The sequence below is a fragment of the Saccostrea echinata genome, unplaced genomic scaffold (assembly GCF_033153115.1).
Source record: "Saccostrea echinata isolate AGI-Se365-2 ecotype Australia unplaced genomic scaffold, CSIRO_AGI_Sech_v1 ptg000005l, whole genome shotgun sequence".
NCBI lineage: Eukaryota > Metazoa > Mollusca > Bivalvia > Ostreida > Ostreidae > Saccostrea > Saccostrea echinata.
The window spans coordinates 6,674,209-6,746,297 of record NW_026889754.1 but is presented as its reverse complement, the minus strand read 5'-3'; the positions used below and the strand labels follow the sequence as shown (position 1 = coordinate 6,746,297).

General features: G+C 34.4%; 1 protein-coding gene across 1 annotated transcript; it reads left to right on the top strand.

Annotated features, from left to right (window-relative positions):
* Window positions 1–39,559: 39,559 nt before the first annotated feature.
* On the top strand, window positions 39,560–43,355 carry LOC133179864 (uncharacterized). The gene is made up of 6 exons (XM_061314560.1): window positions 39,560–39,712; window positions 39,854–39,945; window positions 40,083–40,124; window positions 40,371–40,409; window positions 43,060–43,163; window positions 43,347–43,355. The coding sequence occupies exons 1-6, from the start codon at window positions 39,654–39,656 to the stop codon at window positions 43,353–43,355; spliced, it is 345 nt and encodes a 114-aa protein (XP_061170544.1). The 5' UTR covers window positions 39,560–39,653.
* The last annotated feature ends 28,734 nt before the right edge of the window (window positions 43,356–72,089 follow it).

Below are 72,089 nucleotides of genomic sequence, written 5' to 3'. Positions count from 1 at the left end.
CTGCAGGAGCGGATCCAAGGATATACAAATTAATAAAATTTAATAGAAATGAAGTTTTTAATACTTTTAAATATTATTTAATGAAATTATTAATATGGAAGTAATACATATACAAGAAAACGCGAAATGCTAATGAATGCAGCTGACAATCACTACTTTCTAAAGATAAATTAATTCTAAATAAAATAATTATAATTTCTATAGACAAATCAGAAAAAGAATGAATGGTAGCAAAATATCAAATCACATCAGAGGAACTGAATTTTATTAATGAAACTCTTAAGAAGTTCCGTATAAGTTGTGAATTTTATATCTGTGTATTCTACCTGGTTGCTTCGAGGAAAGGGGGGGGGGGTCTTGAACATAAACATGTAAATTACCAATATTTTGTAGAAAGAATTAAGGCTTATAATCATGAAAACGTCAAGAAGAGTTGCTTGTGATATGAAGGTCAATGTCATTTTATAAATAATCCAAAACATAAAAGCGAAAAAGAGAAAATGGGTTGTTTTTTTTTTTTGTTTTTTTTTTTAAATATGACAATATCTTCTACAGTTGACAAAAAAAGAAGGGCGAATAAAATACACACACATAACATATACAACCATTTTTATTTAATATAAACTCGTTTCCATGGCAACAGGAAGGTTTTTCTGGCCTATCCCAATCACCAGGTAGGTGTGTCCTCTACGCCGCGTCCTACGTGAATGAGCGCTGAGCAGTCCCCGCAAACTATATATACGGGGGAAAAATCAATATTTTGTAGTGTTTAACAAACGTTGGTCCTACGTTTTCGGAAGTTCTAAGATATTTAAAGATATTTAATTCCTTCTTAATCCTATCAAGAGACTGGTAATACGTAAAATCTTCAAAGAGGGGCCTTTACATACCCTATGAATATTACAGAAAAAAGAAGTTAGAAAGATGAAGAAATTGAAAAAAACCGATATTTTAATCCAATTTCTGAGACGACCGGAAGTATTGACGACGGAAAGAATATCCATGGTGACATCTACAAGTCATTATCTATGATATCTGACAGAGTTAACTTTGATATCTTAAGTTTTTCTGGAGAAATGGAGCGGACAAAGTCCTTTACAAAATTTCGTCTATACAATAATATTAAGAATATAACAGAATGCCGTGTAAGGTTCACGTCAAAACATGGCTGACGCAAAACAATTCCTGAATTTTCCCCTTCAATTCGAGCATTTCTGCATTGGACAGGGCTGATGGTTGTTTATGAGATGATAAACTATGTGTAAACTTTCTTAGTTTAGCGGAATCATGAACATTTTCGGCGTGATGAATAATTTGTTTACAGTAGTGATGAGGCGTTCGCGCACCTGCAGGAGCGGATCCAAGGATATACAAATTAATAAAATTTAATAGAAATGAAGTTTTTAATACTTTTAAATATTATTTAATGAAATTATTAATATGGAAGTAATACATATACAAGAAAACGCGAAATGCTAATGAATGCAGCTGACAATCACTACTTTCTAAAGATAAATTAATTCTAAATAAAATAATTATAATTTCTATAGACAAATCAGAAAAAGAATGAATGGTAGCAAAATATCAAATCACATCAGAGGAACTGAATTTTATTAATGAAACTCTTAAGAAGTTCCGTATAAGTTGTGAATTTTATATCTGTGTATTCTACCTGGTTGCTTCGAGGAAAGGGGGGGGGGTCTTGAACATAAACATGTAAATTACCAATATTTTGTAGAAAGAATTAAGGCTTATAATCATGAAAACGTCAAGAAGAGTTGCTTGTGATATGAAGGTCAATGTCATTTTATAAATAATCCAAAACATAAAAGCGAAAAAGAGAAAATGGGTTGTTTTTTTTTTTTTGTTTTTTTTTTTAAATATGACAATATCTTCTACAGTTGACAAAAAAAGAAGGGCGAATAAAATACACACACATAACATATACAACCATTTTTATTTAATATAAACTCGTTTCCATGGCAACAGGAAGGTTTTTCTGGCCTATCCCAATCACCAGGTAGGTGTGTCCTCTACGCCGCGTCCTACGTGAATGAGCGCTGAGCAGTCCCCGCAAACTATATATACGGGGGAAAAATCAATATTTTGTAGTGTTTAACAAACGTTGGTCCTACGTTTTCGGAAGTTCTAAGATATTTAAAGATATTTAATTCCTTCTTAATCCTATCAAGAGACTGGTAATACGTAAAATCTTCAAAGAGGGGCCTTTACATACCCTATGAATATTACAGAAAAAAGAAGTTAGAAAGATGAAGAAATTGAAAAAAACCGATATTTTAATCCAATTTCTGAGACGACCGGAAGTATTGACGACGGAAAGAATATCCATGGTGACATCTACAAGTCATTATCTATGATATCTGACAGAGTTAACTTTGATATCTTAAGTTTTTCTGGAGAAATGGAGCGGACAAAGTCCTTTACAAAATTTCGTCTATACAATAATATTAAGAATATAACAGAATGCCGTGTAAGGTTCACGTCAAAACATGGCTGACGCAAAACAATTCCTGAATTTTCCCCTTCAATTCGAGCATTTCTGCATTGGACAGGGCTGATGGTTGTTTATGAGATGATAAACTATGTGTAAACTTTCTTAGTTTAGCGGAATCATGAACATTTTCGGCGTGATGAATAATTTGTTTACAGTAGTGATGAGGCGTTCGCGCACCTGCAGGAGCGGATCCAAGGATATACAAATTAATAAAATTTAATAGAAATGAAGTTTTTAATACTTTTAAATATTATTTAATGAAATTATTAATATGGAAGTAATACATATACAAGAAAACGCGAAATGCTAATGAATGCAGCTGACAATCACTACTTTCTAAAGATAAATTAATTCTAAATAAAATAATTATAATTTCTATAGACAAATCAGAAAAAGAATGAATGGTAGCAAAATATCAAATCACATCAGAGGAACTGAATTTTATTAATGAAACTCTTAAGAAGTTCCGTATAAGTTGTGAATTTTATATCTGTGTATTCTACCTGGTTGCTTCGAGGAAAGGGGGGGGGGGGTCTTGAACATAAACATGTAAATTACCAATATTTTGTAGAAAGAATTAAGGCTTATAATCATGAAAACGTCAAGAAGAGTTGCTTGTGATATGAAGGTCAATGTCATTTTATAAATAATCCAAAACATAAGAGCGAAAAAGAGAAAATGGGTTGTTTTTTTTTTTTTGTTTTTTTTTTTAAATATGACAATATCTTCTACAGTTGACAAAAAAAGAAGGGCGAATAAAATACACACACATAACATATACAACCATTTTTATTTAATATAAACTCGTTTCCATGGCAACAGGAAGGTTTTTCTGGCCTATCCCAATCACCAGGTAGGTGTGTCCTCTACGCCGCGTCCTACGTGAATGAGCGCTGAGCAGTCCCCGCAAACTATATATACGGGGGAAAAATCAATATTTTGTAGTGTTTAACAAACGTTGGTCCTACGTTTTCGGAAGTTCTAAGATATTTAAAGATATTTAATTCCTTCTTAATCCTATCAAGAGACTGGTAATACGTAAAATCTTCAAAGAGGGGCCTTTACATACCCTATGAATATTACAGAAAAAAGAAGTTAGAAAGATGAAGAAATTGAAAAAAACCGATATTTTAATCCAATTTCTGAGACGACCGGAAGTATTGACGACGGAAAGAATATCCATGGTGACATCTACAAGTCATTATCTATGATATCTGACAGAGTTAACTTTGATATCTTAAGTTTTTCTGGAGAAATGGAGCGGACAAAGTCCTTTACAAAATTTCGTCTATACAATAATATTAAGAATATAACAGAATGCCGTGTAAGGTTCACGTCAAAACATGGCTGACGCAAAACAATTCCTGAATTTTCCCCTTCAATTCGAGCATTTCTGCATTGGACAGGGCTGATGGTTGTTTATGAGATGATAAACTATGTGTAAACTTTCTTAGTTTAGCGGAATCATGAACATTTTCGGCGTGATGAATAATTTGTTTACAGTAGTGATGAGGCGTTCGCGCACCTGCAGGAGCGGATCCAAGGATATACAAATTAATAAAATTTAATAGAAATGAAGTTTTTAATACTTTTAAATATTATTTAATGAAATTATTAATATGGAAGTAATACATATACAAGAAAACGCGAAATGCTAATGAATGCAGCTGACAATCACTACTTTCTAAAGATAAATTAATTCTAAATAAAATAATTATAATTTCTATAGACAAATCAGAAAAAGAATGAATGGTAGCAAAATATCAAATCACATCAGAGGAACTGAATTTTATTAATGAAACTCTTAAGAAGTTCCGTATAAGTTGTGAATTTTATATCTGTGTATTCTACCTGGTTGCTTCGAGGAAAGGGGGGGGGGTCTTGAACATAAACATGTAAATTACCAATATTTTGTAGAAAGAATTAAGGCTTATAATCATGAAAACGTCAAGAAGAGTTGCTTGTGATATGAAGGTCAATGTCATTTTATAAATAATCCAAAACATAAAAGCGAAAAAGAGAAAATGGGTTGTTTTTTTTTTTTTGTTTTTTTTTTTAAATATGACAATATCTTCTACAGTTGACAAAAAAAGAAGGGCGAATAAAATACACACACATAACATATACAACCATTTTTATTTAATATAAACTCGTTTCCATGGCAACAGGAAGGTTTTTCTGGCCTATCCCAATCACCAGGTAGGTGTGTCCTCTACGCCGCGTCCTACGTGAATGAGCGCTGAGCAGTCCCCGCAAACTATATATACGGGGGAAAAATCAATATTTTGTAGTGTTTAACAAACGTTGGTCCTACGTTTTCGGAAGTTCTAAGATATTTAAAGATATTTAATTCCTTCTTAATCCTATCAAGAGACTGGTAATACGTAAAATCTTCAAAGAGGGGCCTTTACATACCCTATGAATATTACAGAAAAAAGAAGTTAGAAAGATGAAGAAATTGAAAAAAACCGATATTTTAATCCAATTTCTGAGACGACCGGAAGTATTGACGACGGAAAGAATATCCATGGTGACATCTACAAGTCATTATCTATGATATCTGACAGAGTTAACTTTGATATCTTAAGTTTTTCTGGAGAAATGGAGCGGACAAAGTCCTTTACAAAATTTCGTCTATACAATAATATTAAGAATATAACAGAATGCCGTGTAAGGTTCACGTCAAAACATGGCTGACGCAAAACAATTCCTGAATTTTCCCCTTCAATTCGAGCATTTCTGCATTGGACAGGGCTGATGGTTGTTTATGAGATGATAAACTATGTGTAAACTTTCTTAGTTTAGCGGAATCATGAACATTTTCGGCGTGATGAATAATTTGTTTACAGTAGTGATGAGGCGTTCGCGCACCTGCAGGAGCGGATCCAAGGATATACAAATTAATAAAATTTAATAGAAATGAAGTTTTTAATACTTTTAAATATTATTTAATGAAATTATTAATATGGAAGTAATACATATACAAGAAAACGCGAAATGCTAATGAATGCAGCTGACAATCACTACTTTCTAAAGATAAATTAATTCTAAATAAAATAATTATAATTTCTATAGACAAATCAGAAAAAGAATGAATGGTAGCAAAATATCAAATCACATCAGAGGAACTGAATTTTATTAATGAAACTCTTAAGAAGTTCCGTATAAGTTGTGAATTTTATATCTGTGTATTCTACCTGGTTGCTTCGAGGAAAGGGGGGGGGGGGGCTTGAACATAAACATGTAAATTACCAATATTTTGTAGAAAGAATTAAGGCTTATAATCATGAAAACGTCAAGAAGAGTTGCTTGTGATATGAAGGTCAATGTCATTTTATAAATAATCCAAAACATAAAAGCGAAAAAGAGAAAATGGGTTGTTTTTTTTTTTTTTTGTTTTTTTTTTTAAATATGACAATATCTTCTACAGTTGACAAAAAAAGAAGGGCGAATAAAATACACACACATAACATATACAACCATTTTTATTTAATATAAACTCGTTTCCATGGCAACAGGAAGGTTTTTCTGGCCTATCCCAATCACCAGGTAGGTGTGTCCTCTACGCCGCGTCCTACGTGAATGAGCGCTGAGCAGTCCCCGCAAACTATATATACGGGGGAAAAATCAATATTTTGTAGTGTTTAACAAACGTTGGTCCTACGTTTTCGGAAGTTCTAAGATATTTAAAGATATTTAATTCCTTCTTAATCCTATCAAGAGACTGGTAATACGTAAAATCTTCAAAGAGGGGCCTTTACATACCCTATGAATATTACAGAAAAAAGAAGTTAGAAAGATGAAGAAATTGAAAAAAACCGATATTTTAATCCAATTTCTGAGACGACCGGAAGTATTGACGACGGAAAGAATATCCATGGTGACATCTACAAGTCATTATCTATGATATCTGACAGAGTTAACTTTGATATCTTAAGTTTTTCTGGAGAAATGGAGCGGACAAAGTCCTTTACAAAATTTCGTCTATACAATAATATTAAGAATATAACAGAATGCCGTGTAAGGTTCACGTCAAAACATGGCTGACGCAAAACAATTCCTGAATTTTCCCCTTCAATTCGAGCATTTCTGCATTGGACAGGGCTGATGGTTGTTTATGAGATGATAAACTATGTGTAAACTTTCTTAGTTTAGCGGAATCATGAACATTTTCGGCGTGATGAATAATTTGTTTACAGTAGTGATGAGGCGTTCGCGCACCTGCAGGAGCGGATCCAAGGATATACAAATTAATAAAATTTAATAGAAATGAAGTTTTTAATACTTTTAAATATTATTTAATGAAATTATTAATATGGAAGTAATACATATACAAGAAAACGCGAAATGCTAATGAATGCAGCTGACAATCACTACTTTCTAAAGATAAATTAATTCTAAATAAAATAATTATAATTTCTATAGACAAATCAGAAAAAGAATGAATGGTAGCAAAATATCAAATCACATCAGAGGAACTGAATTTTATTAATGAAACTCTTAAGAAGTTCCGTATAAGTTGTGAATTTTATATCTGTGTATTCTACCTGGTTGCTTCGAGGAAAGGGGGGGGGGGTCTTGAACATAAACATGTAAATTACCAATATTTTGTAGAAAGAATTAAGGCTTATAATCATGAAAACGTCAAGAAGAGTTGCTTGTGATATGAAGGTCAATGTCATTTTATAAATAATCCAAAACATAAAAGCGAAAAAGAGAAAATGGGTTGTTTTTTTTTTTTTGTTTTTTTTTTTAAATATGACAATATCTTCTACAGTTGACAAAAAAAGAAGGGCGAATAAAATACACACACATAACATATACAACCATTTTTATTTAATATAAACTCGTTTCCATGGCAACAGGAAGGTTTTTCTGGCCTATCCCAATCACCAGGTAGGTGTGTCCTCTACGCCGCGTCCTACGTGAATGAGCGCTGAGCAGTCCCCGCAAACTATATATACGGGGGAAAAATCAATATTTTGTAGTGTTTAACAAACGTTGGTCCTACGTTTTCGGAAGTTCTAAGATATTTAAAGATATTTAATTCCTTCTTAATCCTATCAAGAGACTGGTAATACGTAAAATCTTCAAAGAGGGGCCTTTACATACCCTATGAATATTACAGAAAAAAGAAGTTAGAAAGATGAAGAAATTGAAAAAAACCGATATTTTAATCCAATTTCTGAGACGACCGGAAGTATTGACGACGGAAAGAATATCCATGGTGACATCTACAAGTCATTATCTATGATATCTGACAGAGTTAACTTTGATATCTTAAGTTTTTCTGGAGAAATGGAGCGGACAAAGTCCTTTACAAAATTTCGTCTATACAATAATATTAAGAATATAACAGAATGCCGTGTAAGGTTCACGTCAAAACATGGCTGACGCAAAACAATTCCTGAATTTTCCCCTTCAATTCGAGCATTTCTGCATTGGACAGGGCTGATGGTTGTTTATGAGATGATAAACTATGTGTAAACTTTCTTAGTTTAGCGGAATCATGAACATTTTCGGCGTGATGAATAATTTGTTTACAGTAGTGATGAGGCGTTCGCGCACCTGCAGGAGCGGATCCAAGGATATACAAATTAATAAAATTTAATAGAAATGAAGTTTTTAATACTTTTAAATATTATTTAATGAAATTATTAATATGGAAGTAATACATATACAAGAAAACGCGAAATGCTAATGAATGCAGCTGACAATCACTACTTTCTAAAGATAAATTAATTCTAAATAAAATAATTATAATTTCTATAGACAAATCAGAAAAAGAATGAATGGTAGCAAAATATCAAATCACATCAGAGGAACTGAATTTTATTAATGAAACTCTTAAGAAGTTCCGTATAAGTTGTGAATTTTATATCTGTGTATTCTACCTGGTTGCTTCGAGGAAAGGGGGGGGGGGGTCTTGAACATAAACATGTAAATTACCAATATTTTGTAGAAAGAATTAAGGCTTATAATCATGAAAACGTCAAGAAGAGTTGCTTGTGATATGAAGGTCAATGTCATTTTATAAATAATCCAAAACATAAAAGCGAAAAAGAGAAAATGGGTTGTTTTTTTTTTTTTGTTTTTTTTTTTAAATATGACAATATCTTCTACAGTTGACAAAAAAAGAAGGGCGAATAAAATACACACACATAACATATACAACCATTTTTATTTAATATAAACTCGTTTCCATGGCAACAGGAAGGTTTTTCTGGCCTATCCCAATCACCAGGTAGGTGTGTCCTCTACGCCGCGTCCTACGTGAATGAGCGCTGAGCAGTCCCCGCAAACTATATATACGGGGGAAAAATCAATATTTTGTAGTGTTTAACAAACGTTGGTCCTACGTTTTCGGAAGTTCTAAGATATTTAAAGATATTTAATTCCTTCTTAATCCTATCAAGAGACTGGTAATACGTAAAATCTTCAAAGAGGGGCCTTTACATACCCTATGAATATTACAGAAAAAAGAAGTTAGAAAGATGAAGAAATTGAAAAAAACCGATATTTTAATCCAATTTCTGAGACGACCGGAAGTATTGACGACGGAAAGAATATCCATGGTGACATCTACAAGTCATTATCTATGATATCTGACAGAGTTAACTTTGATATCTTAAGTTTTTCTGGAGAAATGGAGCGGACAAAGTCCTTTACAAAATTTCGTCTATACAATAATATTAAGAATATAACAGAATGCCGTGTAAGGTTCACGTCAAAACATGGCTGACGCAAAACAATTCCTGAATTTTCCCCTTCAATTCGAGCATTTCTGCATTGGACAGGGCTGATGGTTGTTTATGAGATGATAAACTATGTGTAAACTTTCTTAGTTTAGCGGAATCATGAACATTTTCGGCGTGATGAATAATTTGTTTACAGTAGTGATGAGGCGTTCGCGCACCTGCAGGAGCGGATCCAAGGATATACAAATTAATAAAATTTAATAGAAATGAAGTTTTTAATACTTTTAAATATTATTTAATGAAATTATTAATATGGAAGTAATACATATACAAGAAAACGCGAAATGCTAATGAATGCAGCTGACAATCACTACTTTCTAAAGATAAATTAATTCTAAATAAAATAATTATAATTTCTATAGACAAATCAGAAAAAGAATGAATGGTAGCAAAATATCAAATCACATCAGAGGAACTGAATTTTATTAATGAAACTCTTAAGAAGTTCCGTATAAGTTGTGAATTTTATATCTGTGTATTCTACCTGGTTGCTTCGAGGAAAGGGGGGGGGGGGTCTTGAACATAAACATGTAAATTACCAATATTTTGTAGAAAGAATTAAGGCTTATAATCATGAAAACGTCAAGAAGAGTTGCTTGTGATATGAAGGTCAATGTCATTTTATAAATAATCCAAAACATAAAAGCGAAAAAGAGAAAATGGGTTGTTTTTTTTTTTTTGTTTTTTTTTTTAAATATGACAATATCTTCTACAGTTGACAAAAAAAGAAGGGCGAATAAAATACACACACATAACATATACAACCATTTTTATTTAATATAAACTCGTTTCCATGGCAACAGGAAGGTTTTTCTGGCCTATCCCAATCACCAGGTAGGTGTGTCCTCTACGCCGCGTCCTACGTGAATGAGCGCTGAGCAGTCCCCGCAAACTATATATACGGGGGAAAAATCAATATTTTGTAGTGTTTAACAAACGTTGGTCCTACGTTTTCGGAAGTTCTAAGATATTTAAAGATATTTAATTCCTTCTTAATCCTATCAAGAGACTGGTAATACGTAAAATCTTCAAAGAGGGGCCTTTACATACCCTATGAATATTACAGAAAAAAGAAGTTAGAAAGATGAAGAAATTGAAAAAAACCGATATTTTAATCCAATTTCTGAGACGACCGGAAGTATTGACGACGGAAAGAATATCCATGGTGACATCTACAAGTCATTATCTATGATATCTGACAGAGTTAACTTTGATATCTTAAGTTTTTCTGGAGAAATGGAGCGGACAAAGTCCTTTACAAAATTTCGTCTATACAATAATATTAAGAATATAACAGAATGCCGTGTAAGGTTCACGTCAAAACATGGCTGACGCAAAACAATTCCTGAATTTTCCCCTTCAATTCGAGCATTTCTGCATTGGACAGGGCTGATGGTTGTTTATGAGATGATAAACTATGTGTAAACTTTCTTAGTTTAGCGGAATCATGAACATTTTCGGCGTGATGAATAATTTGTTTACAGTAGTGATGAGGCGTTCGCGCACCTGCAGGAGCGGATCCAAGGATATACAAATTAATAAAATTTAATAGAAATGAAGTTTTTAATACTTTTAAATATTATTTAATGAAATTATTAATATGGAAGTAATACATATACAAGAAAACGCGAAATGCTAATGAATGCAGCTGACAATCACTACTTTCTAAAGATAAATTAATTCTAAATAAAATAATTATAATTTCTATAGACAAATCAGAAAAAGAATGAATGGTAGCAAAATATCAAATCACATCAGAGGAACTGAATTTTATTAATGAAACTCTTAAGAAGTTCCGTATAAGTTGTGAATTTTATATCTGTGTATTCTACCTGGTTGCTTCGAGGAAAGGGGGGGGGGGTCTTGAACATAAACATGTAAATTACCAATATTTTGTAGAAAGAATTAAGGCTTATAATCATGAAAACGTCAAGAAGAGTTGCTTGTGATATGAAGGTCAATGGTCATTTTATAAATAATCCAAAACATAAAAGCGAAAAAGAGAAAATGGGTTGTTTTTTTTTTTTTGTTTTTTTTTTTAAATATGACAATATCTTCTACAGTTGACAAAAAAAGAAGGGCGAATAAAATACACACACATAACATATACAACCATTTTTATTTAATATAAACTCGTTTCCATGGCAACAGGAAGGTTTTTCTGGCCTATCCCAATCACCAGGTAGGTGTGTCCTCTACGCCGCGTCCTACGTGAATGAGCGCTGAGCAGTCCCCGCAAACTATATATACGGGGGAAAAATCAATATTTTGTAGTGTTTAACAAACGTTGGTCCTACGTTTTCGGAAGTTCTAAGATATTTAAAGATATTTAATTCCTTCTTAATCCTATCAAGAGACTGGTAATACGTAAAATCTTCAAAGAGGGGCCTTTACATACCCTATGAATATTACAGAAAAAAGAAGTTAGAAAGATGAAGAAATTGAAAAAAACCGATATTTTAATCCAATTTCTGAGACGACCGGAAGTATTGACGACGGAAAGAATATCCATGGTGACATCTACAAGTCATTATCTATGATATCTGACAGAGTTAACTTTGATATCTTAAGTTTTTCTGGAGAAATGGAGCGGACAAAGTCCTTTACAAAATTTCGTCTATACAATAATATTAAGAATATAACAGAATGCGGTGTAAGGTTCACGTCAAAACATGGCTGACGCAAAACAATTCCTGAATTTTCCCCTTCAATTCGAGCATTTCTGCATTGGACAGGGCTGATGGTTGTTTATGAGATGATAAACTATGTGTAAACTTTCTTAGTTTAGCGGAATCATGAACATTTTCGGCGTGATGAATAATTTGTTTACAGTAGTGATGAGGCGTTCGCGCACCTGCAGGAGCGGATCCAAGGATATACAAATTAATAAAATTTAATAGAAATGAAGTTTTAATACTTTTAAATATTATTTAATGAAATTATTAATATGGAAGTAATACATATACAAGAAAACGCGAAATGCTAATGAATGCAGCTGACAATCACTACTTTCTAAAGATAAATTAATTCTAAATAAAATAATTATAATTTCTATAGACAAATCAGAAAAAGAATGAATGGTAGCAAAATATCAAATCACATCAGAGGAACTGAATTTTATTAATGAAACTCTTAAGAAGTTCCGTATAAGTTGTGAATTTTATATCTGTGTATTCTACCTGGTTGCTTCGAGGAAAGGGGGGGGGGGGTCTTGAACATAAACATGTAAATTACCAATATTTTGTAGAAAGAATTAAGGCTTATAATCATGAAAACGTCAAGAAGAGTTGCTTGTGATATGAAGGTCAATGTCATTTTATAAATAATCCAAAACATAAAAGCGAAAAAGAGAAAATGGGTTGTTTTTTTTTTTTTTGTTTTTTTTTTTAAATATGACAATATCTTCTACAGTTGACAAAAAAAGAAGGGCGAATAAAATACACACACATAACATATACAACCATTTTTATTTAATATAAACTCGTTTCCATGGCAACAGGAAGGTTTTTCTGGCCTATCCCAATCACCAGGTAGGTGTGTCCTCTACGCCGCGTCCTACGTGAATGAGCGCTGAGCAGTCCCCGCAAACTATATATACGGGGGAAAAATCAATATTTTGTAGTGTTTAACAAACGTTGGTCCTACGTTTTCGGAAGTTCTAAGATATTTAAAGATATTTAATTCCTTCTTAATCCTATCAAGAGACTGGTAATACGTAAAATCTTCAAAGAGGGGCCTTTACATACCCTATGAATATTACAGAAAAAAGAAGTTAGAAAGATGAAGAAATTGAAAAAAACCGATATTTTAATCCAATTTCTGAGACGACCGGAAGTATTGACGACGGAAAGAATATCCATGGTGACATCTACAAGTCATTATCTATGATATCTGACAGAGTTAACTTTGATATCTTAAGTTTTTCTGGAGAAATGGAGCGGACAAAGTCCTTTACAAAATTTCGTCTATACAATAATATTAAGAATATAACAGAATGCGGTGTAAGGTTCACGTCAAAACATGGCTGACGCAAAACAATTCCTGAATTTTCCCCTTCAATTCGAGCATTTCTGCATTGGACAGGGCTGATGGTTGTTTATGAGATGATAAACTATGTGTAAACTTTCTTAGTTTAGCGGAATCATGAACATTTTCGGCGTGATGAATAATTTGTTTACAGTAGTGATGAGGCGTTCGCGCACCTGCAGGAGCGGATCCAAGGATATACAAATTAATAAAATTTAATAGAAATGAAGTTTTAATACTTTTAAATATTATTTAATGAAATTATTAATATGGAAGTAATACATATACAAGAAAACGCGAAATGCTAATGAATGCAGCTGACAATCACTACTTTCTAAAGATAAATTAATTCTAAATAAAATAATTATAATTTCTATAGACAAATCAGAAAAAGAATGAATGGTAGCAAAATATCAAATCACATCAGAGGAACTGAATTTTATTAATGAAACTCTTAAGAAGTTCCGTATAAGTTGTGAATTTTATATCTGTGTATTCTACCTGGTTGCTTCGAGGAAAGGGGGGGGGGGGTCTTGAACATAAACATGTAAATTACCAATATTTTGTAGAAAGAATTAAGGCTTATAATCATGAAAACGTCAAGAAGAGTTGCTTGTGATATGAAGGTCAATGTCATTTTATAAATAATCCAAAACATAAAAGCGAAAAAGAGAAAATGGGTTGTTTTTTTTTTTTTTGTTTTTTTTTTTAAATATGACAATATCTTCTACAGTTGACAAAAAAAGAAGGGCGAATAAAATACACACACATAACATATACAACCATTTTTATTTAATATAAACTCGTTTCCATGGCAACAGGAAGGTTTTTCTGGCCTATCCCAATCACCAGGTAGGTGTGTCCTCTACGCCGCGTCCTACGTGAATGAGCGCTGAGCAGTCCCCGCAAACTATATATACGGGGGAAAAATCAATATTTTGTAGTGTTTAACAAACGTTGGTCCTACGTTTTCGGAAGTTCTAAGATATTTAAAGATATTTAATTCCTTCTTAATCCTATCAAGAGACTGGTAATACGTAAAATCTTCAAAGAGGGGCCTTTACATACCCTATGAATATTACAGAAAAAAGAAGTTAGAAAGATGAAGAAATTGAAAAAAACCGATATTTTAATCCAATTTCTGAGACGACCGGAAGTATTGACGACGGAAAGAATATCCATGGTGACATCTACAAGTCATTATCTATGATATCTGACAGAGTTAACTTTGATATCTTAAGTTTTTCTGGAGAAATGGAGCGGACAAAGTCCTTTACAAAATTTCGTCTATACAATAATATTAAGAATACTAGAAACTCATTACTAGTAATGAGAAGGTCTTCCGTTATACGACTTCCTGTTTGCATGAACATGTCTTTTCCAACGTCGGTATTAGCCTAAAACTTATGTAGAAACCAAATAACTTAAAATATACTTTTTTGCTTCGTTTCCTCTCACGACCGGAAGTAATGACGACACACGATTTTTACACCAAGCAAATGAACTGATGACTGACTATAAGTCCTGAAAGTTTTAGAGTTCAGTCTTTTATTGTTGCCGAACAATTGTGAGAACAAATTCTAATTTTGAGGACAAGAAAACACACGACCGGAAGTGAACTGAATAAAAATCTCTGAATTTTCTCTTGACTTTTGCAGTATCTACAGCATATGTAAAAAAAAAAAAAAAAAAAAAAAAAAAAAAAAAACATTTCAATTACTTATCTATAAGTGATATTTATGAGAAAGCTAAACCACGAAATAACGTAGTTTATCTTTTAAAACCGGAAGTTTAAAGTTTTTTTCCGGTGGAATTTAACATATTTTAAAACAGCGAAAGGGAAGCAATAAAGTGATGAAAATTTTAATTTTAAAAAGAAAAGTTGAAATTTTCGATTTCTTCGATCACTTCCTGTGATGACCGGAAATGACGGCTGACGCTTTTAACCCTATGTGTTTTGCCTTCTCACCAAGTTTTATTACTCCTACAAGTTTGGTGTTTTACTTTCATGCCGTTTCCGAGATCTCGCTGAAATAACTTTTCATTTTGTGGACAAGAAAACACGCGACCGGAAGTGAATTTTATTAAGATATTTCATGTCAATCTAGACAACTGCAGTCTCAATAACATATATAAAAATCATTTAAAGAACTCTATCTATAAGCGATATGTTGGGGGAAATTCAAAACCCCTATTATGTAGTTTTTCTCTTAAAACCGAAAGTTGTCGTTTTTTGTTTCCGGTGGAACCAAGACATCTCGTAACTGTGAAAAAGATACAATTATATGATGCAAGTCTTATTTCAAAAGAGAAAATTTGAAATTTTCGATTTCTTTGATCACTTCCTGTGACGACCGGAAGTGACGACTGACGCTCTTAAGCCAAATTGTTTTGTCTACTTCTCAAGGTTTAATACTCTTATCAGTTTGGTGTCTAAATCTCTTACCGTTTCTGAGATCTCACTCGGACAAGTTCTCATTTTGCGGACATTTAAACGCGCGACCGGAAGTGAATTTTACAAAGATATTTGACGTTACTCTAGACATTTGCAGTCTTGATAACATATTCAAAAATCAGTTCAAATACATTATGTATAAAAAATATTTATGGGAAAGTAAAATACTCAAATTATGCAGTTTTTCACTTATAGCCGGAAGTTGACGTTTTTGGTTCCGGTAAGACTAACATATTTCGAATCTACAAATAAGATGCAACAATGTAATGAAAGAAAAAAATCAAAAAAGAAAAGTTGAAAATTTCGATTTCTTTGATCACTTCCTGTGACGACCGGAAGTGACGGCTGACGCTCTTAACCCAAATGATTTTGCCTACTCCTCAAGATCTATTAACCGTATAGGTTTGGTGTCTTAATCTCTTACCTTTTCTGAGATATGACTGGGACAAAATATTTTTGAAAAAAACGGAAATCGGACATATCTGACGACCGGAAGTGAATTTTGAAAAAATGAAAAAAACGCCTGGGGGTATTTTCATTCTCTATCATCCCTGAAAATTTCAAGAAAATCCGTCCAGCCATCTCTGAGAAAACGCTCCGACAAGAAAAGGGGAAAAAAAAAATAATAATAAAAAGAAACAGTAGAATCACTATAAGGTCTTCCGTCTGAAACGGAAGACCTTAATAAGAAACAGAGTAAAAACAATATGTTCCCCAACTTCGTTTGGGGAACATAATAATAATAAGAAACAGAGTAAAAACAATATGTTCCCAAACTTCGTTTGGGGAACATAATAACCTCAAAAATCACAACCGACTTATAGGCGAGTATATACGGTATTTCATGCGCTTACTATACACGCATCGTGAGAGATCTTTCTTTTAAAAAAAAGACATCAATTTTACTTTTAGAAATATTTATATATGAAGAATAAAATATAAATAAAAATTATGAAATCCAATTAATAGATCATATATAAGACCTGAAGAAAAAAAGTAGACAGATGCCGTAAATATTCAATACAGAGATAATACAGACACAGAAAAGGAGGTAAGTCAATTATTTTGATATGTAACTTGTAAAATAGACATAAGTAAAAATAAAAACAAACAAACATAAAGTAGTAATTTCCTTTAGATGTAATTAAACATATTATTTTCTTCGATAAATAATTTTTTTTTTATTTTAATAAAACTTCCCAAAAAGTAATTAAAAAAACAACTTGTAACTTATGAGAAATGTAAGAAAGATAACTCCGTCAATTTTGCATGACTGCCAAATTTTACGGTTACTTTTCTTGGAAATTTATCTTTCATTTTCACACTTTTAACTTTGACAATTATTTTGGTTGAAAAATCCCTACTTATGGTTTTTTTTTTAAACTTACGTTTTTTTTATGAGAATATAAAATATCCAAAAACAATATATCACAATCATAGATTCTTTTTTAGTTTTTTAACACTCCATTTTCATTTCCTCCTGTTCTACGCCCCCCCCCCCCCCTCGTTTTCTTCACCGTCTTCTTCTCCTTCTTCTTCCTCCTCCTCCTCTTTTTCTTTTTTTTTGCTCTTCCTGGTTTTGCAATTATGTTTTTTTTCTTTTGATCATCTTCTGCTTCATTCAAACTGCATTTCTTTTTGCTATAATTAAAAAGTGATTTTTAACTTAAATATACAACGCAAAAATTGAAATATAAAGAAAAAAAACTATATATCTGGTGAAAAAAATTATTTTAAATGTACTTACCATAACGTTAAAGAGATCTTAATTTTTTTCCGGTGAAAGATCCTTTGCGTTTCTAAAAGAAGAAATATTGAACTACTTTATATCATGTATACAGAATCTAAATTATTTTTTGATAAATAAGGGGAGGAAAATAGATAACACAATTACGGTACTTCACTATTAAATTCCATACCTGATTGAACTTACCATATTTTTAAAGATTTTTTTGTCCGAAAACTTTGGTGTCTAAATGAAAAATGGTGACGAGAATGGAAAAACAGTCAATGATATTTAACATTTTACGGAACTTAACTAAGACTTTTTTTAATCAAAATCTACATCAATGACATATCTTTAAAAAAGTACAATGATCTCAAACGAAATAATTTATTAATGGGTAAATTATGGATATGAAATTTATATTACGTATTACACAGCATCTTTTTTTTTTAATTGTACACTTGTATATACAATTGTTATTAATAAAGATAAAAAACAATGCTGAAAAATGTGGAAAAAATCTTCGGATACTTCATTTGAAAAATAAATTATATGCAATTTTTTATAATCATACATGCTAATGTATTTAACAAAATGAGCATATTTGTGCGCAGGTGCTTGGTCTTTATTTAGTTAAATTAGATTTACAAAGAGTTTGCAAATACTTGAGATATGATTATAGGAAATTATAATTTACATAGAAAATGAATTAAGGGTGTTCAGATCCGCTCAGTGCATCTGATATATATATATATATATATATATATATATATATATATATATACAGCGATGTTCTCAATTAACATATTTAACGTAAACTGTGAGAAGTATGAATGTAAGACTGAATGAGTTTAAAAAAAAATACTCGTGTAGATTGATAATCAGGGCAATATAGTATGTACCAGGTCAGCGTGAACATTAATACCAGTTAGTGTGACCTCAGATCACATATATCTGTTGAAAACTTAATATGATAGCAAAATTTCCCCCTCTACTATGTAAATATAGGAATGATAAACACGTTAAAATTAATTAATTACAAACAATGTTTCCATTCATTGTGTTGGTATTTTTTTTGGTTAAATATGTGAGGTCTTGTAGTAGAATGAATGATATACCCCTATATTTTTTAATTGTGAAAAAATTGATTCATAAGATAATAAGTGATAAAATTGCGACCCATACAAAATTATCAGATGCACTCTGCCACAATGGTTCAAATGAGGAACGTGATTTTTTTTTTATGTGGACAATCGTATTGTCTTTAACTTTGCAAGAAGAATGTCGACTGTATACCCGATGCTGCAGGGAAACTACAAGGGGTTTTTACTGCGAAAAATCCTGTTTTTGTGTATCATTTTGTAGAATCGACTACGAATCGCATACAGGTCTTCAAATTGAGACTGGCGTCTGATATTTGAAAGTACCTGCAAGAATTTCGGTAGAACTACTGTCAAAAGAACTAGAAAGAGTTGAAACAATATCATGCAAGGGTAAGTTTTTTAAAATAATAATAATAATGTAAGATTAGATGGCTGCGCAGGTAGTAACGATAAACACGATATCCGCCTTTGTATAATCTACAGCTTGTGTCACTATCAAAATGTAAGAAATAATTGAATCGTACAAGGTTTACTTACCTGCGCAGACTGAACCTAGAAAAGCATTTATGTTATAATATAATTACATAATATGTTTTTTTTTCGGATCTGTATGCAAACGCGTGATGTCTATTATGTTATTGCTATACATTTGAACTTGATATATGACTTTTCTCACCTTTTTTTCAGCAAACACAGGAGATGTCACTACCGAAAGATCTGCCACCCCCACAGCGGGTACAGAGACGGGAAAATCAGATATCGGATAAGATGTCAATACCGGAGGATATCACAGCTCCACAAAGGGTACAACAAGAACAAAAGAACAAAAATTAAACCACAAAGGTGCCCGAAGGTGAGAAATAAATACAAAACGTACATAGTTTTTTTTTTAATTTCGCATGATGTTTAATATATTGTAATCATTATGTTATTGATAAATACATTTGAACTTGATATATAACTTTTTTTTTTAATTTTTTTTAGCGAACAGTACACGAGATGGACTCTGGGGATCTGGCACCCCAGAGAGTACTACGGGCACATCAGCTGATGGAACCGCAAAGGGTCCCACGACAAGAGAAGTCAAAACTTATGAAGTAGGTTTGTATACTTCCGGTACTTCGGATGCTGAAGTCACAGATAGTGACAGTACTTCACCCGTCACAGATAGTGGCAGTCGTAAAACAACTAACCAATTCAACAGTGATAGTCAAACCATAAGAACGGGAATATATGTCGGTAATGAATATCGATATAATAAAACATATAGTGAACTGCATGCAAAATCTATTTCTAATTATTACTATTTCTTTATTATAATTTTACCCTTAGTATTGACACCTTTAGTAGTGTATAAATTAATCAAGTTCATAAAGAAGAAACAACATTCTATAGAAATAATAAAATAACATTAACTGAATTAGCAGGTGTATATAGAGATACATGCACTAGAGAAAAGATGAAATTTACTGAGGAAGATGAAGACTCTTTTTGTACTTTGTGTTCCTACTGTGGTGAGAAGTTGAACAGTCAATCAGATCTCCGATTTCATGAGTTGTTTCACGAGGTGGACCAGATAGACTACACTGATAAAAAACCATGGTCACCCATTACATTTGGTAGGGAATTGACTTTGGCAGAAGGACGGCTTCAAGTTAACTCAAATCATTGTGAAATTTCAACTATGAAAAGTGATACAGAGAAACGTACATATTCTGAACCCTGTCCATGACAGATTGGTTTTGGTGCCGAAAAACCGATACCATATACCCTTTAAAACATTCAAAAAATAGTGCCGTTGATAAAAATTATGAAGTGCGATTTAATGCAGATGCTCCTGAGCAAAGTGCGAGACTGTCAGACCTTCACTTAGAATTGGAGTCCACTTTCGATGATGTCCTTTCTCAAGCCACTCAAGGGCTCGAACCCGCATTAGATATAGGACGCGTTCTTATTCATCACAAAGGATTGACCAATCCTATTTACGTACCACTCAGACCCCTAAAAAACCTTACAGGGAAAGGCGTTATGGAACATTTGCAGAATGTTTTGACTAGTCATGAAAACCTCTCACTTGATCACAGCTTCTACCTGATTGTAGGTACTTTAAAAGTTCTAAAGGGAGGAACTGGGTCTATACCTATCAACAGATTGAATGGAGAGAAAGATTGTACAGAAACTAAGTAACCATGGCAACACCATTTATCGAAATCAAAAACTGATAAACAGAATTATGTATCTTAGTGTAGTTTACTTGTGTGCCAAGTTATATTGAAATCAAACCAAAACTGTAGGAGGAGTAGCATTTTGAAAGTATTTCACAGAAATTTCTATTTTTAGTTACCATGGCAACACCGTTCATCGAAATCAAAATCCGATACACAGAATTATGAATCTTAGTGTAGTGTACTTGTTTACCAAGTTGAAATCAGACCAAAAATGTAGGAGGAGTAGCATTTTGAAAAATTGTTTACAGACGGACGGACGACGGACAACTAACTATCGCATAAGCTCTTCTGGTCTCTGAAATACTGTATGTGTACTTAAAAAAACGGGCTTCATAATTTAGCGGCTTTGGCGCAGACAGCGATGCGCTTATTCATGATTACCGTTAATAAATGTATACGATATAATATTTTTCATTTACTTGCTTCGATCTGCCATTTTATCGGCCTCGAACACCGAGCCCGATTTAGTCGTTATCGATTTCACCATGCAATAGGCGTATATATGAAATGTACGTAAATATATATTCATGTTTAATGTGATTTTTTTCCCAAATATACTTTTGAGCATCAATTTTATTATAAAATGGATTATTGGCACGTTACTTGAACCATTCAGTTCAACTGTGTCGACCCGCATACTATATGTGTGAACTTTGACAAATGTATATGCACGTGCTGTATTAGTTACACAATATTACTCTGATATAATTACACATTATTCTCCTGGATTAGAAAATCTTAAGTTAATTGTTTTTACTTGCTAGTAAACGGTGATTAAATGCTCAACAACCAAACTACAACCGCACAATAAATACCTTAAGGCTATTTTCAGCCAGGTGGACACGATAATCTAATACGATGTTTAAAAATTATAAAGAGTAATATATGAATTTTTTTTTAAAACTCATAGACAATAAGATTTTTTTTTTATTTTCATTTTTTAGAGCTACATCTGACCGTTCACGGTAGCTTAGTCGGTAGAGCGCTCGCTTCGTGATCGGGAGGTCGTAAGTTCGAATCTCGGCCGCGACTGACCTAAGTCGATATAAAATGGGTAGCAACTGTTCCTTCGCCATGCGCTCGGCACTTTGAAGTGAAAGTTGCGGGTCCTTCGGACGAGACCTTAAAAACCGAGGCCCCGCGTCACGGTTGGCGTTGGCACGATAAAGATCCCTCACTGCTCAATGGCCCCGAGTGCCGATTAAAGGTCAAAATTTGAAGCCCTTCACCGGTATATGGTGACGTCTCTATATGAGTGAAAAATTCTCGAATTGGACGTAAAACAACATACAATCAATCATTAGCGCTACATCTGTAGCGCCAATTCATGACTACGCCAACCAATCCATACACGGCGGTTGCGCTAAATTTTGAATACGTTAATTTATGTACACATACAGTACTAGAAATTTAAATCCTGTGTTATTTCCAGTGTTATGTAAAATAATGCAATGAAAACAAACCAAGCTGTTCCAGTGGTAACACTCCTCTACCTGGAGGAAAAGGCGCCCTCTTCAAATCCCGAAAAATCCAATACTTTATTTTTTCCATATAAACAAATTAGAATAATGTAAACAAATTTCCTTCCTCTTACACCATTAAAACAATACAAATCTGGAGCAGATTAAACACGGACCTCCAAAAACAGAGGTGGGATCAAGTGCCATGGAAGAGTTAGCATCCCCTACCGACTGGTCACACCCGCTGTATGCTCCTTCTCATGATCGCTAAATAACGGAAAAACGATAATTCAGTGTGTAAATAATGGCCAAATAATTAGTATGAAAAACGTCTGTTAACATTACGACTTAATAATAGGTTGTACTTGTTGACAAGGTCGTTGATATTCTTATTTCATCAACTTGTTTGTCAGTAACATATCTCGTTTAAAAAAGTTCTTCATACTTAGAGCATGCTCTTGCCTATCGAATCAACCTAGAGACATAAACCCCATATGCAGTTGATAGGGTATATTGCTACATAAGTAAGGGAAGTTGACGATTGAAAAGTTGAGGTCATCTTGCTTATCATAAAAGTCGCCCGCATGGCGCAGTGGTTAGAGCGTCTGCTCTAGAGTCGCGAAGTAAGGAGTTGATCCTTACGTCGCGGGTTCGAATCCCACTGTGGGACGTGGAGACCGGTCCTTCGGATGAGACGGTATAAACCGAGGTCCCTTGTCGCAGTAGGTGCTGGCACGAAAAAGATCCCTCACTGCTCAATGGCCGTAAGTGCCGAGTATAGGACAAAATTTGCAGCTCTCCACCGGCAAGTGGTGGCATTTCCATACGAGTGAAAAATTCTCCAGAGGGACGTTAAACAACAAAGAAACAAACAAACAAACGTATCATAAAGCTTTGTTGTTTAGTTACCATTAACGTCTTTTTCTAGTAAAATATCTAAATATAAAACAGATGTGTCAGAATCGGTGGTATCTTTTATTTCAAGCTCACTGGGATATATCGAGTCTACATATGAAAGTAACGATTGTTAATTGATAATGCGTCGTCGATGTATCGAAATGTCCAGTTGAAAGCCACAGCAAGTGTTTTCTTCTTCTCATGTAGAAGTTTCTGAATAAATTCTGTTTCATATTAATACAAAAATAGGTCTGCCAATAAGGGAGCGCAATTGGTTCCCACGGGAATTGCAACAGATTGATTGTTGTTTAGCGTCCCTCTCGAGCATTTTTCACTCATATGATGACGCCACCACTTTCCGGTGGAGAACTACAAATTTTGACCTATACTTGGCACTTAGGGCCATTGAGCAGTGAGGGTCTTTTTCGTGCCAGCACCTATTGCGACACGGGACCTCGGTTTATACGGTCTCATCCGAAGGACAGCGGGTTCGAATCCCAATGTGGGAAGTGGAGACCGGTCCTTCGGATGAGACCGTATAAACCGAGGTCCCGTGTCGCAGGACAAAATTTGCAGCTCTCCACCGGCAAGTGGTGGCGTTTCCATATTAGTGAAAAATTCTCGAGAGGGACGTTAAACAACATACAAACAAACAAACATCTGAAGGACCGGCCTCCACGTCCCGCAGTGGGATTCGATCCCGCGACGTAAGGATCAACTTTTTACTCCGCGCCATAGATGCTCTTACCACTGCGTCACGCGGGCGACAAAATGTTGGAAGACCTGATCTCCTAAACTACATAGATATTGTCAATCAGAAACTCAAGCATCTTTTTAATGTCAACCTCAGTGTACTTGTGTGTACAATCAGAGTGCTTTTCAACAAAATAATTTTGTAAATGGCCAATGACAAGGTAAGTATGTTTACGAGTTACGATTTTGAAGAATTTCCTCCTTAGAAAGGGAGGTATAGATATAAGTTGGATATCCACCCGTAGAATTAAACCCTAGTTCCTCTTAAATACATCTGAGTCTTACAAACAAAGACTATATTGTTACCAGCATTGTCAGCTAGAACCAGTACATACTGATTGTATAATCTGTCTAATTCCTTTTTGACTTCTGAATTTTTCAAGACAGAAGGATAAACAGTTTTCATACAACCCCTCAATCGCTTAATGTGAGATTTCAACATCCATCTGATGCTCTTAATCCATGATGACAAAGTGTCAACATCTTTTTTTTTTCGTGATTGGCCATCGCCCATCGCCTGGAGTAATCTTCCACAGGATTCATAATATTAATAAAATTATGACGCCAATTGAAAGAACTGGATCATGCAAGACATCTTCTAAAAGTAAGACCAGGGATCTTTCGTTCATCATTGAAATAAGAATGGATTTATGGTTAACACCTAATGCAAAGAAGTTTCACTATCTTCTAATGATTTTTTTTCCAGCTAAACGTTTCATTTCTTGTAGTACCTCTTTATTAACACGTATCTTTTTTGGTTGAAAATCTAAGATGTGGAGTCCCTGTATATTTTTTACTCTGCTTAGAGACACATAACCTGTTCAACTGTATAGTGGTATTTAAAACTGATCCTTCGCCATAGAATTAATTTGACATCTACTATTTCATATCTTTAAATATAGAGACATTTTTGAGATTAATTTCATTTTTTTCTAGAGATGTTTTCATCCACAAAAATAATATATATTTCATATCATTGATTACAAGTCTAGTGTAATTTTAAAAGATCGTTATCAGTGTTTTGCATCCAGGCGCTCGTTGCACACATTTCAGGGGGGGGGGGGGGGCTGAGGATGTGATATTCGTTACAAAGGAAAAAAATATGCGCTTTTCAGGCGGAAGCGCCTATTATAAATGCGTTGATAACCTTCTAATTCACGGTCATTTTGGCTCCTTGCTGTGGTACTCTAAACAGATATTATTTGGACTGGGGACATGCAACCCTGTTCTTATGGATTTCTTAAATCATCAAAAAAACTTTGCCATTAATCTCATGTGTTGTGACGCTTTTCAGGCGGAAGCGCCTATTATAAACACGTTGATGACCTTCTACGTCAAGGTCATTTTGGCCCCTTGCTGTGGTACTCCAAACAGATAATATTTAGACTAGGGACATGCAACCCTGTTCTAATGGATTTCTTAAATCATAAAAAAAACTTTGCCATTAATCTCATGTGTTGTGACGCTTTTCAGGCGGAAGCGCCTATTATAAACGCGTTGATGACCTTCTACGTCAAGGTCATTTTGGCCCCTTGCTGTGGTACTCCAAACAGATATTATTTAGACTAGGGACATGCAACCCTGTTCTAATGGATTTCTTAAATCATAAAAAAAACTTTGCCATTAATCTCATGTATTGTGACGCACAGTGCTGTTTTGTTACCATAATACGCGCCTCATCCATGATTCTCTAAGTGCACATATCAGCTCATCCCCTTGTGAAACAAGTTTAACCTCATCTCTTATCATTATTTCAAGAACTTCAAATAGTTTGGTATTCTCTTCAATATTTACTCTTCCTGCTAGTTTTTCAGCCTTTAACTGCAAACTTCTTTTGCTTTGTGTCCTCAACGGATCTGGAGAAGAAGATTCAGCTGTAGTCTCGTTACTCTGCATACCAGAAGAATGGAATTTGTTAAGATTGGTTAGGTATTTAAGATTGATCCAATCTTAGTTATGTGAAGAGGCCAAAAGTCACTTGCCTGAATTCTTTAGGTCTTCTAGAAATGATGAGTTCTCCTTTTCCTTTTCGTATGCAAGTCATACCTTGGCAAGTAAAGCATGAAATTTTCTCGTACCAGTCCTGTTTATTACATCATACACCTAGTAGTGAATCAGCCCTGATACAGGCGTTTCGGACTAGGTGAGACAGCCTCTTGGAACTAGGACTGTCTCTGAGATATCTCTGTCTCAGCCCGTTGTCAAGGGTCTGTCTCGCCCTCAAATTTCAATCCATTATTTCATTTTAATTTGTGTGAATCAAGAGTAAAATTTATATTAAAGTGTTAAAGATAAATATTTTGTATACTAAAACTAGTCCTGAATCTTTAAGAATTATTTATTTATGCTAGAATATTGAAAACAAGAGGCCCAAGGGCCTTAACGGTCACCTGAGTACAAGACAACAATTCAGAGGATCCATACACTGATGAATGAAGCTTTGTTGCCCAAAAGCAAGAAAAATAGTATGATAAGCATCAACAAAATAATTGGTATAGAATCGATCTGTCCCCCATTTATCACTATTACCATGCAGACTATTAACAAAATCTCTATTTTTAACCCCATATTATTACTTCTCACATTGGTCTCTCTTGGCCTTTGAAGAACATTAAAAAAGATAAGTTATTTTTGCCTCACTTTTATTCATCTATTATTTTCAAGTCTACCTGCTCATTAAAACTATGAAAGTACTTTTTGTATTATACAACATATATTCTTGCATAATTCTCTTATTCTATTAACCTTTCAAATACATTATTTACAGTGATTAATTATCAAAGGTGAATGGCAAAGGGGAATAACTTTGCTCAGCAGAATACAAGTTCATAGAGCCCTGGCCAGGACCAGAATACTTGACTAAATAATCCAGGTGTTCAAAATTCTGGTAAAAATACCCTTGCATATTAAAACTTTTACTCTGCCTCGAATATGCCCAGAAGAATACAAGATTTTCAAAGAAATGCATGTTCACTATGTTATTAAATAAATAAAGCCCCCCTCCCCCTTTACACCAGAAAATCTTACCCAGGGACCATGAACTAATAATTCTGGAAGAAACACTTTGCTCATCATAACTATTCTCTTGTTTCTTTGCTTTATTACCAGAAAAAAATATTTTGAAAGAAATTATGCATTTTCACTATAAAATCAATAGAGCCCCCCCTCCCCTCAAAAGGACGCCTGACCCAGGGGCCATGAATTTCACAATTTTAAAAGAGGCATTCTTTCTCATCATAACCATGCACTTCCTTTGTTTGAACAATACCAAGGAGCAGAGAAGAAGATTTCGAAAGAATTTATGCATTTTCCTTATATATCATTAGAGCCCCGACCTAACACCAGAACCCTTCATCCAGGGGCCACAAAATTCACAATTTCTGAGGAGGCAGCCATGCTCATCATAACTATGTACTTAGTTTATTTAATATTCAGGAGAGAGAAGATTTTCAAAGAAATAATGCATTTTCACTATATATATCAATTGAGCCCCACCCTGACACCAGAAACCCTGACCCAGGGGCCATGAAATTCACAACTTTGGAAGAGGCAACCATGCTCATCATAACTATGCACTAAGTTAGTTTATTTAATACCCAGGAGTAGAGAAGAAGATTTTCAAAGAATTAATGCAAATAATCAAAAGAGCCCCCCCCCCCCCCAACACCTGAACCCCTGACCCAGGGGCCATGAAATTCACAATTTCTGAAAAGGCAGTCATGCTCATCATATCTTTGTTCTTAGTTAGTTTATTTAATACCCAGGAGTAGAGAAGAAGATTTTCAAAGAATTAATGCAAATAATCAATAGAGCCCCCCCCCCCCAACACCTTAACCCCTGACCCAGGGGCCATGAAATTCACAATTTCTGAAAAGGCAGCCATGCTCATCATATCTATGTTCTTAGTTAGTTTATTTAACATCCAGGAGCAGAGAAGAAGATTTTCAAAGAATTAATGCATTTTCACTATATAGTCAATAGAGCCACCCCCCCTTACACCAGAACCCCTGACCCTGGGGCCATGAAATTCACAATTTCGGAAGAGGCACTCTTGCTCATCATAACTATGTACTTAGTTACTTTATTTAATACCAAGAAGCAGAGAAGAAGATTTTCAAAGAATTAATGCATTTTCACTATATAGTCAATAGAGCCCCCCCCCCCCAACACCAGAACCCCTGACCCTGGGGCCATGAAATTCACAATTTTGGAAGAGGCACTCTTGCTGATCTTTACTATGTACTTTGTTACTTTATTTAATACCCAGAAGCAGAGAAGAAGATTTTCAAAGAATTAATGCATTTTCACTATATAGTCAATAGAGCCCCCCCCCCCCCAACACCAGAACCCCTGACCCTGGGGCCATGAAATTCACAATTTTGGAAGAGGCACTCTTGCTGATCTTTACTATGTACTTTGTTACTTTATTTAATACCCAGAAGCAGAGAAGAAGATTTTCAAAGAATTAATGCATTTTCACTATATAATCAATAGAGCCCCGCCCTAACACCAGAACCCCTGACCCTGGGGCCATGAAATTCACAATTTTGGAAGAGGCACTCTTGCTCATCATAACTTTATACTTGGTTTGTTTTTTTAATACCCAGGAACAGAGAAGAAGATTTTAAAAGAAATAATGCACTTTCACTATGTGATCTATATAGCCCCACCCTAGCACCAGAATCCCTGACCCTGGGGCCAAGAATTTCACAATTTTGGTAGAGGGCTCAATGCTTATTACAATGATGTCAACAATTTGACTGCTTGATGTCCAGGAAAAAAGAAGAAGATTTTTAAAGATTGCATCAATTTTGGTGGTTAAAGCCCCACCCCTCAGGCCCCAGGGGGGCAGGGACCATGAAATTCATAATTTTTGTTCCCCTTTACCCATAGATGCTATATGCCAAATTTGGTTGAAATTGGTTGAGCAGTTTCAGAGAAGAAGCTGAAAATGTTCAGAAGTTAACGCACGACGGACGACGACAGACAAAAACGGATAGCAATAGGTCACCTGAGTGACTCAGGTGACCTAATAATTGTTTTTAAAAAGTGCGCCAAATGATGGTAGTTGTGACGTAAGAGAGGTAACTTTTGTTTACTGAGAGTTGGACGTTAATTTGCTTTGACAGTAAGACAATATCAAGTTTTCTCTTTTTGTGACATCATTTATTTTAATACATATCGTAAGCAAAACAAACAGTTACTTTAAATCTCAGACCTGTAACGATTTGTTGAGCATGTAACCCGGTTAGTAGAGTTATCAAGTTTGGGACCTTTAAATCTTAGCAATTAAATGTGCCCTTGATTGTAACATGTTTTAAAACACCAAGACTCATCTATTTAATGACCAAATCAGGCAAATCCTCACTTTAGATGATTTATTACCTTTGTGTCACAGATAGTCGAGCGGATTTACTTCTTTACTAAATTTAAATATAACTCAAATGCTTTTGTCCAGATAATTTACATATTTAATTACAATAAATGTACAAATATACAATATCCGTTGTTTGTCCTATAATGGGTTTTTGTCCTTCCGCGCCTTCCACTCCACCGGCTAGAGGAAGATCTCTAGGGCCTCTCTATTACACATCATTATGGGAGGGCGGACACACTGAAGGCACCTGGTGGCCTCTCCATACAGTCTCTACATTTACTATGGATGGATGGAACCTGCTCCAACATACACATACAAAAGTTTTACTAATAAGCTCTTGTGGCTTAACACAAATATACACTTTACTCATTATCAGATTTACAGATAATGTACACGTCTTAGATAAGACTTAATTAAACACACATGATATGTTTAAACTATACATACAACCCATACACAAATGCAATATTACGAATCGCTACTTTAAGGACAAATACAGGTGACTCTCGATGGCTCGAACTCCGATCTCTCGAAGTTCTCGATCTCTCGAAGTGAACCTCCGGTCCCGTTTTTTCCCTCTATATAACTAAGCAAATTTACTTCCCATCTCTCGAACTTCCAATCTCTCGAAGTTCTCTATCTCTCGAACCAAGAACTGGGTCCCGTTACACATATTTCATTGTTTTTTTACTCTCTATCTCTCGAAGTTTTGATTGCGCGTGTGTACACGCCAATCAAGCGTAAAATTAATGCAGCTTGAACTTACCTGGATAACAGTGAACGCCTGGGGCTGGCATGGAAGTGTTATTTGGGTGTTTACAAAGATGACACTATACCTGTGAGCTTCCGAGTGTTGATATAAATAATTAATTGCTTATAATTGGTAAATTATAAACGAATTGCTTCACAACTTATTTTGACTTGACAGCGAGCTGAAAATGTTTAGAAAATAAAAGGCGTGTCAATAATTTTCCATAGATTATGAAGTTTTATTAGAGTGTACATAATCCCAGCATGACAAACATTGCACAAGAAATCCCATCTCAAGAATTAAATACCGATTTAATACGAGAAATCTGGTAAAGGACCCGATCAAGCCCGGGGGGTAGCCACACCGACGATTGCTATTCAGGTTTTATGTAATCATGAAATGAGAACAAATAGATATTGAAACTTAAAGAGATCGTTTTATTTATTCAAAATACGATCATTGTTGTTGAAATCAAGTGAATTACCTGTAAAATACGAATTAAAACGTGCAATGATATTATGAATATATACTTCCGGTATTTATAATTTATAATAGTTGAACAATGATGATCGGAACTGAAAATTCCGGATTTTATTCACTTTCTATCTCTCGAACCCCTCGATCTCTCGAACTCTTCTTACGGTCCCTTGAACTTCGAGAGATCGAGAGTCACCTGTAATTGGAAATTTTACACCATACTTATAAATATTCAAATACGTGTTGCTATATATAGTAATCACATTAAACAAAATATACATGCTAAAACTGATGAGAAATGCGGTGACTGGGTGTTTTAGGACAAATGAATGATACAAGAAAATGACTAAAATAAAATTATAAACATAAGCCTTACCTCAGAAAAGCTGAACCATTGCACACAAAAAATACAAAGTAAGCCCTGCAAAACAACTGGTACTCAGTGTAACTATCAATGCTGGTTACAAAAGTTACAAAATATATCTGAGAGGGGTAAAAGCGTCCTCCTCTCTGGACTGCCGTGTCCAAACTCACTTGCACGGACTGGCGGGTTTTAAGGTCCATTGAGCTGAGGTTCAGTGAAGGCTTTGTACAGTAATAACACATTTAATACGAAGGGGTTTCCCACGGGATATTTACATGAAATTTAAAATACATTACCAAAAGTATGATAGGATGATTTTAATGTGACACTTTGTCAAGCAACATCTTTACCTATCATAAGATCGATAAACATCGAAAATAAAGAACGATAACTCATTTTAATTTAATAAAACATTTTGTTAGGAAAAACTCTTAATATTTTTTTTATATCTTTGGTTTTAGATATATGATATAAACAACATCACACCAATGTTTTGATCTCGGCCCTGGTATCAGCCCAAGCGGTTGGTATTGGCCAAAGTCTGAACTGAAATTTGAACAAGATTAACTTTTATTTATTTTATTTAATAAAAAAAGATTATAATCGATTATAAATTGCCCAGCCGATTACCGATAATCGATTCTGATGTTTTTCCGATTTCCCATCACTAGTCCACACCTCCATTTTGCTTCTAGATGTGGTCGACAAGGACTTTTCTTTATTGTATAACTGCAGCACTGCATTGGTGATCTCCAAATGAGATCCAACAGTTGTTTCACCATGGCCATGTCTCTCCATAGAAAAATTCTGCAAGTTCCAATTGCATCTCGCAACTTGGTGCTTCTTGTTGTTGTTTTTTCTCCATTTACTTTTACAGTTCTGTTCATCTTTGGATGTGCATTATGCTCCTAGGGATGGAAATTGCTTTTTTCATTGTTTGAGCCATGCACTTTAAATCGTGGGGATCTAGACAGACTCTTAACCTTCTGGAGCTGGGTTTTCAGTTCTAATTGATCCAGCTTGTAGGTTCTGTGACCCTTGTAATAACACCGCATTGGCTCTGCATGTAGTTTGTCACGAAGTGCAAACGATATCCTTCGTAGGGTTCACTACAGGTACTGCATTCTCGTCGATGCGTATTTCGGATTTGCCAGGAAATAGTCCGATATCTTCAGAAATTAAATTCTGCGAGAACATAACGAGTGTCAAGGTGTACACCTGTCTTGCGGGCTTTGGTGACTTCGAGGGACATGGCTCGACGACCATAACGAACTGAATCAGTTTTAAATCTAAATAACATTTTAACCCAAGAATAGGTACAGATTCATTTTTAACAATGAAAACAAAATTTGCATGAATGACAGTGTCACCATGTGCACTTAAAATATTTGGCTTACCCAACGTTTCTAACCTTTGACCCGCCGTAGTCTTCGAATGTTTATAATTACTATTTTATTTTCTCCTGCTTGGTACGGAAATGGTCCTTGATTCCATGCTGCTTTGGGTAAGTGAGTAGTATATAGTGATCGTTTTTATGCTACTTTGAGGTGCAAGTTTTTGAGGTGCACATATCTATGGTGAATCATGCTCTAAACAGGGTCACGGGTGTTATCCGGATGTTAATTATTGATGTAAATGAGGTAATGAAGGAAACAAACCTGGTTGGTTATTAGCAATATTCAGGTTTGATTATGAATATAGTGATGATAATTAGGTTATATAGGAAATTAAACCCGGATGATTATAAATATTTCTTAAGTCAATGGCGATTGGACCAAACAGTAGATGATACATGTAGTGTCAGTGGATAAAAAAGAATTGAAATTTATCAATCAATACGAATTGTATACACAGATAAATTTGTAAAGCTCATGTAATTCTCACAATAATATGATTATAATTGACACGACTTTCACCTAATCCATATGTACCTCAATAAAACTGTTGTCTTAGTCAACGTTTAAGGATGTTTTTACATCTCAAAATGATTACCCTTGTAGTATTTGAATTAGCGTTAGTTTTAAAAATAATTGAAGTAATAACAAACTAAAATTACATATTCAAAAACGCTTTATATATACAAAAAACCTACCATTATACACCCAACAACACATTAATAAGAACGTATTATTATGGATCCCCATAGAACCAGTAAAAAAAGGAAGTGTGAAGTGGGGATATATGTATATACGATTCCCTCTCTCTTCGTTTACCTGCAGAATGTGTTGTGAAACAAAACTCTGCAATTGTATATGCTATACCTGCAAACAATTAGTATGCTGTATGCAATGTTTTCGTTTACTGCTGGACAGCAGGTGCCCGCTCTGTCGAAGCGGCACTGCAACAGGTAAATTCTTATACTGATTAAAGCTGAACACGCGTCGTAAAAAGAATGTGTCCGCCATATTCGATTGGACTCAGCTGTATCTGAGGGCCCCTATATATAGGTTATATATATATAATTAAGGTTTTATTTGGACACAGTCCGGTTTGAAGGGTGACCAACGTAAATGCTCGACAACCAAATAATGCTACTAATAATGATAAGTAAAATAAAACAATGTCAGTTTTAAATAATGTCATTATTTACTATTAATGGATAAATAAAAGATAATGTAATTATGAGAATTTAGTTGTTATCTTCAGTTCTAATCTCCCTAAAATGTACTGTGTATAGCTACCCCTATCAAACCTACCAGACAGACAAATGTAGACAAAACTCCCAGACGCGTGCAGCTGGTCCGCTAGAAGAGGGACGGTTTTCGGCTAGCATCATAGAAGGCGCTAGCGCCAGGGTGACTCTACTTTTAGAAAGCATTGAATTTTACGAAACAAGGCCTTTTTATCTCTATTAAATAAAAATATATAATTAAATTACATATCTATTACTTTCATTATTCTAAATAATTAACGCATTGGTAAATCAGTTGTATTTTCTTTTTGTCTACAATTTGAACTTTTCAAACTCTTTCACCACTACACCTACATAGACACTTCCAATGGTCAGGGAGAAGTACCATTTTAATAATAAGGGGTGTTAAGTATTCCTTTTAAAGGTTTTGGTTATTTATTTAGATAAAAGTTCTATATTTGATGTATATAGTATGAAAACTGCTGTCACCAAAATTTAATTAATTAAAATCAAAGATAATAATGATAATATCTTAATTTTTATATCCAACAATAATCTATTCCACACCTTATTTGAACGGGTTATCATTTATTATAAAATGGATGAGCAGAGATTTTAGACTTTCATTTTTGGAACTTGTTGAAATCAGAAAGACGATGCTAGTATTAATTCTTGTATTGCTGGCGCACGCCAATGCGCAATGTCAGATTAATGGAGGGACGGTGCGGTGTAGGGACTTCAAGGAGTTTGAAGAGGGGAAGTTTAAGGCTACAACAGTCGCCATCATCAGTAGATTGAGAGGGGATGTCAATTTGCTAAAATTTCAGCATCTCCAGAAATTCATTGTCCACCACTCAAATGTGAAATGCGAGGGAATTCTAAGGAACTCTTGGACGTCTATTCAGATGAATGGACAGACATGTCAGGTTAATAGACTAATTGTAATTTTTTTTTTATAAGAATTAGAATTAATTCAAGCAACCTTATTTTTTTAGAACAAACATCAGAGCACCTGGACTGCAGACACCTTCACCGAATCCTCCCAGAACATTACAAGGACGGTTGAACTAGTCGCAATCACATTCAGTAAGTATTTTATATTATTGAAGTAAAAAAATTGCTTACAGTTTTTTTCCCCTCGAAATTAACTAGCTTCGCTTCTAAAGTTTCCCCTCCACAAATAACTAGCTTCTAAAGTTTTTTCTTTAATTTTTTTTTTCGTATATGTAGACAAACCGTGGATGTATGTTAGCATTGGCGTGACAATTCTTCTGTTACTTTTGTCGTCCTATGTCGTTACGTGCGCCATTCGGAGAAAGTGTCAACAACCTAGAATTAACATCGAGTCCCAATCCCTTACGGAGTTTTATGCTGTGGTAATGAGGGAATTTAAAAACGATTAATTTTTTGGCAGTATTCTACTTCTTGGACAAACTATGTGGACGACGGATTCATAATGACCACCCAGTCGGACAACCTCCTCGTCCACCCACACCTCCACCGATCCCTCAGCCCAAGCAGCAGCTGCGCTGTTCAACTAGGCTTAGAAGACCTCCCAATAGACTTACCCTTTGATTGTATATATTTTGAAATGGACTGCATTTTTTGATACACGAACTATTCTTGATTATTACAAATTTCATCATGACTTTTCTTTGAAATTTTGTCATCTTTTCTTTGAAAACTAAAATTTTGTCACTGTTTTCTTAAATAATCACTAGATGGAATCCCGCGCAAGCGCGGGGAATTGAATTTATACCATTACCGACAGAAAATATATTGTAGTTTCTACTGACAGCTTACATGCTTATAGCAGGACTTTGTTCAAAATCTCGCATGAAGTTGATGTACGTCTACACCCCCCCCCCCTTCTTTTGGAAAATCTTTTACGTTTTTCTGTTTATTGTGAAACCTAGCTGTTATACTACGTTATGGATATTGTACTTCAGATGCTCTTATTTCATTTCCGTCAAGGATAAAAGTAGCAAATAAGCACATTTTACTGATAAATTGATTTTATTTGGGGGGGGGGGGGTTCATAGGTACTTGGGTCTTAGTTTATAAATATGCATGTACCTTATTGATATGTAAAAATGTACTTTATTTTCTTTTTACATATCAATAAAGTACATACATATTTATAAACCAATAGCCAAGTACCAAGCTGTAACTCCCTATGAATAGGCCGAGTATTTGATACAAAAGACTGTATTCAGAAAAAAATGTATTGATTAAAGCGCAAAGTTTTACATCTTTATTTGTATTTGAACAATACCTTCTTCACAAATGTTCTCTTTTCATGTAAGCAAGTTTATTACGAAGTACAAATTGTACTTCGGGTTCGTTTCCTCGATGTTCTCGAATATATACAAAATTTAACGATAAATTTATTAGGAAAACCTACTACATATACATGTATATGTAATAGCCTTTCGATATATAAATATATTCAAAACTTATAGTGCCATCAATGATTTACCATTATTTCAATGACCATTCACATAAAAACTTTTTATTTATAAAAAAAATATGCAGCTATAATCAACTCGTTTTTCTTTTTAACATCAGGCTCGATGCTATATGATGTTCTAGAAGCTTCCGTCAATATTAAGACCGGTGAATGACGAAAATAATTTGAACATGTCCCTTTTTAATCGGTTATCACAACATTTCTTTTATATTATTTAAATCAAGTTTTGATTGAATAATTCAGTGATGACTTTTTATGAAATAAATAAACGATTGCTTGTAGTCAGTTTCATTAAATATTGTCAGTAACTTAGATCCGCCAACCGGAAACGCCACCGTACTCACGTTTTTGCTATTTTATGGCTGTTTATAGAAAATGAAAGTAGACTTTTAATTTAATATACGATTCTTACTATGCGAGTGAAATCTAAGTATAGTTTACGGACATCATCTTGTATATAGTGTTTTGTTAGAGGAGTAAGTAAGAACTCTGGTGCAGCCGTTTCGGAGTTTATTTGCAAAATTTATTAATTTATAAGTATAAATATCTTTTGAAAGTTAGTTTTTTCCTCTCCTGACAACCACATATCTCTATTAATACATTAAGCATTATTTGTTAAATTATTTATTTTCTGATTGGAAATCAAAAGCCTGAAAGGCTTCAATGGCATCGCACATGAAAACCAATTTCGAAACATTTTTAAGGACATACGCAATGTAGTTTGACCTTTATTGTCTTTTTCTCTGGAGTTGAAGAGTTCCAGTACTTAAAGGAACTGTGTGCTACATTTTAATGTCTATATATGCTGTTGTACATTTCTTCTAAAACAAATTTAAATAAACAAAACATCTAGAATATAATTATGTTTAGTAATTTTTGTATATTTTTCTTTGAATTATACAAGAATTTTCAAGTAGTATAGGTAGTAGCACACAGTCACTTTTCTTATCAGTACCCAAGGTCACTAAAGAGGACACAGTCATTTTGTTATCAGCACCTAAGATCAAAAAAGAGGTTACATTCATTTTCTTACATGGTCATATCCTTATCAGTATCGAGATCACAGTCACAATCTCACGACAGTGAAAGGGGAGGGGGGGGGTATAAAATCTCAGCTTTTTTCATACGTGCTGAAAGAAATGGAATACCAGCAAACTCAATACAAGTGGGAAATCCTAGCCTGGAGCGCGCTGAAAAAAGACAGCAAGAAATGGACTTTACACGAGAGTGACTGGTTCGATAAAAAAGAAAACTGCATCATTGACTTTAGAGAAAAAATAAAAAAAGAATACGACATTGCGGATCGCTGGGGATGTGAAGAGTCCATTATAAAACGCAAAGTTATGCCTACAAAGTATAGATTACTTTTTAAACCCCCAGAATTATAACCATGTTTAAAGGTCAAAACAAAAAAAATTCATTTCAATGATAATATACAGATTTTTTATGTTCCATATGAAGAACGGAAAGATTTGGATGAGCTATGCTGTAGATAGGGCACACTTGACGAGGAGAATTGAATGCAATGAAAAACTACTTTCACCCGTGTTACAAAATAAACTGACTGAAAGCCAAAATCCTGAGAGTTCTAAAAGTCACAGTCACTCCGTATTAAAAAAGCTATCAACTTTATCTCTGAGTGCAGTACCATGTCACAGTCGCAACGTGATCATATAATCACGTGCTCCAAAATCAACCTTATCTCTGGGTGTTAACGGTTACACCCTCTTATAAGTATATAAAAGAGAAAAAAATGAAATCACTTTAACAAAACATCAGCAGTCTCTATGGAAAGCCACAGGGGACCCCCAAGTCATGTTCTATATATTCATAGTAATTCAATCTTGGGCGGTCATGTTTACAATCCCGGCCAAGTCATGATCGGCCACACGGGACTCCCAAGTCATGTTCTATATATTCATAGTAATTCAATCTTGGGCGGTCATGTTCTATATATTCATAGTAATTCAATCTTGGGCGGTCATGTTCTATATATTCATATTAATTCAATCTTGGGCGGTCATGTTTACAATCCCGGCCAAGTCATGATCGGCCACACGGGACTCCCAAGTCATGTTCTATATCTTCACAGTAAATCAATCTTGGGCGGTCATGTTCTATATATTCATAGTAATTCAATCTTGGGCGGTCATGTTCTATACATTCATAGTAATTCAATCTTGGGCGGTCATGTTCTATATATTCATAGTAATTCAATCTTGGGCGGTCATGTTCTATATATTCATAGTAATTCAATCTTGGCCGGACATGTTCTATATATTCATAGTAATTTAATCGGTCATGTTATGATTGCAACTCTGACCAAGTCAGGTTTGGTTTGATAGCATAACATGGCCTTCTTATCTTTGCCGGTCATGATTTGACAACCCTGGCTTAGTCAAGATATATCCCATGTTTTACATCTTGACTAGGCCATGATTTTCTATCCCAAGATTGCATTGGCCAAGATACATTACTTCCAAACGCAGTCAAGATTTACTTCCCAAGATTTTATAGGACCGAGATTCGGCCAAGATAGCATTGCGCCAAGATATATTACTTCCAAACGCAGTCAAGATTCACTTCCCAAGATTTCAAAAGACAAAGACTAATTTCCCAAGATTTCAAAAGATCAGGATTTACTTCCGAAGATTTGAAAATATCTAGATAACTTGTTACCGTCGTATTACAATATAGGCCTACATAACTGCAATCAGGAATCGTTGTTCGATGTAAGTACACAATGAATAATTTTCTTTTATTTTATTTAGATTGTTTTCCTTTCTCATTAAAACTGTAGCGGGTCTCAATCTATTGACGAGTGAAACTGAAACCCTCACGAAGCAGTAAATGTCATTTCTGAACTTGATTTCTTTTAGATTTTTTAATTATTCCTACAGCTTTATTAACATATAACTGATAATCATTTATTGTAATTGTTTTCATTTTTCCATAAATGGAAGCAATTATATTAACGAGGAAACTCAAGTAAATTTATCTCAATAGTAGGATAGTACGGATCCTTTAAAATTAGAACAACCTGAAGTAGGTTTTTGAAAATACATTTGTGCAATTTTGCATTTAAAGGAAGAAAAAAAAACAAGAAATTGCAAGGTTGTTTACTATGTAGTTTTAAAATAACAACACAGAACACAGATAGTTGCATGAAACATTGCAGCTTTTAGGCAGTTTTAAGCAAAGCATGCATTTATATTGTTTGAGTAAATGGGAGTCCGGTCAAGTCGTACACAGACCAACTCATATACAGGTCAACTCGTATACAAAAATTTCCGTATAAACAACGTATACAAAAATTCCCGATATGCTAAAGAGTCAACTCGTATACAAAAATTTCATATGCATATATAATCAAATACAATTTATGTCAAATATTAAACATGATAATTAATATATATATATATATATATAACGTTAACAAATATTCTTACAACAGATGATATCATTTAAGAAAAGATTAAGTTATATAATATTTTACAGCAAAAGATGACTTTCATTGTCTAAAACAGTGATAAGTATCCATTTTCTGTAAATAGGCTAACAATACGAGTTGACCTGTATACGAGTTGGTCTGTGTACGACTTGACTGTAAATCAGTAAATGTATACCAGTCCACCTTGTGTGTGATAAGGCATCGATAAGTATGATTACTTCACATTGTGTTGAATTATTAACAATCAATTATCATAGTAGTATAATTAGGTAGGTAAATAAAGCTATGTAGGTAATTAAAGGTACCTAGCAATATCTAGTGATTGTACTGGATCTGGTATTATAAGCATTGATTGTCATTATATTATGACCTCTTTTTATATACAGTTCATTATATATTTTCTTTTTTAGAATTATGTTTTGCATTGAATGTGGGGTGGTTTTAGGCCCCACAAACAAGTTTTGTGGTTCATGTGGCGCCCCAGTCTGTGTCAAAAGGAAAGGTAATAACGATAGTGTAGTATTATGCTAGAGATGCATTATACTGTAGGTCAATGAAAAATAAAGTACATATTAGATAATATACTAGTCTTGTACATAACCCACTTTGTAACTTATTGTTAATCAATGTATATTGCAGTAACAACAGAACCTGACACAGCCAAACCAGGGCCATCAAAATGTAAGTTTGATATTAAATAAATACTACTGAAACTTACATATATCGGTTTTAATATGGTCAAAGGAATACTGCAGATGTACATGAGATACAAAAGTACAATGTGCTAAAATACTAATTATAAATAAATATATGCATAGCCTTGTAAATATTTTCAAATTGGTGACCTTTTATTAATTTTCAAAGTATGTGTTTGAATAGCTTACCTATAGATATTTTGATATGCTACTTTGTTTATACTTAATACAGCTTTTGATGAGTCAGCAAAAGGATGCTTCTCGCCAAATGGTAAGTACAGATGATATCCGTGTATGATTCAAAATTACAAAACTTTTTTCTTGGAAGAATAATTATTTAGAAATTGTATTTGTTTAATGACAGCACATTTTACATATATATGTTTTACTTAAAGAAAGAGAAGAATTCATTTATTAGCTCACCTGAGCCAAAGGCTCAAGTGAGCTTTTCTGATCAAAATTTGTCCGTTGTCTGTCGTCGTTGTTGTCGTTGTCGGCGTTGTCGTTGGCGTAGGCGTTGTTGTTGTAAACTTTTCACATTTTCATCTTCTTCTCAAGAACCACTGGGCCAAATTCAACCAAACTTGCCACAAAGTATCCTTGGGTGAAGGGTATTCAAGTTTGTTCAAATGAAGGGCCACGCCCTCTTTCAAGGGGAGATAATTAGGAATTAGTGAAAAAATAATGACATCATTTAAAAATCTTCTTCTCAAGAACCACTGGGCCAGGAAAGATAAAACTTATGTAGAAACATCCTCAGGTAGTGTAGATTCAAGTTTGTTCAATTCATGACCCCCGGGGGTAGGGTGGGGCCACAATGGGGGATCAAAGTTTTACATAGAAATATATAGGAAAATATCTTTAAAAATCTTCTTTTTAAGAACAGCAAAGCCAAGATTGGTCATATTTATATGGAAGCATCCTCAGGTAGTGTAGATTCAAGTTTGTTCAAATCATGACCCCCAGGGGTAGGGTGGGGCCACAATGGGGGATCAAAGTTTTACATAGAAATATATAGGAAAATATCTTTAAAAATCTTCTTCTTAAGAACAGCAAAGCCATGATTGGTCATATTTATATGGAAGCATCCTCAGGTAGTGTAGATTCAAGTTTGTTCAAATCATGACCCCCAGGGGTAGGGTGGGGCCACAATGGGGGATCAAAGTTTTACATAGAAATATATAGGAAAATATCTTTAAAAATCTTCTTCTTAAGAACAGCAAAGCCATGATTGGTCATATTTATATGGAAGCATCCTTAGGTAGTGTAGATTCAAGTTTGTTCAAATCATGACCCCCAGGGGTAGGGTGGGGCCACAATGGGGGATCAAAGTTTTACATAGAAATATATAGGAAAATATCTTTAAAAATCTTCTTCTTAAGAACAGCAAAGCCAAGATTGGTCATATTTATATGTAAGCATCCTCAGGTAGTGTAGATTCAAGTTTGTTCAAATCATGACCCCCGGGGGTATGGTGAGGCCACAATGGGGGATCAAAGTTTTGCATAGAAATATATAGGAAAATATCTTTAAAAATCTTTCTCTTAAAAACAGCAAAGCCATGATTGGTCATATTTATATTGAAGCATCCTCAGGTAGTGTAGATTCAAGTTTGTTCAAATCATGACCCCCGGAGGTAAGGTGGGGCCACAATGGGGGATCAAAGTTTTACATAGAAATATATAGGAAAATATCTCTAAAAATCTTCTTAAGAACGGGAAAGCAATGATTGGTCATATTTATATGAAAGCATCCTCAGGTAGTGTAGATTCAAGTTTGTTCAAATCATGACCCCCAGGGGTAGGGTGGGGCCACAATGGGGGATCAAAGTTTTACATAGAAATATATAGGAAAATTTCTTTAAAAATCTTCTTCTTAAGAACAGCAAAGCCATGATTGATCATATTTATATGGAAGCATCCTCAGGTAGTGTAGATTCAAGTTTGTTCAAATCATGACCCCCAGGGGTAGGGTGGGGCCACAATGGGGGATCAAAGTTTTACGTAAAAATATATAGGAAAATATCTTTAAAAATCTTCTTCTTAAGAACAGCAAAGCCATGATTGGTCATATTTATATGAAAGCATCCTCAGGTAGTGTAGATTCAAGTTTGTTCAAATCATGACCCCTGGGGGTAGGGTGGGGCCACAATGGGGGGGTCAAAGTTTTTCATAAGAGTATATTGAAAAAAACTTATGGAAGCATCGTTCAAATGATTGTTCAAATGAGCACCCCCGGGGGTAGGGTGGGGCCACAATGGGGGATCAAATTTTTACAAATGAATATATGGGAAAAATCTTCTGCTCAAGAACAGCAAAGTTATTTGTTATATTGATATGAAAGCATTGGTAGTTTAAAATCCCCCCCCCCCTCTCTCCCCCGTTAACTTTTCAATACTGAACTGATTTTTGCTTTTTTTCCTAGCCAGTGTGCTCAGGTGAGCGATGTGGCCCATGGGCCTCTTGTATAAGCAGGTAAACTCTATCATGACTATCCTTTTTCTTTAGGAAGTCCATCTTTGCATAAGAAGAGAGAAGGTACAGTAAATTATATGTTATTGGTAAATTATGAGATAGAAGTCACATTATGACGCCAGTGCTGTATGTTCATAAAAAATGCAAATTTTTATTAGAGAAAATCTGGAGACATATAGAGTACATCTGAATAATTAATTGATTTCTAAAAGAACTATGTAGATGCTAAGTTTAGACTCTTGCCTTCAGTTTCCATTTTAAGCTCACCTGAACCGAAGGTTCAAGTCAGCTTTTCTGATCACCTGTTGTCCATCAGTCATTTATTCGTCAGTATGTGAACTATCCATATTTTTTAAAATCTTCTCATGTTGTCCTCAACCTAAGTCATACTACATACGGTAAATCAAAGATGCAATAAAGGGCAATGTTCTATTTTTTCTTCTTCAGAGGTACAGTCCAAACTTGACGTTTTAAAGGCCAAGTTTTTTGATAGTAAGAAAAAAATGTCCAGCAAAAGATTAGGTGGACACACTAAATCTTCAGGGTTGGAGGTAAGAAATTAGGCATCATTGAATCCAGCTTAAATGTGTGTAGTTATTTATGAACTATTTTGTCTTTTTTTGATCAGATATTTATAATAGGCTATCAGTACTGTATGTAGGAAACAAAATATGTTTAAAAGGTGTAATGCACAACACTGGTCCTTCAGACCAATGGTATATATTTATCTTCAGGTCAATTAGAAACAGATCACAAGTCTCTTGTATGGTTGATGAAGGCAAAACATAGTGGTAGATTAGAGCGATGGTCCATACTCCTACAAGAATACAATTTTGAAATTGAACATCGTCCTGGTAAATCAAAAGTGGTAGCTGACGCTTTAAGGCATGGAACATTACCATACATACCTGGCCAACACAAAGTTCTCCGTAGAAACAGATCACAAATCTCTTGTATGGTTGATGAAGGCAAAACATAGTGGTAGATTAGAGCGATGGTCCATACGCCTACAAGAATACAATTTTGAAATTGAACATCGTCCTGGTAAATCAAACGTGGTAGCTGACGCTTTAAGCAGACGTCTTTACGATCAACAAGCCACTCTTTCACAAGTCAGCGTTATCAACACAACACCAAACCATACTGAGGAACCAGAACCAGCAATGGTAGAAATTTTTAATGATGAGGACCAAAATGCCACTGTGTGTCCCATAGAACAAGAACTACTAAATGATGCTTTAAATGACAAACAAGCTCTGTCAGAACTCCAGTAAGAATGTCCAGACATCAGCGACATCATCAAATATTTGAAAGACAACACGCTTCCAAACGGCAAAACCAAACATGACTCCTTTTTGCAGAATCAAGACGTTACAGCCTACAAGATGGTGTCATTTCATTGGTTTCAACGCAAATTGATATATTAGTTTGGTAACCAAACATAAATTATTAAAATTCATTAAAATAAATTGGGAATCGAACCCCCCCCCCTCTTGCTTTTTTATTTAATTTTTTACAATATTAATTATTATTCGCTTGATAATGATTTTTTATTGGCCCCATTTTGTTAAGCTATGCTTCTTGCCTGATGCATTAAATAAAGTGTGTATCCCCTATTTCCTTTGATTTTACATTCATTATGACTTGATCCTTCTGCGATTATAAATACATAAAAATAATTGCAGAAAATGATTTGCACATTTGATATTTATAGATATCTTTATATAGTCCTTTATTTTCTCTAAATATTGATACTTATTAAAAAGTGTGGTATTTATGTAATAAACTTTGGATAATGCATTAATGCATTTTAGTTACACAGTGTATGGGTACGGAGCGAAATGCTTTAGTGACGAACTCGCTTTATCTATGTATTCGACCATGACATTTCTGTTATTTACAGAAGTGCAAATACTAGTGACTACCAACTATCGGTGTTATTAGGTCTTTCCACCATTCTGTGGAAAGACCTCTTGAAATGCTTCCGTTTATTATTATTATTATTCCGCTACGGCTTTTTGATCCAAAAAGACTTATCGAGAAACTTTATAGTTCATGATACTCGACTACTTAAATTATTTCGAAAAACATGTGGCCAGCTATTTAACCTTTGACCCTTTCGTAGTTACTACCCTTTGTACTAAAATCCTTGTTATCGCTACTCCTTAGAAACCGTAAACCATAGAGGTACGGAACCTTCACCAATGTCTTCCGACTAATTGAGGGAATTCTTCAATCTTTTTTAATTGCGTTGACCCCTTCTACGAGTTATTGCATCTGAAAGTTTTTGATGTTTACGAATAATTAAAAATTTTCAAAACGATAAGTCGTAGAGACATGGGATCAACCGCATAAGATCCATTGACCTTTGGCCTATAAATAGATATTTTTAAATGCTGCACTTCTTTTCCTTTATATTGTTCACGTTAGCTCCGTCGGTAGAGCGCTCGCTCCGTGATCTGAAGGTCGCGAGTTCGAATCTCGGTCTCGACTGACCTAAGTCAATAAAAAATGGGTAGCAACTGTTACTTCGCCATGCGCTCGGCACTTTGAAGTGAAAGTTGCGGGTCCTTCGGACGAAACCTTAAAACAGTGGCCCCGCTTCACGGCAGGCGTTGGCACGATAAAGATCCCTCACTACTCAATAGCCACTAATGCCGAGAAAAGGTCAAAATTTGAAACCCTTCACTGGTATGTGGTGACGTCTCTGTATGAGTGAAAAATTCTCAAATGGGACGTAAAACAACATACTATCAGCCTTTTCTCTCTACATAGAACACTAAAAATTATGTTTGAACAGTAAATAGCATGGATGCTATCTCATCACAAGGCCACTATAATAAAATGTTTGTGTTAATTTCAAACCTAGACATAAACTTTCTCAAAAATTTAAGTATATTTCTTTATCAGGTTGTGCACAGTTCCTTTCTCGTGGAAGTATTACTATAAAAGGGGGTTATTCCTCTTTTCAGTAATAAAAACATTACTGTATACAAGAATTTTCACTCGTTTACCCTCTATTCTCGTGTTTGCGTTGAATAAAAGATGAAGTGCAAGAATATTTTCACATCTTACAAATATTTATAGTCTGTCAAGTGTATGTATGCTCAAAACTACAATATTTATCGCTGCAAAATGCTGAAAGAGTAATGAAATATTTGTACGATATAAATTTCTTACGGAAGCTTATCTGTGTTGTTAAAATTGTGAGATTGTATACGTTCAGCACTTGCTGACTCGTTCATGAAATTATTCGTTCTAATATAATTTTATATCATCTCTTTCAAAGACATCGTAAAAATATTTTTTTATACCACTGCTTCTTTTACAGATGAAAATAATCATTTAAAATATTAAATGTTAAAAGATAGTCTTTCAAAGATGGTTTTAGCATGATTGTCCTTATAAGATTCCATACTTTTCGTATCATTTATCAACAGGGACAAGATGTGTTTGTGAAACACTGATTCCCCTGTATGGCAGTTTATGGCGAAGGTTAAAGTTTCTCAAATGCAAGTCAAAATCCGGGCCAAAAGATGAAAAATGTTGGTACCCAAAGAAAGGTCTTGTCTGGACGAATATACCTGTGAAATTTGAAAGCCCTAGCTGCAACTGTTCAAAAGTTATGGCGAAGGTTAATTTTTTTAAAAGTAAGTAAAACGTCAAGGTCAATGCTGTTGGTATCCAAAGCAAGGACTTGTCACAAGGATTACATATGTGTAGAAGGAAAGCCCTAGCACCAACCATTCAAAAGTTATGGCCAAGGTTAAAGTTTTTCAAAATTAGGTCAAACTCCTAGGTCAAGGTCAAAGTGGTTGGTATCCAAAAGAAGGTCTTTTCAAAAGGATTACATATGTGAAGTATGAAAGCCCTAGCTCAAACCATTCAAAAGTTATGGCCAAGGTTAAATTTTCCAAAAGTAGGTCAAACTCCTATGTCAAGGTGAAAGAGGTTGATATCCAAGAGGAAGGTCTTGTCAAAAGGAATACACGTGAAGTTTGAAACCCCAAGCACCAACTGTTCAAAAGTTATGGCCAAGGTTAAAGTTTTTCAAAAGTAGGTCAAACTCCAAGGTCAGGGTCAAAGTTGTTGGTATCCAAAGGAAGACCTTGTCACAAAGAATACACATGTGAAGTTTGGAACCCCAAGCACCAACTGTTCAGAAGTTACGGCCAAGGTAAAACTCTCAGAAAATTTTGCGAAAGTGGGTCAAACTCTAAGGTCAAGGTCAAATATGATGGTACCCAAAGAAAGATCTTGTCACAAGGAATATACATGTGAAATATGAAAGTCATAGCTTCAACCAATCAAAAGTTATGGGCAAGGTTAAAGTTGACAAACAGACAGGACAAAAACAATATACCCCCGGGATCTTTCGATCCAGGAGTAAAAGTCGTGGATTACTGCTGCACGTGGGTTTAAATTCCCATGCATGTTCAAAAGATGTGACCACCACGAAACCAAGCTATGAAATTTTCCGTTTTTGAACAAATAATTATATAACTTATAAGGGAAATATGCATACCCGTTTGAAGAATACTCCTGATGTCGTACGATTAAATCTCATCTTACTCCTGTCTGCAGCACTAAAGGACCGAATTTTTTTTTGTCAGCGAGGTTGGTTTAATAAAGTTTCAACACATCACATCGTATTTTTCATGCACTTTTTATTTAATAAACGGATTTGGGGCATTATTTTTAAAATATGACGAAAATTCCCGTATACAGTAATGTTTTTATTACTGAAAAGAGGAATAATCCCGTTTTATTGTAATACTTCCTCGAAAAAGGAACTGTGCCCAACCTGTTTATTATATCTAGTATAAAGATTTAATGTCTGTACACTCAGAATGTATAGAAATAGTGTCTTAAGGTGTTAAGCTTCGTCAAAGAAAGATGACATAATTTACAGTATGCTGATTATATGTTTTTCTCCTGTATTTATAAAAATGAATATAAATTGTTTGTTCAGATTATCATGGATAAGATCTGTTAATAATTATGTGGGGAAGGGGGAGAAGACAAGGGGACAGTTCCAGACATTTGGATAGACGAAGACTTCGTTTTATCACCACCATTTGAAAATAGTGTGAAATTCATTAAGGAAAGAGTCGCCCGCGTGGCGCAGTGGTAAGTCATCAGGCGAGAACTGTCACAGCTGCTTAGGAGAGCGACTGGTAAATATGCATTTCTTTTATATGGTTTTCGTCTTTAACGGGCTATGATGTTGCGTGAATAAAAATTACGTCTTATTATAAGTTAGTTAAATGTAAAAAATATATTTTGGCTGCAGTCACCCGTATTTAAAAAAAAAAATATTAATGCACCATTACGGAGATGCAGTGGAATTGTAGCCCTCTCCAGAAAAAAAAAGGAGATGGCTACATTATTGCCGCTAAGTATCGACCCTTTTCTTCAACATTAAGAGTATCATTGAACCCCCCCCCCCCAACTTAGTCTTAATAGAGTTTCATTGACGGATTCCCCCTTTTAAGTTGAAGTAAGACAAACCGTCCAAGTTTGTAGGAAAAGAAGAAGTTTTTTCTTTGATCTTTGTCAAAGATTATGTAGTCAATTATGATTTTCATTCAAGCGTCCCCACCCCTGTCAAAACGCCTCCCCGTGCCTGCACATTTGTCGTAACTTGTGCCAACAGAGATAACAATCGCCAGGAGTCAGTCAAACAACGAGTTGATGGATTATGAGCAAAGAAGCTTGTAATCAATTCGTTCGTCAAATATTTTTTTTAAAATTATGTGTAGCGTTTCCGAGTATATCCTTTTCACATTCATATATCGGTATCTCTTAATCATAATTCCTCTTTGTAATAAAACACAAAATAACGGTAAAATGTTTCTTAAATCCAAATGAAAGTAAAATATAATCCAATTTAATGTCACAAAGTATAAATCCAAAAGAACTGAATGAAAGGCACTAAAAATAATTATTCCAATGTAACTCGAAGTTAAATTCACATTATTAAAACTATCAATTCCGAATTATTCCCTACTCGTTATGAAATGAGCCTGCTTATATAGTTTATGACTCCCCTTACTCCTCTTAATGTCTCCCCTGAACTAGACTTAAAGTGACACTGTGACGGAAAAAGGGGAAAACTGACAGAAGTAGAATTTTTGGATGACACCTGCAAATTTTATTCAATTTTTGAAGATATTAGGTTTCAGAAAATTGCAGGTTTCAGAACCTAAAAAATCTACTTTTTTGGAGAAAAATAAAAGTAAAAATAATTTTTGTTTGCCCCAACACAAAAATATTGCTTCACGTCTTCCTCTTTATTGTATGCATGCGCAGAAAAGATGAATTTACTTTAGTGTCAATTCCATAGATATAAATATCGGATGACCGAGGATTTTGATACTTCAATAAAGAAGATCAGAACTTATTTCTCACGTCTGTTCGCTTCAATTCAATGTTGTTTACAAGTTTCACGCTAAAAATAAAAGTCGCTTGACTTTGACATTGTTGACATTGACGATAACAACAAAGCGGTAGATACAACCTCTGTTTTTCCGGCACTTACATTTTGTAGTTCTTTTCTCCCTTTACAGTGCAGTTAAGTTGTCAAAACTTCGCTTTAGTCATATTTCACATAAATCTTTTGTTTTATGATACAATTATCTTAAAAGAAACACATGATTTTGACTCATTATGTAACTTTAAGATCAAGCTATAAAATCTAAACACTATAAATCACTACTATTGTATAAAACCTCCTCCTAACCTAATTAACAGCTCCCCATGACCTGTTCGCAGTCTGGGTGAAGATATTGATTAACAAACAGAATCTTACCTAAGAACATTCTAAAGCAGATATGCAGGTACATGCATTACAATCTATTTTGATATTTATTCAATTTACATATTATTAGTTCTATAAAACATTTAACATTAAAAAAATATTATTACACAGGTGACATGTATCCCGAAAACTACAAAATGTATTGGATTCATTTAATCAGTTATTATTACACAGGTGACAAACAATGTTCTGGGGACGTAAAGGCGATTGAAAAAGGCCGAAGCCTGGTGGAAAGTAGCCGAATTCAAGCAGTTTCCTTTCTGTTTGAAGAAGGTGATATGTTCCTGTCAGGTATTGTTGGAACATCCATGAAAAATAAGGTAAAATGTTAAATGTAGTACTAAGTTACCAAAAGAACTGATATATTACTTTCCAAACTAAAAAATTTACATTATACAGTCAAATTCAAAGGTCTGTCCAAAACATGATTTAAGTTCCTCTGAGTCACAACATGTTTTTCAAGACCACAATATACATATCAAAATGTCATCTATTTACAAGTTTATACACGGTCACAGTCCATTTATTACTCTCATAAAGATTGTCCAAGAAATCGTCCATGAAATCTGATATCGGGTCCATCACTGGCACCTCTTTCATTTCTTCGGTATAAGAAAAGTTTATCTCTTTAATAATTTCTGAATGTCCGTCCTTGTGTTTATTTTTTCTATGAATTAACTGAATGGTAATGGATTTGTTTTCCTCAGAAACATTGTCTTTTTCTTCCTCATTACTGTCCTCGGCACTCTCTACGGTTTTGTCACAATCCTCAGAATCATTTGATGGCTCGAACTCTTCTTCATCAGATGAAATATCCTCATAAAAGTCACTTTTCACGGTAAAATCCATATTCCGGTCATTAGAAAAATTTGGAATATTTTCTGGTGAATGGTCATCTAAAACTTCCATTAAACTGTGTTGCGAAAAATAATGTCTTTTAAAGTTAAAACTCTGTAAATATCCGATGACAAATGTCGTACTGATAAACTTTCTTCTTGGAATAATGGTGTTCTTCTAAATGTCTTTGTAAATTCCTTTTATATTTGTACGTAACATTGCAGTCAAAACATTGGAACATGTTCACATAGAAGTAAAGAGCTAAATCCACGAAGGGGCTAAATCGGCCTATTTTTTCAGGAAAATTAAACTGAGGGGAAGAAGAAAATTAACAATAGATATATTATCCTTGGGTATCAAACTTAAATAGTTTATGCTAATTTTTTTATTTGATGACGTCATATTTGTACAGAAAACGTCTAAACACGTGCACTTTGCTAGTTTTTATCAAAATAAAGCATTTTTTTTCGTCTTTGGTTCAAATTTTTGCTGTGGCCACACCCTTCGAACAAAATAAAATTTATACCATTGAAAAGAGGATTAAAATATGAATAAATAAAGTATATTTTTATTTTGTTCGAGGGGTGTGGCCACATCGAAATTAATACTTTTCGTTCGATTCAAATATCTTAGCACAGACTCACACAGTGAAAATAGCGGGGATTACCCTACATTAATAGAAAAGAAAAATATTCTATATTGTTTTTGCAAATATTAAAAAGTTTCGAAATGCGATTGTTATATTTATTCTAAGTTATTTTGTGTTGTGGTGCAAAAAAGTACGAAAAACTCTCGCTAAGCATGACTGCATGTAGATGCAATAATGTCGACATTTCGTGTACTACGTGCCTCAGTCCTGACCCAAGACTTTTCCTTCAAGTAGCTGATCTATATTTAACTCATCATTATGCTGAAATGTTTAAAAAAAATAATGTGTTCTCTTTTCCTCGGACAGCCTATTTATTTATGCTTTGAATTTGTTTTCCAACTTCCGGCTCCTCGTCACCATGGTCACTATGTAATCAAAGGGAGATCACCCGAGAAACATGTAGGCTACATCTTTATTTTCTCCTGAGTGGCCGTGTCGGAATAGCGTAGAATATTAAACAAATTTACATCGGATGCAACTACCAAGACGTATTTATAATGATTGTTTTGCCACCTTACAAAACATAAGTGTCGAGAAGTCTGCATCGACAGCATACAAATGGTTAATGTTACGCAATAGAGTCTATATTATAACTACATGTATTGTAATTATAACCTATACCCATGATACCCAACATGCGTTTCAGATATCGCCAGTGGCATTTTAAGACAAAAGATTAATTAATATTTATTAGTGAAAACCTTTACTGATCCAAGACCTCTTAACATAAATTATGTTACGAAGTACTGAACCTAGAAAATTCGAATTGACAAATCAAATAAACAATAGATTGATTTTACAGATCGCGTGTAATTTTTGTGATAAGCCTCTATTACAAAAATGTCCTATATTGTATAAACGAATAACTTACTACCAAGGCAGTGACAACTCTTTAAGGTTTTAAGTAATTTCAGTATCGCATGCATGCTGTGACCTAGCCAACACATGAAAAAAAAAATGTCAAAGGGAGGCTACTTGCTATCTCTTTCTATTTTGAGTTACTCCGCTTAAATGTAACAGGCCCAAGGGAGAGAGGGCAACCAATATTAGCAAACATGTTTTTACATGTAGTAGTGTAAATTCATAAAGGGGGGATTTGAGCATTAATATAACATAAGAAGCAAAAAAAAAAAAAAAAAAAAAAAAACTATTACATTTACAAAAAAAGAAAAGAAAAAAAAGACAGGGGTTATTGGGGGAGGGGGTTTTTGGGATTCCCACCCTCACCCATTAAATACATGGGGCAGTTTGACCAATTACTGCTGCCATTTAAATAAGAAAGTAGTAAAGTGAATAAATAACAATGCCAATTATATTAGTCCTTGTATATATACTGTAGTATAAAAAATAAATTCAATAGCAGTTTTCATTTTTTTTCAATCTCCTTGATAAAAATTTATTTAAAAAACGTTTGATTTTTCGTGACTCGGTCATTGCATAAATTTATTATAGATCCCAGGCCCGTAGGTAGCAATTTCAGTTGGGGGGGGGGGGGCACAGCCATACATTTTCAGTTGGGGACACTATCAACTACCAAAATTCCTTGACAAGCAAAAAAAAAAGGGGGGGGGGCATCAGACGTTTTTATTGACGAGACACAAGCATATAATAGCTTTGTTTTATATAGTATTCTATATATCGGCAAAATTAGGGGGGGGGGCATGGCCACCCCCCCCCCCTCCCCGGTTCCTACGGCCATGTATCCTGAATGTACTATTATTATTATTAACGGATATAACTGCTACCGGTAATTTTGCCTGTCTATCATATTTGTTTTCTTTGAAGGGATGTCTATATAGAATATAACTTCATAGATCGGGCATTTGAACATGGTATTGGGGGGGGGGGGGTTATAGTAATATGTCGTTCGACATGTGGTCTATATTTTTTTTTTCGACGGTCTGTAATGATAGCCATTTACTACTGCCAGTAGCTGTTTTTCGTATATATTTGTTTTATTACAAATAGTAACGATCCCGAGAACGTCCAAGTTAAAAATCTCATATGCAATATGTATCCGATATTATGATTATTTTATCATCTTCTGTACTCATTATCGCCTATATATCTATTTGTAGTTGTGTTAGAAATTGCACATGGAGAAACGGAACGTTATTTTAAATATATGAAAATTATGAGTAAAATGTTAAAACTAGTTTTGAACTATATGAAAGTCCTAGATGTTGTTATGTTTCAATGTAATTTTCACTTCTCACCAGATAATCATTACTTTAGATTTTATTAAAAGGGTTTATAATAGGTACTCCCCAACATGGGAGTGTGTAAGATATGATAATATGATAACAAAACGATTAGTTAGCAATAATTCATTCGATCGTTTTTATCATCTGAAATCTCTTTTCATATCTATTGTGGGTATATAAAAACGTTTCTCATTGATGAATATAACATATTTATCATAATTAGTGAACTTTATTTCTATTAAGTAATTTACATTGAGTAAAGTGGTATATGTGCCATTTCCGTTTATCTTTTTTTTTTTATAACTCCAGGTTCCGTTTTGAAATTCAAATACTTTGGAAATCTTGTGTTTTCGTTGGAAAATATTTTTTTTGCGGCCGATTTGATGCTTTGCATGACTCATGTTTAAAAGTCTGTAGTGGCTTCTTTCCTGACAATCTGTCGGTGCGCAGGATTGCCGTCAAACGTCACTATTTTATGTGTATTACATGTAAGAACTAGTGTACAATTTCATTTCAGATGTCCGGGAAATGCCATAAATTTCGGAAGTGCAACGCAATTCTCAAAATGACAATAAAGTAGATGGTAACTTCAAACGTATTCATTTTTATGCAACTTTTCATTTTAATTTCATATTTTCGTTATTAAAGAGTACTCGTGTATTTTCTGAAAAAAAAAACCGTATATTTTTTGTTTTTACGCCGTATGACCATACAATAACACATTTATGAATGATAAAATCCTTGTCCATGGCTACTATGGTATATATTTTACTACATTAATTCAGTTTTACTCAAATATTATGGATTAACACTTTGTGTTTGTTTTCAGCTTAACGTGTCTCTTATTATCATTTAAAACGTGTTACATGTATCAACGATTATACCAGACAACCGTTGTATATAACAAATATTTGGCATTTCTTTGGAGTACAAATAGTTTTAATTAGGGATGTCAACGAATATTCGAGTACTCGACTATCGTTCGATCATACCGACTATCGACTAAAATTTCTTTAGTCGGTTATTCGTTAAAAATGTGTTACCTAAACGTAATTTTAAATTCAAGGTAATAAACTTAGATTTGCCCACTTCATTTATATACAGATCAATGTTCTCGTAAGTAAAACTCAGGGTATGTTTTTAAGGAATAACTGTCTAATTTTTTGGTTTCATGATGTGATCAATCGATTGGCTTGCGTGATAATTTGCATAAACGCCGAAGGCGTTTATGCATAAAATTATCACGCAAGCCAATCGATTGATCATCGTCATGAAACCAAAAAATCTGACAGTTATTCCTTATATTTACATGCTCTTGATTCTACAAATTCACGTGCTACATGTACAAGCCTCGCTTCTGTCTCTATTTGTCCCGCCCCGCACGTGATTTTTTTCCCACCACGCCTATCGATGAACCAGTAGATTTATGTAGAAATAAAGTATTTTTACTATTTGAAATTTTATCTCGGACAAAGACATTGGAAATGTAAATATTAACTGTTAAAAGGGAATTATTTGTATGTCGATTTATGTTCGGCAAATATGCCTCCAAAATCTAGTTTTGGAATACTTTAAAAGATTTCAGGATGGAAAAACAGTTAAAAGTGCGTTATCAAGGTTATGTGAAACTGAACTTGTATTCTGCAGTGGAACATCAAATATGATGTATCATATGCCGAATCCGTCAAACATACATGTAGTAAACAAAGTCTTCAATTGAAACTTTTCTTAAGTAACTTCTCCGCAAAATGCCAAAAAAAAAAAAAGAAAGAAGCAGAGCCGGAAATAAAAATGTTGCTATCACAAATATGTTTATCAAGGATTGTTTACCACTGATTGTTGTAAATGGAGAGGACGTTCAAGAATTGTTTGGTTGTGTAGATTCAATTACCGGTATAAAGTTTCAACCATAAGATCAGACGTGATGCAACTATTCATAAAGAATAATTAAACAGCTGTTACAAAATTGTAAAGACATGTAAACTGGGGGACAGTTATGAGCGTAATTAAATGGTGTTTCTTTCTGATATTAATATCATGCAGTCTTTTTAAAATTGTATTGATAATTTGCACAAAATATCATAATTAAAATTTATCGCAAGTTCTCTCTGTTTTTATAAGAGGCACGCTTTAATTGTTTACCAGTCAAAGGTCACTGAAAATACACGTAGAAATGGCTTCAATTAACGGGTACATGTGGTCTCGTTATGAAAAGAAAAGGACAAATGCAAGCGTTTGATATCCTGCATTTAGATAAAATGTGCAGTAAATATTAATATATTAATTTTGAAATCAAATGCATTGGATAAATGTAGTTGTATAGTATTTATTGTACTACGTAAATGTTTACGAATCAGAAATTCGTTGTATAATGGTGATAGTGTAGGTTAAATATTGTACAACTAGTCTATAAAAGACAAATAGTGAAAATGACATGAAAAATTAATTTAAATTTCAACGAATATTCGACTATCGTTCGACTAAAGCCTCCGACTATTCGACTATGCTGTCCGAATAAAATTGACATCCCTAGTTTTAATTAAAAAATAAACCAAAAGTTTTCAAAACTTCTTGAAAAATTCATAGTAAAATTTTGCAAAATTTTAAAGAAGAGCCTATATTGGTCATTTTTATTCCATTAACGTACATATGTTACTGTCTTATACAAAATGTCAACTTCACGACGTTAAAGTATGTAACGTCAACGTAATGACGTGATAGTATTAATAAGGAAAACAATACCAAATTTAAACGATTGTAAAAAGAAAACCAGAAAAGATATTGTTAAAAAATAAATTGTTTTACAACATACAAATCTTAAAGTTTCATATGAGAAAGTTTCATTTATTTTGATGACTGGGCCGATTTAGCCCCTTCGTGGATTTAGCTCTTTTAAGTGTTTATTTTCTAAATCTTGTTGGGGTTTTTATAAGCCTGCTCAGTCTTGTTTTCTTGGGTTCCATCTGGGTTTGGGTTGACAAATGTCCATTATTCTCCTCCCTGTTCCTCTCTAACGGTATATCCTGGGTCTTGTCATTAACAGGTAAGGTGTTTTCGGCTTCATAATTTCCAGTGTTGTTAAATTGACCTTCAATGTTCTCTTCAGGGACTTCATCACTTGGACATAAATTTAGAATGATGACATCTGGTTCACTATTTGTAGCTTTCTGATTAATGCGTTGCGGTTTCAAATAAGTTGTCTTGTTCACTTTTAATGGTTTAAGATTGTCCGCATGAATTACAACAGGTTTTGAAGAAATAGAATGTTGAATTCGATAAAACACATCACTGAGTTTTTAAGTCACAACCCAAGATCCACTCCAATTTCTTGCAAGTTTAAGTTTGGTTCCTTATATTTGTTGAGGTTGGTAACGACACACAGTATTGAATTTTTCTCACATTTTGATCATAATTTTTCTTCCGAGTTTGGCTACTTTTCTTGGTTTCTTCTCTAGCAATTTCATAGCATTTATCTAATTTTCGTATCAACTCACGAATATAGCCATGATAATTGTTCGAGTCACAATTAATACTATTATCCTGATCAGAGATTAATCAACCGGCATCACCATTTCTGTTCCAAATAACATTCGGTACGGACTTATTCCAGTTGTTTCATGCACAGTACTGTTGTAAGCCATGGAATTTGTCCCAATCATTTTGATGTAAGGAAATGTATTTTGACAGCATATCTATAATTGTACGGTTCAACCTCTCTACCATTCCATCTGATCTTTGGTGAAACGGAGTTTTACGGGTTTTCTGAATTCCAAGTAATGAACACAAGTTTTGAAAAAGTTGACTTTCGAATTGTCGGTCTTTATCTGTATGTCACGCAGAAGTGCATCCATAACGTTTAATCCATCCTTTGAATATAACATTACCGACAATTTCAGCTTCCATTTTTGGGATCGGGAATATTTCAACAAATTTTGTAAAATAATCTGCTACCACAAGAAAATACACATTTTTACTAGCTGTTTTTGGAAACGGTCCTGCAATATCTGCTGCTATTCTTTCCCAACGTCCTCCTGCTATGAACGATTCCATAATACTTCGCTTTTGTCCTTGTGGATTCTTTCTTTCTTCACACACATAACACGATTTCACATAATCGGTCACATACTCACGAATATTTGGCCAGTAATAAGAACTCTGATTCACTTTACGGAAATTCCTCTGAAATCCGAAGTGTCCTGAAACTGGTGAATCATGGAGATACCACATCACGCATTGATTTAGGTGTACATATCCTCAATCTCACTTTATTCAATTCCATCCATTTAACACACAAAACATGTTGATGAACTTCTAGAATTTCCCATCTATTGTCCCAAAACTTACACTCAGGATCAAATTCTGTGATTACACTCTTAGATGGTTTGTTTTCAGATCCAAATTTTTCAAACAATTGAAGAATCGGCCCAATTCCTTTGTCATTTTCTTGTTGATTCCGAATTTCTTCAAACGTAAGTTGTAGATCTGGTATTTCTCGTTGTTTAGCACGACGTGGACGATTACGTTTTCTCCTTGTAGTTGGTACTGTTTCAGGCTCAGAATTACTTTTCTCTTCATCCTTACTTGTCACATTTAATAACTGGAAAATGTCACAGATGATGTCATTTAACCCTCGATAGTCTCATTTGAATTTTCCCGCAGATCTTTCTCACGAGTCACTAAATCACCATCATTGATACTATGTTTTTGTTTACATTGTTTTCATGTTTTTTTCATTTAAATCCTTTTTTGATAATCGGTAATGTGTGCACAGTAAAAAAAAGTTGAACGCAACGTGAACATTAAAAATAACAAAGCTCGTGCCCTGCGTACAAATTTTCTTGTCGTTCAATTCATTAAACTGAAATTATTTTTGAATTAAAAAAATGTAAACAAAATGGCAATATGCAATTGATCACATGCCCCTTTAAAAAGTTTACAAACCAATTCTAAAGTAATGCCAAATATTAAACCTGTTATGTACCAAATCAATAATGAGTAAGTAATAGAAATTATCAATATTCAGGCATCTTCCAGGAAGATATTTTTTTACTTTGACTTGATTCTCTTTGACAACAACTTGTCTTATTGCCTCTTCCTGTAATGTTGAAAATAATGAAAAGAATTGTGCATATATGTATTTTTTTATTATCTGCATAGAGTACTAAAGATATATTTTAATGATATAAGATTCGCTCTCTTAAATTATTGACTGCTGTATAATGACGTTATGAGTTTAAGTTGCTTAAATCTTACCTGTACAATTTTGCCCTTGATAGATACCCTAACTTTAGGGGGACCTCAAAGCCTCGGAGACAGGTTTTGTGGGTGCTGGCGGGGGTTTAAGATGTGGCGGGCCTGAGTCACAATAGCTTCAGGCACCTCAAAAGCTGTTGTCGGGAACACCTTTGTATTTGTGGTTACAACCACAGCGTCTGACTTCTTGTTAACGTTTCTAAAAATCAGACTCTGGCCTTCTCTGAACCTCTGAAATTTGGTATTGTCATAGACTGTGCACTTGACAGCCTTGGATGAGTCTGCAACGGAGCAGTTAATAACTCTGTCTTCCCCCTTGTCATTTTTGTAAGCGAATTCATTGTCCTTGGAAATCACCTTCACTCTGATACTTTTAGTATAGGGAACTTGTCCACTCTGTCCCATAAATTCTGCCAAGGAAATTGAAGAAGCCTGATGTCACCGAGTTCATCAATTGATGAAAAGGATAATTTTGTTCCAGCAAATTGCAAATTGATGAATTATTTAGGACATCCTGGTTAAAATCCCCCATTACAATTGTTGGTTGGGACAGATTTATGGTTGATTGCAGGACTTCCATTAATGCGACAAAATTTTGTTTTGTTGCATTACTTGGTGGACAATATATGAAACATACATTAACCTGATTCACTTTTGAGATGAGCAATTCTATTCCATTTATGGAACATGCTAAGGGGATGTTAATGTTGTCTTTGTGAAAAATAGACATTCTATGTTTACTTTGCTGATGATCTGCACAGAAGTGCGAAAATTTGTCAATACACAGTTGCAGGTCAGATTTGTAAACCATGGTTTCACACAGTGCAAGAACATCAACATATTTTAAAGAATATATCTTTTCTCAGATCATGTATGTGCTTTTTCAATGAACGGCAGTTTTGAAAGCATATAACAGTACCATCTGTTGCAAGGTCACGAATAACTGGTAATTTCAATTGCAATTTGAAGTATCTGTATATCTTGGGGAACAAACTGGTTTCCTTCACGCATCCTTCATAATTTCATTCAACTCAAATATGGGGTGGGAGGTGCAGAGATGTACGTTATCCACGCTTAAAGTGCATTGGGAATATGCATTGAAAGTTGTGTGATTTTTCGCTCATACATCTCATAAGGATATCGAATACCTGCCGTTCATATTGATCAGAGTGATCTTTAATAAAGTTTTCCAACTCATCGATATTCAACACATGTTACATGTATATGTGCTGAGTTGGCAGAGCACTCGCACCGGGAGGTTCGAATCTCGGCCGCGACTGACCTAAGTCGATAAAAAATGGGTAGCAACTGTTCCTTCGCCATGCGCTCGGCACTTTGAAGTGAAAGTTGCGGGTCCTTCGGATGAGACCTTAAAAACCGAGGTATAGCTAGTTTCATATTCAAAGGCTTTCGGTGTTACTACCAGAGGCAACAAACTTTCTCATTTTACAACGCATACATGCAATGTTGGCTTCGCAATATGACTTCCTCGACTATACCTCGTTATTATAATCATACACTGAAAATTAATAAGCCTACAACAATAAACTATTACAGAATTTGTGCTTATATCATTATTTAGCAGTAGGGTGTTGATGATGCTGCCTTGGTGATATTAGTTGGGATTTTAAGTTAAATATAAATTAAATATATGTTAAATATTCTAAAAAGAATGCCACAATACTTACATAAATAATTTGATCAATACGAAAGCAAGAACCTTTTGAGATTCAATCTGCAGAGGAGAAGTACAAGTTTATTTGACAAATAGCCAAAGATAAATTAGAGTATATGTAAACCTTAATCCAGGTAAGATACTTTCTAAAGTCGAAGTGTTGCATAATACTATCTAAACAGGCATGTTGTCAAGTCTAGATTAGTCTTCTCTACATAAAAGCACTCCACTTCACTTGTGTCGGATAAAAAAGATTTTTTTTAACTCTATAGCAGGCAACACGTGTTCCTTGGAACACTTTTGTTTAACATTGATTAGTTAACTTCAGTTAAGTTGGTAAAGATTGTATGTTTGTTATGTCCAATTACATACTCTTTATTTAAAACTTCAAAAGATTTGATCACCTTGTTGGGCACAGTGCGAAATCCTAGCTGCATTTTGTATTATCTTTTCAGATCATCATCTGAAATATCCACGTTTTTAGGAGAGCCTGGATGTGGTTCTTGGATTGTGGCAAAGGATAGAGAAGAATCCAGTTACATGGATGCCAATGTTCTATCACATACTAGAACAACTTTTATGAAAAAAAGGTTCACTGAACTGTGTTAATTTATCGGAGGCCCTGAAGGCCGCAACAGGAGAATCAAAGATGACACAATATATGCATGGGAAAATTTGACGCAGGATATTCACAGAGACTTTCAAATGAACACTATTTTAGTTGTGATTGTGTCAAATGAATTTAAAGTTTTTGTTTTGAAATTTCAAAATTTTTCTTTCAAAGCAGTTAAGTCGCCCGCCTGGCGCAGTGGTTAGAGCATCTGCTCTAGAGTCGCGAAGTAAGGAGTTGATCCTTGCGTCGCGGGTTCGAATCCCACTGTGGGACGTGGAGACCGTATAAACCGAGGCCCCGTGTCGCAGTAGGTGCTGGCACGAAAATGATCCCTCACTGCTCAATGGCCGTAAGTGCCGAGTATAGGTCAGAATTTGTAGACCTCCACCGGCAAGTGGTGGCGTCTCCATATGAGTGAAAAATTCTCGAGAGGGACGTTAAACAACATACAAACAAACATCAAAGGAGTAAGAGTTATTGCCCTTTGTTGCTTATTATATTTATCGTTTTATGAAATCTTTTTTTATTTATTAAAAATAATTTTTTTTTATAATATATTTCTATTGAAGACGAAGATTAATAGATGGAAGATTTTGCAAAGAGCAATTAGACACGACAAAAGAATAATTAACTCCGTTTTTAAAAATGCAAGAAGTGTAATGCTTGACCTGTTCTCTAATTAAGGTCTTCCGTTTCCAACGGAAGACCTTCTACTGATTGTGATGATTAAGATTATTTTATTATTCTTTTTTTTTTTTTTTCCTAGACGCCAACTTTGACGCTTCATATCTTCCTCATTTTTAAACAGATTTTGTTCAAATTTTCAGAGCTTTTAGACTTTACAAAACACTGTCAGAATACCGTAATACAATTCGGAAATTACCTTCTGTTCACGAGTTATTCCCCTTTGATTGAATTTAGCATGCCTCCGATTTCCAGACAAAGGCTCAGAAATGGTTATAATTGGAGCACAAAACGCTTTGAAATTGAAAAGAGGAAGCATTGAAGTTGTGCACATCGGTTTTTGTTTTTTGATTTTTGCATTAAAAATGGCGCTAGAGAGGGGTCAAAAGTTAGAACGCGGAAAACAGCAAAAAATTTGACATATTTTCCTTTATATCTTGAAAACTAGAAATATTTTGTTAAGACATGTAGAACAAAAGTTGTGCATAATTGCAAGGGCTTTCATATCATACTATTTAAAAGGGGCTGGCCCCTATGATTAGGGATCTTGGGCCCTTAAAAGTTTTTGCTTTATAACTCAAAAACGGTAAATATTTCGATCTGGATCTTGGGAACAAAATTGTTCTTTTACACCTTTTTGATCTAATGAAAATGTTGTTTTGTTCGAGTATACCATGGGTATTGCGTAATACGTATTAGAAAGCAGGCCAGGTAAACAGGTAACGTTTTTCATTCGGCAAGGAAATCAGACCTCTTCATGTGTATAACTTAAACAGACTTGCTATCAATAATATACCCTGCGGTACTTAATGTTAATTTTCTTTTTAATAAGGTTTAAAACGTGGTTTATGGTTCACTATTAAATTATTTATTACAACTAGTCTTTCTTTTCTTCTTTTTTAAATTAGATTAATAGTGTTCAAAAGCGGAGAATATTAAATCTATCTTTCTACGTTTATTATTACAACAAACTTTGTAAGTGATTTTAAACTGTATGCATTGAATAATTCACGATCATTAGCTGTATGCATATTACGGTCTCCATGTTCAGCTCGATGTTTAGTTATGTAACCCAACGCGCGAATCCCACGCTGTTGATCGAGGTCACCAGTGTACTAGCCACCTGTGGCCATAAACAAAGCTAGTATTTGTGATCGCGTATAACGTCAATTTTGTACAAAGAGCTATTAATTAATGGAAAGGTATGTTTTTAATTATATCGAATCAGTAAGATTACTTTACCGATCTTTTATAATCTTAATTCCAAACACTGGTGCAAAAAATCATTTTGAATTTTAATCGCTGTTTTTGTCTGTTCACGCAACAATACATTTTTAAAAAAAGTTGCTCTATCCCGTGTTGTTGTATTTTAATTCATCTGCAATTGTAATTGAATGGGGGCTTCGGTAAATAATTGTAATTACTACGCATGCTACGCACATATTATTTTTACCATCACTCTTGTGAATGTCCATTTATTATTTATAGAATTAAATAAACATTAACATAAATAAAAATTCCTTCAAATGTACTATAATTCAAGTCTTTGTAAGATAGCAAACAGTTTCATGCATCTCTGCCGCCTTGTGTCTTAAGTGTTGTAGTCCAGTCCTCGTTTACATACGTGTACGGTGCCACAGAGAGCCGCGGGCACCTCGATGTTGAAATACATTGTGAACTCTGATAGTTGCTCTACACCGCACAAACAACTAACGTGTACATGCAGTGTAGTAATTGGCAAAGATTGTTTGAAAAATATAAACTCGCATGTGTTCGCTATGAAGCATTCAGTTTAAAATTTTATTTACATGTAGATACCTTATAAGAACAAAATAAAGTAAATGTATAACACCTAGAACAATGTTTAAAAATTAAAATACAAATATCGTGTGCTCGGAAGGGAAGATGGCTTGAAAGGGTGTGTCTGTGAATGCTTGGATCTAGCAACACACTTCGCAAAGTTAAGCATACTTGTGTCCAAATCCTTTAAAAATGGGGGCAATCCCCAATCCTCGCACCCTTCCTTTTTGAATCTAAAAATATATACCATACTGAGAGTTGTATATAGAGCGGGAATGTTATTTTATTAGTCCTTAAAGGCACAACTTAAGAAATGACTTATAAATTTTTTTTAGATAAGATTGTTTCGCGATACAGCTGTGATAAATCTTAGGAACTTCTAAAGTTGTAACTTAGGCATATCTTAAGATAACTTGGGAAACGTTTTTGAAACAGGCATGTCAAGCATTCAGTCAGATCTATTACGACGTCCATATTACCATATAAGAGAATGAAATTTTGTTTTGTATATAAAGTGGTTATTACAAATATGTGTGTTACAAAAATGTATGTTGAAATCTTCAAAAGCTATCGAATTATTTGCATACGTGTACTCGTACATATGAACATTGATCAACACTGATCAAGTGTATACCGGGACCCGGGATAGTCTTATTGTAGCTCTTGCTTTGTCAAATCATTACTTTCATACCCCTTGCATTTAAGAAAAACAATGTTAGAAAAAAAAATAATAATCTGACATATAACAAGTATACATGTAGCGTGTGCAATTTATTTGGCTAGGGGCATGTACACACGTGGTTCGAAACTGTAGGGGGCTACAAATGCGGCCATAACTAGTATATTTTTGAGGTGTTATAAAAAACAAATAATACTCACAAAAGCTTATAAAATTGCCGTTCTATCGATACCTTATATGCCATGTTTCATCCACCAACAACGCCACGACATCGATGAGAAATACGTTTCTACACGGGCATTTTCTTCGAAAAGGATAGGAAGTTAATGAATTAAAATAATTAATTCTTTTAGTTAACGCATTATGTTTACCTCTTTATTTGTTGTATGCAATACGTATAGACCTTACTAATAATGACTGTTTGGTTGTCACACCTGTGCATGTGTCGTGTGAGGTACAGCGGTAAGGTAAATTACCGAGAGTCGCGATGTGCGGGGTGATTCGGAATACCCTAAATGACTGTGGTCCATTGAATTTCTACTAGTAAATCAACCTGTCAAATCTAACATGGGCCCACATAATACGACTAAATTCGTTTCATGAATGAACTGGTTCTTAACAAATATATGTACAGTATACACTATCTTTTCTTTAGATCTGTTTGTTTATTATTTTCAACCACAATCTGCAGTACATGTATAGTTACACGAAATCCATGCACAACGGCGCTAACACCTGTCAATCAAAATCACTCGATATTGTGAACTCAGTCTGGTGTTACGGCAGCATTTCCGAAGTGATTCAAAATATTCTATCGGCTAATTCTAATTTTTTGCGTTGAATAATAATATTTTGGAACAAAGTTGGAATTAAGGCTGGAGCTGCATGCTGTGAATTTATCACACCTGCAGTCTGCAGTCTTCCCTTCTTACATGTATATGAAGCATCTGTTGAGTAATGAATCAGAGAGCACAATATGCGGAACAAGTTTGATTGAGATTTTTACTTTTCCTTTAAGATAAAATGATTAATAACATAATTTATGCATCTAATAGATACATATAAATGTACATGTATAGCTTTTTAAAAACAAGAATCTGTAATTGAAAATGTGAAAGTGAAGAGTTTAAGTAATAGTTCTTAGCCAAAATTTAATGACAGTTCATTCCTTCCTAGTCTCTATATAACTTTTAATTACGGCCGTGCCCTCTCCCCTTCAAAAGATGTCTAATACATGCTTTTAAATTCTGTTTATGTATCAAGAAATTTCCACAGGTACTTGTGGACAGGACCCCCCCCCCAAAAAAAAAAATTCAACCCCAATGTTTGTTGGACATTTTTTTCCACAAATTATATTTATTACACTTATTCATCATGTGTACCATAGGAAAAAATCGAGTACAAGTACCTGTGGAAATTTCTATTTGCCCCCCCCCCCTCCCAAAAAACTGAAATTGTTTTCTACGGGCTTGACAACAGGTACTTGTGGACAGACCCCCCCCCCCCCCCCGATATTCAACCCTGGGGCTTGTTGGACATTTTTTCCACAAATTATATTTATTGCACTTACTCATCATGTGTACCATATGAAAAAATCGTGAAAACCCCAAAATAATTGTTCCACACAAAAAATGCCTCACTATGTATAGTTAAAACATTAATTTTTCATATTTCTTGATGAAATTAACATTAATAAAATCAACACAAAATTAATACCGAATTACATATCACTTGAATTTATCATAAAGCAGAAAATCTGTTCTGCGGGCTTCAAGGCCAGCTCAGGAACCTAAAGATGTCCTCATTTAATTTCCAAGTCCAGTACAGAACGTAAATTAAATGAAATAAATCACACGATCACTGGGAAGAACTCAAAGAAAGAAGACTCTTGAGGAAAAGATATTTTGATTCGACTTATAGACTGAAATAAACCGATATTCTCTTTTTGCCACTCTTTCCTGGTGCCCTGGGACTCTGAATGTAGGATCAGTATTTTTCTCACAGGTCCGTTGTACGGATTGTACGGGAGGGGGGGGGGGCAGACCTTCTGAAAATAGTCTTTTGTTGTAGTTTTAATATGTAAATTTTGATTTAGTTGCTGCTTGCACCCTCCCCACTCTTTGTTTCTCTACGGTCATACATAGGTGAATCCCAGCAAAAATGTAATGACCCCCCCCCCCCCTTCCAACACACACTTTTTTTAAAATGTGTATTGCGATAGGACTTAAAATTGGAAAACATTTTCTGTATATCTCTACATCGAAAAATATAAAACAAATATTTTTTTTTTATATTTCCTTTTTAAAACAACATAGATAATTATGCATAGCTAATTAAATACTGAATTAAATATTTATCTTTGCAGACAATATGCTCTGGGTTATAGAACATGATGTGAAAGCGTATCGTAATGCACCTTGTAATCCTTTGGATTTTCAGATTTAAGGCCAATGCGAAAACCCAAAGACGCCGACATTCTATTATGCTACTGTAATCGAAGATCCGGGGGGCATACAGTTTTTGTCCTGTCCACCTGTCTATTTGTCTGTTAGACTGTGTTAGCCTCTTTGTCCGCAAAAACTTTAACTATGCCCATAAAATTTGATTAGTTGGAACTACTGCTTTCATATTTCTTATGTGTATTCCTAGTAACAAGGACTTCCTTCAGGTACCAACATATTTGACCTCTTGACCTTGAACTTGGAGTTTGATCCTCTTTCGCAAAATTTTACCAAACTATAACCTTGGTCAAAACTTTTGAACAGTTGGTGCTATGGCTTTTATACTTCACATCTGTATCCCTTGTGATAAGTCTCCTCCTTGGGTATAAATATGTTTGACCATTTGACCTTTTCAAAATTCGTTTATGGAAATACAGCTAACATACGTCATGAGACGTCACAGTCTAGACGTTCCAAATGTCTCGTGCTGTTTGAAGAGGCGGATCTTAAAATTAAGTGAACAATGCACTCGTTTGCACTTTTCAAAATTCGTTTATGGAAATACAGCTAACATACGTCATGAGACGTCACAGTCTAGACGTTCCAAATGTCTCGTGCTGTTTGAAGAGGCGGATCTTAAAATTAAGTGAACAATGCACTCGCCCAACGGTCGCACCGTCAACATATTATCGTTGATTGATTGTGTCGATTTAAATGTGTAAAAGTGTAATGGTGTTTGAATGTTACTGGTGTGATCACACAAACTTGTCACGTAGGAATTTTTTTTTTAATGAAACGAGGCTATTGGTGTACCTGTAACTTACATCTCTTTCATATCGTTCTCATCAAATGCATGTTTGCTTTATTCATTGGATCTCCTTTGTAATTCCTGCATTTTGGTTAATTCGGTATTATAAACAATTTATTGCATAATAGTGAGGGAGACATAAGATTTCTTCGCAAATGAAAAATCATATTTCCCTCGGGCGTTGCCTCCGGGGAGTTTGATTTTTCATGGGCGAAGAAATCTTCATGTTGCCCTCGGGGAATATGATTTTTTTATGGGCGAAGAAATCTTCATGTCTCCCTCACTATCATGCAATAAATGCAAACTGTGAACTTGTCAATTCCGAAACACACAAAAGGGTATCGCTGATATCATACAGAGTGTATCATTGCCTTGATCAGGCCTATAGGAAGCAAATTCAGGGGGTTTTTTTTTGGGGGGGGGGCAGCCATACATTTTCAGTCGACAGTTCAGGGGGCACTACTACCATAAATTTCCTGACAAGCAAAAAAAAGGTCACCAACTACCAAAAATTCCTTGACAAGCAAAAAAAAAAGAAGGTTATCAGACGTTTTTATTGAGGTGGCACAAGCTATAGTATCTATGTCTACTATAGTAATCTATATATCGGCAAAATTATTGGGGGACCCTCCCTCGGTTCCTACGGCCATGTTGATTAAATTTAGGGTCACTAAGGAAAGAATGTTTTGACTGGATGAATGGTCTGAAAGAACATGTGTTAACTTGTCGAGTCGGTAACACATAGATGGGGTTTGCTTATAACCAGAGTGTGTCATGGTTTGATGCAAGGTCATTTGAACGAGTTCAAGGTCATCAACGGAGAAACAACATTCCTTAACTGTCTTTCTACTGGTGAGACATTGCAAGTTGATACCCCTTACAAGATTGCTTATAACCTTAGAATGTGGCATGACCTTGACTCAAGGTCACTTCTTCCTGTTCGCAGCTCCAACGGAAGACCTACTCGTTGCTTTGCAACGAGCTCTGCTCTAGTTGTTCTTATTATCCAGTCAGACTGCTCTCTTGCTTCAGAGGCAGTTTCTGACACGATGGCATTATAAAAATTGGGATTTTCCCACCTTGAAGTATTCCATGGGTTGCATAGAAAAAAAAACGGAAATCTTTAGTGAATTTAAACTTAGTTAATTTTTATTTATATTTTCAAATCAACATTCTGTATGTATTTGAAAATTATAACACAACTATAAAATATATTTGCTTACTTTAACTAATATACTTTATAATTCCTTTTCGTTGGGGAAATTGTTTTGGTGCACCAGTTTTGCAAACTACAGCATTTATTATGATCAATCATAAATTGATATGTATGGCCTAATCTAAAAATATTTGTGTAGCAGGTATGTTTTACAGTAACATAAATCTTAAGAATCAAGCGTTAATTGGAATCTGGAAGTTTAGACAGAAACTAACTGCAGAGAAGTTGCATATACATCTAATTGTCTCAGCTGGGGGTTCCACATTCCATGACTATTTTTCCTTGGTTGCTTTTAGGAGCACTGAATATAACTCTCCGCGGATCCCTCTGCCTGTTCCCAATAGATTACAACTTCTATGATGAATCTCGAGTTGGGAATGTTTGCTATTTCGTATACAGTCTTTAAGGAGATTTTTACGGCTGACAAAAATGCCAGCTGTTTCTCCCTCAACAACCTCATATTCTAAGAAGACGTCTAGTGACCTTTTCTGGAGGATAAGTCCCTGGAATGTTGAGATTAGTTAAGATTGTCAGTTGCTTCACATTGTCTCTCCCGAAACAGTATATGATACAGTGTAATTTACCCAATGAGAAAATAGTATTAGGATCTGCAATTATAGGAGAGAGGGCGATAGATGGTAGACTAAGCAATTGGCAATTTCTTGTCCACTGTCTGGAGTGTGTTCACAATTTCACTGTTGCATTGTCTCCAGTTGTCTATTTTTTACAATTTGTAACTTTGAAGATTCATCACTCCTTCAGAAATGACTGCTCTTTTTAAGACAAAGTAAGACGGGGTCGAGTTTAATCATAATGTCCTCTACTGAGCGGACTGAATGAAGGTTACCGACTTTAAGAGGGTTGGGTGGTTGTGGCCATTTTCAGAATATATTGATCTCCTTTAAAAGAAGAGTTCCATATAAAGATACACAAAAATGATCAAATTTTAAAACTAAAATGTGTGAAATTTTTGTTTGCCAAATGATAGTTGACAGCATATCATATCTAAAAAATTAAGTTATATCTGATGGTTAATTTGTTGACCCCCCAGCCTCCTTAAGACAGTCATGTACTATATTTTGATCAGTGGTCGAGCAATAAAACGGGTATCATGACAAGAACAGATAGATATCATGGACGGTATTAAATCCCCTCTGCATCTTTCGATTCTAACAACAGTAGGTCAGTGAACTGAGTAGTAATTTTAATTAGCTTTCTCTGTTAAAGTACACACGAGAAACACGTTAAAAATTATCGAGGAAAGCAAACTACATGTATACTGAAAGGAAAAAGAAACGCAGGGTAAACTTTTGAGGTGAATTCAAGCAATTTTTTTCGAAGGTATTTTCCAGTATTATATATATGGTGATGCAGAGGAAATTCGCACTACATTTTAATTTTTCATTTCTTGTTAATTACATTTTCTTGCAGTATCATTCACAAAATTAAGATTCTTTTTTTAACTTCATTTTGCAAATATTATGTGTAGACAACGTATCTCAATATTTTGATCATTGACCTCATATGATTTTAATACCAGCAGAATAAGGGCGACAAAAGTAAACAGAGGTTATTTAAGGAATGTTTTTAAGTTTTGTGTAAGTCATTGGTGTGTAAATCACACACAGACTTGTTACGTACGAATATTTCATGAAGCGCGTTAGCATGAATTTTGACATCATTTCCATCTCAACATATAAATTGTATTTGTGAAACATACGAGTATCTTAATTGGTTCAATCCAACAATATACACCTAAGTCAACATACACCTAAGTCAATAATAACCTTCTTGTGTTGTTTAAAACTACAACTGTGCATGAGTTAACTAACTTCCAGTAATTTGTTACATGCAGGTAACATTATTCCAAAAAATGGAAGCAACAATCTTGCAAGGAGATATACATAAATTCAGATACCAATGTATATAGCATGTCAGTCCCTGTAGATTAAAAGCAGTGTTGGTTGCAAGCTTTCTGATTTCCATGGCATCATTTTCAAAGTCTTCCACTATAAGATCTTCATATGAACTGAGTGAAATCTTTCTCTTCTCTAAGGAAAGTCTACTGAAGTAACTCGCAATTTGAGCTGATGACATGAATTCTTGCTGACTGAATTTTCTTTTGCTATCATTATCCTTGACTGTTCTCATTTTAACAGACATCTCTTCTGCGTCACACTTATGTCCAGTCACTTCACCTTTCTCAAACATTTCCCTCAGGGAATTGATTTGTTCCCTTGAAAATTTTCTGACTCTTCGTTTGGATTTAAAGGCCCATCCTCTCTGTAATATTACAATATCTGATGGTAGGGTGGTTGCTGGTCTTTTAAGCAATGTTGATTTCTTAATATCAGTTTCATCCACACACTCCTTTCTTGCCTTATCAGAAAGAAAATTAACATCAGTCCTTGTTTATGATTTCCTCTGTCTAAATGTAGGAATACATAAATAAAATTTTGTCAGTCTAGTTACACAACATTATATGCATATGATTTAACTTTATTTTTGCTCAACAAAAAATAAACCTTGTTATTTTAAACTTGGTTGGACAGAGAAAAACCTTTGAGGTAGCCAAGGATTAAAGATTACGTAGTTAAAATATTTAAAGATAACTCGATTAAGACTTCAAACTCAAAAGTGAATATTTACCTAAAAACACAGTAAGATCTGCATCACATCAGATGGGCAAAAACTGCAAAACTAAGGTCTTTCCTGATTCAAGTGAAAATACACCTCTGTCTGAAAAATTTTAAGATACAGTAAATATACATGTAAAATTTTGCCATGAAATCTAGTAACATGTATATTATTACATTATATGTATTTGATTTAGTTGAATTTTGTTATTTTGTAGTTGATGTGACTAGAAAAAAACAAAAACAAAAACGAGAGGCCCCTGGGCCACATCGCTCACCTGAGAACACTGGCTTGGAATAAGCACAAATCAGTTCAGTATTGGGGGGGGGGACTTGAATTTTAAAATACACAGGATGAAATTACACCATTCAGTCGACGGAATTGTAACTGAAAGGTCACTGAAAAGTTCCTTTCCCGTGACTTTTCCGTGGTCTTCCAGTTACCATTCAGTCGACTGAATGGTAGATACATTTCATTGACCTTTCTGTTATCTTTCAGTTGTATCTTTTTATTGAATAATCGGCTTATTTTTTAACTTAGAAATTTTATTTCACGTTTTCTTATTATAATGGTATTAAATTAATCTATTTTCGAATAAAACAAAATTTTAAAAAAAGTGATTATAAGAAAAAAAAAATCAATCCGACATCTGAGATCGAACCGTGGTCTCCCGCTTCATAGTCCGTGACTTTATCCATTACACACGGAGGCTTGTTGGTTAGTTAATGATTTAAAATCAATAAATTTGTGGAAATCGAATTGGGACTCCCAGTTTACCTGTTGCATCGAGGAGCTGGGATGTGTGTATATATCTTTTATAAATTTTGTATATTCTATGTTAATTGCACGGATTTTTGAGGCTGACTAATTAATTACACATCTCCTATCGGGATAGTGACAAATATCGGTGACGGGCACCTGTTTTTGTTTCTCCAGAGAAATAATTCAAGATGGATCTTCATCTCGGAAAACGTTGTAAATTATTAAAACGATATCTTTTAACATGCTAAATTATCATGCTATTCTATAAATCAAAATTTACAATATAAAGGTTCTTCCACAAGAGGCATAAATAATTAATTCTGTTTATTTAAAATAATTTTAAATGATATCCTTTAGACGCTAAAATATTATGCGATTTTAACAATTAAGAAACAAAAT

What these genes read in the sequence shown, in the direction of transcription:
- LOC133179864 (XM_061314560.1), top strand. Translation starts at nt 39,654, where the DNA reads ATGATTACTTCACATTGTGTTGAATTATTAACAATCAATTATCATAGT. An exon ending in TATCATAGTAGTATAATTAG is followed by an intron (nt 39,713 to 39,853) that starts GTAGGTAAATAA and finishes TTTCTTTTTTAG; the next exon opens with AATTATGTTTTGCATTGAAT. An exon ending in CAAACCAGGGCCATCAAAAT is followed by an intron (nt 40,125 to 40,370) that starts GTAAGTTTGATA and finishes TACTTAATACAG; the next exon opens with CTTTTGATGAGTCAGCAAAA.